Genomic DNA, 72,089 nt, shown 5'->3' with positions numbered 1-72,089 from the left:
TGTAATGTTATTCTTGCTCTTTGTCAGCTGGCCTGAAGAAATCTATATAAAGTTAATATTCATGCTCCTTTTCTGTTGACACATATTCTGAAGAGCTGAGAGGAGCCTGGGGACAGAATCTAAGCATTGAGCTTTGTGAACTTTTTCATGCAGTGTCTATTTGCATAGTTTTGTGGCTAGCTGGCTCACCTACTTGATAGTTACCATCCTAATCAAGCAGTTTACTTAATATTTCTGTAGTGTCCGTATTTTTTTTAACTTTTTCTCTTCTGATAGAAATTAGCATCTTTTTCTTTTTTCCAAGTGTACATAGGATATTTTATTAGAATTAGACTGAACACTTCCATCCCTGAACACTTTTCAATCCAATCTGATCCACAGTAGTTATTATTTCTGAATTACAGTGAGGTGTATCTTCTTTCATACCATCTCTTTTATCTAGAATGAATCTTAAGTAAATTGCCAAGAGTCACGGACAAAATGAGCTAGGAAAAAATCACCTTTCCAGATGTGCCCCCAAATTTGTAGTCTTTATGGCTAACTGGTTTTCTTTTATTATTTTAAATTATGAATATGTCAGGCATATAAGTCTGTAGATGGCAGTTTTAACGAAATTTTGAGAATCTTTTACATCCCTGCAATGTACTAGGTTAGAACAATAAATTCATTTTGAGTATTTTTTAAGTGAATATGTCATTTATAGAAAGATTTATAGGATCAACATACATAACAAAGACCTAGAGGTGAAAAGTCAGAAGATTAAGAAAATGAATATCTGAGAATTTCCACCATCTCTGCCCAAGACCCAACAATAGAAATGATCGATCTGAAGTTAATCCCTCCTTCTGACATCAAGAAGTAGTGCAGTAGAGCATAGAACTCTGACACAAAGTCTTATCTGTCCTTGCAATCAGAGTTTTAGATCATCCTAGGAATTATTGAAAATATCCATCCGTGCTCTTCAATACCAACCTCAGAATAATAAGCACGCACAGCAACACACTCACAAACAACAAAACAAATAAAAACAAAATAATTAGGCTTTAAGGCTAGCCACTTTTGACTGGCCTATTAAAAGCTCAATTCTATCACAGCTATGATTTGTCTTTAAGAAGGCTCTTAACTCTAACGCTAGCTAGCTAACTTTATGCTAACTCTAGGACAAAAGTTTATCAAAGGAGAGATTTTTCTATTTTCATCTCTACACTCTGAAAATTCGCCTCTGCTGTAAAAGGTGATATTTCAGTTTATTAGCCTTCATCTTAGAAAGCCTTAAACTTGTAACATCTCATTCAAAGGTTAAAACATGCCTTTTTTAAAAAAGAGCAACATGACAACTTTGTGTGAGTTTTGTATATCAAATACTTTAATTTTGTTTTCATAAACAGTTCATCAATCTCTATAGGCTTCTTCATTTATTTAGATAACAGAAGCCTTGTAACAACTATGTGGAGAAACTTCCTTTCACAAGCAGGAAAAACATCAGATCTCTAGAGTTTACATGGTTTAAGCTTAATTAAAAACCTGCATTTCTCTTAAAAAAAGATTCAGACTGAGCCTAGGGGTATTCCTAAGCAAAAAAACAAACAGAAAACAAGATAAGAAAAATTAAAACTGAGAGAAAATTAGTTGAAAAGGCAAAGTTGAAATATAAGCTAGAAATTGGAAGAAAATTAAAAGGCATAGAGTATGATTTTATTGAATGGGCCAAAATACAGCTTTATGCTGTGTTGCTGCAAAACAACAACAAAAACAAACCTACTTAGCTATACAATTGTGATAACCATTGGATAAATACAGAGACATCACAGAAATACGACTTCTGTAAACAATGCACTGACTGATAAAACTAAGGCTATCTTTGACAAAATTCTCATGAAATATGCCGTGGTTACTTTCATTGCTAATAACATTGCATCAAATGCCATTCAGAATAGAAGGATACCTGGAAGGCAGGGGATGTGCACATATAGGGGTTGAGTGTACAATTCAATCAGCCTGTGTAAGTATTTCTCTGCTGATCTGACATCGACCAGCAGCATACTAAGTTTATATAGAAATGGTGAAAAATTGTGTATCATTCAATCATTCCTTCATGAATAGTGTTTTTTCCCCCATCACTGACTTTCAGCAATACCCACATTATTCTATTTTTTGTTTAGTTCTAAATATTCTTATTCTGCTGTTTGATATGCAACCTCTCATATAGAAAAAAATACACATATATACATATACATATATGATGTATGTCCTGAATTTACTTATTGGAGTTTGATCAATCAGTATTTACTTTAGGAAATGACGCACAGATAGATTCTGGGTTTGGTGCACCTACATTCTATTATTACTTGAAGACAGTTAAAAATCCTTGAATGAATTATAGAACTGAAGTCAGTGAAAGTAGAATTGATATCATTTTGTGGAAGTTGAATTGTTTAACAGATGTCTGTGCCTGTAAGGGAGTTAATCCTTCCTCTGCTCAAAACACTTCTCAGAATATGTTGCCTTTGATCTGCTTGAGCAAGCAAGCATTCAGCCATGGAAGCCAGAACCATTTTACCTCTTATTGCAGAGCCCCAGTAATTTTATACTTAATAAAAGAAAAAAGTTTAAAGCTAATTTTCAGTCTTAATGTTTCTCATTGAAAATGAATTTTCAAACTATATTACAAGATGTCTGGCTTTAAACAATACTGCTTATATATTCTATAAGATAAACCATTTATGGACTCTATACCAAGATAATTGAGATAACTAGTTGTATGGACTGATATTTTTAAACAGACAATGGTGAGGACACTTCTGCCAAAAATAATAATAATTTTACTTAAAAATATTTGATGTTTCTCATGATTATATATATATATATAAGTATATATATACACTTTTCAAAAAATAAACCTTTTCTTTTAGTATAGTTTTAGATTTACAGAAAAGCTGCAAAAATAATACAGAGAGTTCCCGTATACCTTTCACCCATTTTCCCCTGTCGTTGGCATCTAAGATTATTGTGACACACAACAACAAAGAAGCCAACTTTGGGACATTATTACTGACAGAAATTCAGACTTCAGTCGGATTTCACTATTTTCTCTGAAAATGTCCTTCTTCCGTTCCAAAATTCCATCTACAATACCACATAACATTTAATTGCTGTGTCTCCTTAGTCTAATCTGGTATACGACAGGTTCTCAGACTTTACTTGTTTTTCATGACATTGACAGTTTTGAGAAGTTATAGTCAGGTATTATGTAGAATGTTGCTCAAATTAGTTTGTATAATTATATCTTATTTAGGTTAATTCCTGTTGAAGGAAATAAGCCCATGGTATGTGTGAATTTAGTAACTGATTTAGAGCTATAGTCCTAGTGATACCAAATCATTTAGAGTTATGCTAAACAAATGTAGGTTTGTATCTTCAACATTCTTATTGCATCAAAAAGAATAAAATACCTAAGAATAAATTTAACCAAGGTAGTAAAAGACATGTACACTGAAAATTATAAGACATTGATGAAAGAAATCAAAGACAGAAAGAAATGGAAAGATATCCCATGCTCACATATTGGAAGAATTAATATTGTTTAAATGTCCATATTATCCAAAGCAATCTACAGAGTCAATGCAATCCCTATCAGAATTCCAAGGGCATTTTTCACAGAAACAGGAGAAACAATCCTAAAATTTGTATGGAACCACAAAAGATCCCAAATAGCCAAAGCAATCTTGAGAAAGAAGAACAAAGCTGGAGGCATCATGCTCCCTGATTTTAGACTTATTACAGAGCTATAGTAATCAAAAAAGTATGGAATTGGCAAAAACAAAACAGTCACAAAGTGGGTCTAGCCTGGTGGTGTAGTGGTCAAGTTTGGCATGCTCTGCTTTGAAAGTCCGGGTTCGTGAGTTCGGATCCAAGGTGTGGACTTAATACCACTTATCTGCCATGATGCAGTGGCCACTCACATATAAAGTGAAGGAAGATTGCTACAGATGTTAGCTTTGGGCTAGTCTTCCTCTGAAAAGAAAGGAAAAGAAAACCAAACATATAGATCAATGGAACAGAATAGAGAGACTAGAAATATATGCACACATATATGGTCAATTAATTTACAAGGAAGGAGGCCGAGGAAAGGACAATCTCTTCAATAAATGGTGTCTGGAAAACTGGACAGCCACATGCAAAAGAATGATACTGGACCACTATCTTACATCATACACAAAAATTATTTCAAAGCAGATTAAAGACTTGAACGTTAAGACCTGAAACCATAAAACTCCTAGAAGAAAACATAGGCAGTAAGCTCCTTGACACTGACCTTGGCAATGATTTTTTGGGCCTTACTCCAAAAGCAAGGGCAACAAAAGCAAAAATAAACAAATAGGACTACATCAAACTAAAAAGCTTCTGCCCAGCAAAGGAAATCAACAACAAAACAAAAAGACAACTTAACAATTGAGCTGCAAATCATATATCCATTAAGGGGTTAACATCCAAAATATATAAAGAAGCCATGAAACTCAACAACAAAAACACCCAAACAATCCAATTAAAAAATGGGGAGATGATCTGAGTAGACATTTTTCCAAAGAAGACATACAGATGGCCAACAGGCACATGAAAAGATTCTCAACATCTCTAATTCTCAGGGAAATGCACCTCAAAACCACATTGAGATATCACTTCACATCTGTTTGAATGGTTGCAAACTCTGGGCTGCCAAAGCAAAGCACGCAACCCTAACCACTACACCACCGGGCTGGCCCGATCGTGAATTTTTCATTACTCTCAGGTAATAATGTCTTAGTAATAATGGTCACATTGAGGTTCAAACACACAGAATCAATTTGGTAATTGAGTGTCCAATCTCATACTTAAGACATCAGTTTGCATTTAAAAAATGACTCTCACAATTTCCCAAATAGGAAAACAGTTTAAATAGATTCATCTGCTTTTAGGAAATGGAGTGTGGTAGGTTTCCCTGTAGCTCTGTAATTCCTCTTCTCCCAAGAAAATTTTCACTAAAAATCAAAGCAAATGAGAAAGGCGATAATGCCCCAATATGCGTACACTCTGATCAACCATAAAAAAGAGAATTTAATTATTCTCTAGTGCAACCCTGTGATGGCTTTGTACTGTGTCAACTTAATTAACCTGGTATTAGACTTTCAAAAGTAGCCTTCCTGTATGGTTCTAGGTTGGGGTTGACGACAAGAGAAATTTTCTTGACATTGGGATGACAGAGGTGAAATAGCATCCATTATTATGCTGTGAAGGTTGGAGTAAGACCAGAATTGTTGCAGCTTACGTATGTTCCTGATCTAGAAGCTCTCCTCATGGGCTTGAGCCAGTGTCTCAAATTGCAGCTCCTTTAGCAGCCAATAGATGTCCTCCTTCATGAACTTTAAATCCTGGGCCCAGCACACTTGCAGTTCTGCAGGGAAGGCCTCCAGTTTATCATGTAGATCACCCGCACCATAGAAATTGGAAGTCGTGAGAGATGAATAAAAATTCACTTTGACCTCACAGGATGTAGTTTGTTCTGATACCCTTCCTCTTCAGGCCTGACACTGTCTCAGAAAACAGTATTACCTAGATTGCTTAACCAGCTCTCACAAATGTGTGTGGTCTAGCCCCTATAAGAAGCCCTTTATATTCAGCTATCATAGGCAAATTGAGATTGTCTGTTGGTTAGATGTAAGCTATGTTCCAGACACCACTCCAAAGTGTGCTCTCCCAAATTTCAGGGGAGATACACACGTCCCAAATTTTAGGAAAGCCTTGGATGAATCTTTTTAGTGGTCTTCTTTGAAGCCCTACTCACTAAACCTCAAAGGAGGATGGTGCTTTGTTAGAGATGATCCTCCTCCTTGTATAGATTGGGAATTGTAGCAGAGTGCTTCACCGAAGAGATACTCTTAGAAAAACTTTTCTCAGTTTCCACACCCTTTATTCACTTATTATCTCCTTATAGATTGAAAACCATTGGAATCATACTTTGAAATGTTTACATGGTGTACTGATAACTTACTTAGTGATCTTTTTTCATCTTGAGGCTATTTTCAAAGCTCATATTTTAGCATCTTTTTATGTAATAGAAAATGGTCCAAATATTTTAGATATATTAACTTATTTAACCTACCCTGCCCATGCCATGAGGTGAAAACTGAAATTCCAGTTTACACAGAACAATAAATGGTGATTCTTGTTGGCTCTTCAGCCCATCTGCCTACAGACTACATTTTAATATGCATTGCTACACAGCTTTCCATGACTTTCAGAAAGAACAGTGGAAATATAAAACATTTTAGTGAATTCTGAAGTAGACCTATACAAAAAGCTTGGAAGGCTTTTTCTTTCTTCTCTCAAATTATGCAGGAACTAGGGCAGGAGTCGTGGGAGAAGTGTGTCCTCCTCGCTGGTGTTCAGTTTGACTTTGGCGTTTCCATGGATTAGCCCCTTCATGAGATTGCAAGAGGATTCAATCAAGTTCTGTCCAGAATTCAATGAAAAGGTCTTGTAACTGTAGTGGAGGAGAAAGTTTTCCTCAAGGCTTTTAGGGTTCCTGGCTGTGTCTTTCTGTTAATCTGACAAAGACATTGTAACAGGAGAAAAGTACAAAAATTTTATTAAATTTTTACATGTACATCACAAGAGAATGAAGACCTGAAGAAGTGACCAGATCTGGAAACTTTTTTGTATCTTAGACAAATAATAAATTTCTGAAGAATTGACAAGACAAAGAAGTTTGGCTAGGGGTACTAAATGGTCAAGAAGTAACTAGAAAGATAAGGATTAATTTCACAAGCTTTGTTTGGAGATTCTCTGGTGCCCTCTCTGGGCTGATAAGAATCTGTCTCTAGTAAAAGGAGAAAAGTGGGAGCTTTTTCTGCATTTACTGCTTCTTAATTGACATCAGCTCACAATAGTCTTGTATCAAAGAGGTAAATTTTGGGGTGCCATATTCTGGATTTCTTCATAACTAAGTTAAGGAGGGAAATTTTATCTAATCTTGTAGACTGTTAAAAGTGAACAGTTCTGACATTCAGACATGTTCGTTTATTTTGCACTCATTGGTCAAACAAAACACAAGAATATGGAATCCCATTTTCTCCAATTTTTCCTCAAACAATGCATGTCAAATTCCTGCCAGCTTTTGATTCTTCCAATGAAGAAAACCTCTGAATACGGTGGATGTTCCACCTCAGACTGACCCTTTTTTTTTTTTCCTTTTTCTCCCCAAAGCCCTCTGGTACATAGTTGTATATTCTTCATTGTGGGTCCTTCTAGTTGTGGCATGTGGGATGCTGCCTCAGCGTGGTTTGATGAGCAGTGCCATGTCCGCGCCCAGGATTCGAACCAACGAAACACTGGGCTGCCTGCAGCAGAGCGCGCGAACTTAACCACTCAGCAATGGGGCCAGCCCCAGACTGACCCTATTTTACCATCAGCTTGCTACCCAGCACTCACCTAAGAGATGGATGAATAAGCACAATTGATGCTAATAATTTTATTACTCTAGCTTCTCAAACTAGTACTGCACACTCCCCGAGCCAGATGCTCCCTGAAAGGCTTGCTTTTCTTAAAATGAGAGATGAAGAAAGTTTAACAGTTTTTCACAATAGGCAGGATTAAATAGCTAGGCTCACTGAATTCTTTATTAGAAGTGCTCCTGCCATGCAAAGAGCCACTTGCTCCCTGACTTTTTTCCCAGACTTATTTTCTACTCCCCTTCTCTCACTCACTAGTGTATTCTAGCATATTCACTCCCCTCTCTTCCAGAAAAAGACAAGCTAATTCCTGCTGTAGGGTCTTTGTACCAGCTGCAACCTCATCTGGGAATGTTCCTCCCCCACATATTTTCATAGATAACTCTTTCTTATTATGTTGGTCTCTGATTAATATCAGGACCTAACAGGAGTCTTCTCTGACTAGGCAGTTACCGTATCCCACGTTTTTAGTTTCAATATAGTACTAACTACAGGAAATTTCCTTCCCTTTTTTTCATCTATTAATCGTCTGTCTCCTCAACTTGATTGTAAATTTGAAGAGAGGTAAAAACATGTATATCTTGTTCAACATTCATTCTCTGTGCTCTGAAGTGTGTCTTGTACAGAAGAGGCATTCAATAAAACATCTGTGAATTAAATGAATGAATGAATAGCTCTTTACCATTAGATGTTTTTTACTTCACAAATGTTATTCATAAAATCTATTGGATGTATTTAACATGGGATTCCACTTTGTTCCATGTGAGAAAATTGCAAATACTTTAATTTTATTTTACACTTGTGTGTGACATTGGGCCTTTAGGATTTGGTTGTACTTTTCCAACAGAGGACCTTTGAGCCCATTTTTCTGCATAAGACATTTTAAAGTGTGAGCTATCACTAATTTGCTCACATGTATCAGTTGTATGCTTTTAAGGGAAAGACTGATAATGAGTTACATTATAATAGGTGAGGACGTAAAGCTCTCGGTGAGGCTGGATCAGAAGTGCTTCCAAAGAACATTTTCATTTCATGGCCAGTGGTATGGCTTCTTGCCCCAAGCAATCTTTCCACACTGGTCATGTCTCAAAATCAGAAAGAGAATCAATCCCCCTTTTTACCCAAGAACAAGACCTGAAGTTTAAAATAATGCTTAGTGACAGAACAGATTATACAATGTTCAAACGCTATTCCGGGAAACTCCTGTCACCATTGAATCCTTAGAGTTCATGATAAGGGTTGAGGATGGGAGAGAGAGGTATTGAGGTAAGTAATACTCATATCTCCTGCCCATCACGGTTTTTTCCAGATTGGAGCAAGTATCACAGTAACAGGGAAATGGGATAAAAAATGTACTTTATAAATGGGCTAAGAAAGTAACTCATAATTCCTTGTGCACATATTTCTTGGTAACACTAAACTGAGGCAAACATCTTTATTACAAGACTAAATAAAGGTCTCTTCCTCTCCAAATCTTAATTCTGGGCCCTTACTTTCATGTTTGCTGAGCAGTCTTCTTCAATTTCTTAGCCAGTCATGAGGACTATCAAAGGTTATTCTCATATACTTATTCATTCATTCACTCGTTTTTTTAATGTAACATATTATTGACTATCCATTGTGTTCCAGGAAACTTGCAAGTTGATGCTAATAAAATGACGAATAAAGAACATTTCTTTTCTACCTTTAGAAGTTTACATTCTCATGAAGGAGGCAACATAAATCAAGAAAATAGAAAGAAGTTACCATGTTGAAGTTACTGAGTATGATCAGTGAGACCACAGGGCTGTGGGGAAGTGTGTGTCCTGAATAAGTAACCTGGGTTAAAATTCTCTTTTTTCACTGAAAGTATTTAGTAATTAAAAGGCTGAGAGGCTGGCTCAGTGGCATAGTGGTTAAGTCTGTGCACTTTGGTTCAGCCGTCTGGGTTCATGGGTTCGGATCTCGGGAGCGGACCTGCAGACCGCTCATCAAGTCATGCTGTGGCAGCATCCCACATACAAAATAGAGGAAGACTGGCACAGATGTGAGCTCAGCAACAATCTTCCTCAAGCAAAAACAGGAGGATTGACAACAGATGTTGGCTCAGGGCCAATCTTCCCCTCCCCAACAAAAAAAAGGCTGGTTGGAAGTAGGAACATTTTCAGTAAAAATTTATTTTATCATGCCAAACCATGAATCCTGAAAATGTTTGTAATATATAGTAAGACTTCTTAATACTATGATCTTCCCTGAATTATTGTCTTATAATTCAATAGATGCACACAATTAGAGATAATTTACAGTAATCTACTAGGAAGAATTGACTTAGTTCGTAGAGGGATTCACTTTAATGATTGTTTAATGCTTACCTCAGTGGAGGCCTCAAAATGTATTATGATCAAATAATTAATTTCTTCTATATAATGAATTAATATTTCAACATATAAACTTGGCAGGTAAATAATTAAGAAAAAATTGTCTTTAGGAAATAAAGAACTATGTCTTTTTTCCCCCAACGGGAAACATTTGTTCTAAAATGTTTGTAGCAAATCTATTCATTTCCACTTTTTAAATCTCATTTCAGTGTTCTTCATCAGGTCTTGCCTGTAAAACAAATTGCTTTATTCATCTAAAAAGACTTTGCTAATATGTGAGACAAAAATATGGGGAGTTTGGTTTCTTTCTCTTGCTTGCTTGATTTGTCTTTATTAAAAAAGAAAAACAAAATATCATTTTTGTGTCATTTGAAATATTTGGAAGTACAAAATGCTTAGTTGGCTTTTAAAATATATATGTAATAAGATAATTACTGCTCTTCTCTTTGATGAGGCAGAAAGAAATGAATAAGATATGGAACACTCCTTACATAAATGAGACTATCATGAAGGAAAATTATTTATGCTTAATCTATCATTAGAGGCATTTTAAAAACAGATGAAGTTATTTAAGCTTAAACTAAAGTGAGAAAACAGATTTAAAAAAAAAATTATCCATTATCTCTTTAAGTATCTCTTTAATTCTGCTACATAATTTAAAAACCTTTTATCATATAATAATTCAAATCACATGGTATTTGGACATTTAGCATTAATCGAAATAAATACACATCCCACATTACATTCCAAACTACCATTTTAAAATGCATAATCCAAACTCCAACTGAATTGTTAGTTTCTATGGAAGATACTGGAAGTGTGAAAAATAAGGAAGTTCCAATATAATGAAACCCAAAGTATTTTAAATTGCCTTAGAAAAAAAAATATTGTGATATAAATATAGAAACACAGTTGACACACAAGTGAAATCAGATTTCACATTATTTTATTTTCAATAACAGCACTGCCGCTCACAATTTTCAGCACAGTTATTCTCTGCCCAAGCGTTTATTTGCTTTTATTGACAGGCTAAATGTGATCATGTTCACTTCACCCAAAAATCAACTTGTGTTAAGAGAGATCTCTGAAATGTTTTTCTGGTGAGAGATGGAATTTTTAGAACAGGAGTAATCAGAGATGTTGGAGAAATAAACGTTTAATTTCAGGTTTTGAAAATATAATTACTTTTGAAAAATAAGCTTTTTTGACTTGAGTTATTGTTTTATCAGACAAATCAATCTGTATCTCATTAAAATATAGAAACACAATATTTGCATTCATTTAAGATAGTAATTTTGCATCTGCAAATAACCTGTACATAATCGAATGTGCTTGGACACACCTACATAAGGCAATTTACAGAACTTTAGCAGTCAGTGGGAACAGTTGTTCTTTTTTATTTATTTGGATGTACAAATGGGAGAAATGTGAATTATCTTCTTTACAGTATTTTGGTGTAGAGATTTATTTTCTGTCGAAACCTATTGCATTAGGTATATTATTATTCCAGCAGGAGAATCACCTTGTTTTACCCAAATCAGCTCACACAGCAATATACACCCACTTAGGATAATCCATTTGATTTCTGAAATGGGAGGGAAAAAAGAGCAGGACAGTATTCAATACAGATGGCCCAAGATAAATGTAGCAATCTGACAATTCGTGCACAGGTCATATGGGCAGACACACTTTGGCCAATTTACTAATCCATATCCAAGTTGCAATTGGCATACAGACAAGATAGAAAGCTTTTATTGACTGTATCCTTTTCTCGTGGCTTTGCATGTAAGCAGAGTAAGCTGCTATGTCTGTAGTGTGATGTGAGGAGCTTTGCTGTATCATTTCTAATGAGAACACAATTGTAGCTATGGTTCATTGTCATGACAACAACTTGAGGCTTGTGTCTGAGAATCAATACTAATTCCTTGAGTCTATTTCTCTGCTATTGAAGTTTTACAGTAGTAGACAGAAAGAGCGTGTAGCCCTGGGTGATATAAGGCTATTTCCAATGCAACTACTCAAAATCCTTCTCTGATGTTCCCAGTTTTTTTACACAACTAATATCTAATGTGATAGGTAAGATTCATACCACTAGTTGGAGAAGTGTGGTGAAATACAAATATTATCAGTATCAATTTATCAGTGCTATGAGAAACATTAGGTAATTGACTATGGCGTTGTACTCTGGGACTTAGGATGCTCTGCTGTAAAACTAGTTCCAAGATCCTTTTTCTCGGGTGCTCATTAGACATTAGTTTGTCTTTTTTTGTGTGCCTCTGAAAAAGAGACACTGGCTAATAAATATTAGTTATGCCATATGCCAAGATTAAGATATTTTTTGTATTATGTGACATATTTTCCCAAAATTATGAACTTTATAAAGTGTAAATTGTTTAATTTATCTGTATGCAATGATTTAATTTTAAATAACGTCAAACTTCTCTAGTCTTGGGCACGTTTTCCCTTTTCCGAACATTTGGTCTCTTTACAGTGGAAATTTATAGCAATAATATACTTTTTGCACACAATTATACTTAGATTGTAGTTGAAAAGTGTCAGTTCATATATAATGTTACAAACTGAGAATATAAAAAATAAAATAACATCATGAGTGAGAAGCTAGGACAGGATTCACCAGGCTTTAGGATTTTAGTGTTGTTTTTATCCACTTAGAAATGTTGAAATTGATACAAACATAACTGAATGCATACCTAATCAAGTCTTTCAACCTCATATGTTGATGTCAGAGCATAATGATAAGGAAAGTTAATCCTTTTAAACTCTAATCTCTGAAATGAAATTGTAAAATAAATTCTATTTTTATGGTCTTTTCTCTCCTCCTAATTTGAAAGATGTTTGTTGTAAGTTGTTTCTTCGGGGCCACAAAGCAGACTTGATAGTTTCTACTAGCCCCTAGGAAAATTCTGGGTGGGATGGTCTTGCCTTGGGTGGAACGGTTAGGCCCTTGAACAAGTGACTTGTACAGTTATTGTCTGAGGGCCGCTCAAGAAAGGCAAGGCTGTTGTTACCACTGCTTTGCTCAGTCATTGGCTGAAGTCTGTCCCAAGAAGCCACATCAATTACCCAAATTCTTTATAGCTGTGCAGCTAGACTGTCTTCTTGAAAGGGGTCTGTGTACATATGGGCTTTTTTCTTTTTTTTTTTTTTCGAAGAAGATCAGCCCTGAGCCAATATCTGCGCCCACCCTCCTCCACCTTATATATAAGACACCTGCCACAGCATGGCTTGACAAGCGGTGTGCAGGTTGGTTGTCACCTGGGAACTGAACTGACGAACCCCAGGCAGAACTCGCAAACCCAACCACCATGCCACTGGGCTGGCCCCTTTTTTTTTCTTTTTTGGTCATATTTAATTCTAAGTCCTAATTCCGTTTTCCTGTTTCTCTGTTTCACTTCTACTTGATCTCCATAAAAGGAGACTTGCTATGAATGTTACTTTGTCTTTTCAAGCAAAGCCTACCTTCGTAAATCATCTAATGAGAAGGTCTTCAATGACAAAGAAACCTAAAAACTACTTCACAAAGACTGCACATTGAACACTGAGTAATGTATCATTGTTACAATTCTCTTATTCTGTTTCTTTGCAATATGCATTTTTGATAATGTATATTACGATTAAGAGAAAGCCATGAATATACAAGCTAGATATTTGAGGAAATCTACCTGAACAAGTAATAACTGTATCGGAAAACCCACTAACTCCGGGTATTCAGAGATGGAAATGCAGCGCTAAAATAGCAAATGATTCATACCTTTTTATTATACTGCTTTGATTAGAATCTGAGCCCCAATTTTTTCAGTTCAATTGAAAGTATTCTCAGAAAACAAATCAGAGAAAAGAGGTACTTGAGTTGAGATGTTGATTGTGTTTGTCTCAAAAATGAGTGATACACCAAAGTATTTTTAATGTCTTCTACTGAAAATAACCAAAAAGAAGATTTACAACCGTTATATTTTGTCAAATAAAATATTGTAACTCATCAACAGCTTTTTTAAAAAAAATATCTTTTATGCTGTTTATTTTGAAAGAACTAGAAATATTTTTTAAATATTTAATTTATTTAAATAGATTGTTTATGGAATTTGTATTTTTTTCTAAGTAAGAGAATATTTTTTAATATTTATGACTCTCAAATTCCCTTGTTGTTCTATGTATTCATGTAGAATAGGAGTTCCTCAGCTAATATGTAGTTTCCAGGGTGACAGAAGTTTTTATTTTTTCATGCTAAATCTCTGGTGTTTTGAATAACACCTATTATATATGAGCTATTTAACAACAATTTGTTACATTAATTAATACATTTATGAATTTGATTTCATATTTTGACACATTGCTATTTTGCTTGGAATGACTAACTCAATATTAATGTTTTGAGCCTGGCCAACAATTCTGAATAAGTACAGAATAATATTAACATCTATGTAAGTTGATTTAAAATATTTAGTATTTACCATATAAATAGGTTAATAGACTATGCTAAGGGTTATAACAATGTATTCTCAAATCTCAGTGTCTTAACCCCATAAAAGTGTATTTCTTGCTCATGTTATATTCTAATGCAAGGTTAATTAGCTCCTCTACAAGTGGTAACACAAGAGTCCATGCTCCTTATTGTATTGTCACCGTCATCACCACTTATCCCCGAGTTGCCTCTCACATGAACAACAATGGAGAATATATGTGGGTGATATTTAGTGATCATATATTCATTCTGCTCACATTCCTTTGGCTAAAATTCACTGACGTTGTTCTACCTGCCAGCAAGAGGAATGGGAAATCAAATTCAAATGTGTGCTCAAGAAAAGGAAAACAGATCTTGCTGAGGATTAGCGATCATTGAGACAGAAACGTATTTTTCTTAGATATTAGAGAGTTTTAATTTTTAAAGTATTGATATTGTATTTTGCTGAATATCTTTTCAATATAAAGAAAAAATAAGCTGTTTCTTCAATCCCCTACCAGCTTAACTATAGGAAAATCAAACAGTAGCCTAGGAGTTTTTACTTAGCTACATTTTTGTTTTGTTTTGTATTTGTCTTTCTTTGAAAGAATCTTTATCTTAACAGAAAAAAAATATAATAGCCACATACATAAAGCATAAAGAATGCATTTACATTTCTTTATTTTTAAGGAAATAAAAATAATCTCTAATTGTTTAAAAAGGAAATGAAGCAAGTAATTAAAAACAACAAACAACACTTCCAGTCTGGCTATAGTGAACTAGATTTGTCAGAGCAACATTTCCACTAAGGGCACCTACAAAAGCTGGATAATATTTTTTAAAAACAAATTGCAGTAAAAATAACGAAATTTGAAGGCATTGAAAATCAACCAAGACAACCAAAACTTCAGAGGCCAACAACCCAGGCTGAAGGACAATTTGTGGGCTGAGAGGACTAGAAATCATGCCAAAAGCAGTAGCTGAGATACTAAAAATCTGAGCAGAAATATTGTCAGTCTTACTGTGCTGGTGACGTAAAAATTGGAACTCAGGAACAGGCAAACAGAAGAGGCCCTTAAACAGCCCAGAGTTTCAGCTGAGCCTTCTGAAAAGCTACACTCCAAGAGTGAAGCAAACAGGGAGAGGAGCAGCCCTTACAAAGCTGAAACAGACTCAAATCAACCCAGGCTCTCACCGCATCAAGATGACTTGCACCTACTCAAACACATGATAATTTTTCACACTTAACATGAAGTTCAATTAAAAAAATAAAAGAAAAGCTCACTGAGACAGGGCAAAATGATGCAAACCAAGAAAATTAATTGATCATAGAAACAGAGTAATAGCTAATCCCTATTTTGGAGTCAAAAGCACGTAATCTGAGAGAGTTGATTAATATGTAAAAGGAAATAGAACACAAATGGAGAATTTCACCAGGAAAATGGAATGTATAAACAGGTATCAAATTAAAATTCTAGAATATTGAATATTATAGAATATAGGATATTGAATATTGATTATCTAGGATATTGAATCTAAGAACACTAAAATGGGTTTAATAGCTGAACAGTTACTTGAAAGTTGGGTTGGTGACCTGGAAAACAGATATCAATATGTGTTGGTCAAATTGAAGCACAGAAAGAAAAGATATGTGAACTACAAAGTGAACTTCACGTGAGCTACAAGTGAGCTGAGTGTGATCCGTGCAGTAAATGCATGTGAACTGCGTAAGAAACATGTGGAACATGGTATAGCATCCTCATGTATGTATAACTGGAGTAGCAGAAGAGAAGCAGAGAGGATGGGGTGAAACAGTATTTGAAGTGACTAAAAAATGTAATACAAAACTGAAGCAGAACAAACACAAATTATGTGACACCTTTTTACATGAGCTATCACTTAAGATCAGACTGTAAAATCATACACACGTGAATTAGAGATCTTATATATCATTGAGGGCTATTGTTCAAATCCTTCTTTTCCACATTAGGTATGTTCCTCCTACTCAGAATCATACATGATGTCTGTAAGTGAGGTTTGTGGGATCACCCTGTCCAATGGAGAAAGCACTTAAGTTTTGGGACATGTCCATTTTAAATTCCAGAGTCCTTTTTTTTTTTTTTTAAGTTTTTGTGTTATTATCAAGGAAGCCATGGCTCATAGGTTCTGGATTTAATAAGTCATTACTTATCCTTAGTGTTCTCTTAAGGTCATTCAGTAGATGAACTTCCTTCCTCCTAGAAAACACTATTAGTGTGTTTATTCAAAGGTCCATTTGTTGCTGATGATCTGTGTGTAGATATGTGTGTGTGTGTATTGTTATTTTGTGTCGTACTTTCCTTACGGTTATTTTTTTACATAAATGCTTTTGTTTTTATTTTATGAATTCTAAAATAATTTTGTATAGACTTTTAAAAAAACGTATATTCTGATATTGATCATGATAAAATTACAGTATAATTTGGAAAGAAGATACACTTTTTAATTATTTCTTATAGGAAACCAATAGCTGGTTGGATCAATAGGTTGATAGATCAATTGATGGATAGACAGATAAAAAACCAACTTATACATATTATAACTAAATTTAACATTGAGTTCAGTTTTTTCATGTTTTAAAAGGAATAACAACTTACTTTAAAATAATATTAAATGGGTCCTTTTTGGTCCATGTATTTTAGTAACATGGTTCAGTTCATTAGATTCCCAGACTGAACTCTATTTGCTGAAAGGACATGATGTAGCTAACATTTTAGCCATTTATTTTGTTGGTAATTATATAAATTTTGCCTGGGAGGTCAGTTTATAGTTTTCACTTGTTTATAGTTTTACTTGTTAAACTCTGGTTTTAGAACTTTTAAAATTTGAGTATGATCATATTATTTGTTCACTTTATTATTTTATCTATTCATTTTTCTTAAGTTAATTTCTGTAATTTCCAGTATCATAATGAGACATTAAGATTCACTGGCATTGAGTAGTACATAGTATTTTCTTACAATGCTTTGTTTTTTAAAAGCTCTTTTAGAGAATAAAATTTTTTAACATTCTTTTTTTAAGCTTTATTGAGCTATAGTTTATATGTAAAAATATGCACATATTTTATGTATACATTTTAATGACTTTGGACATATGTATACACCCATGAAACCATAACCACAATCAAAGCACTAAACATATCTGTCACCTCCAAAAATTTCCTTATGTCTTTTTGCTTGTTGGGGTGTGTGTGTGTGTGTGTGTGTTAAGAGCACTTAACATAAGATCTATCCTCTTAACATATTTAAGAAGATTTTAAAAATACAGATATCACCACAAATTGAGCTTATACTTTTTATTAAGAAGGACTTTCAGTTTTCTTTGTGATTGAGAACATGATCTATTTGCTAAACTGATTGTATGCTATTTGAAAACTGGAAAATATATAAAAATAATATGAACAAATTTAAATCCCTGGCCGAGTGAAACAATATCTTCAGAAGAAAAAAACAATCACTTCAATGGAAGAAAAAAATCATTACGAATTACAGGTGGCTGATATGATTCTTCTCCATAAAAACCCCAAGAGATAAGCGAATTAGCCTTATAACAAAATGCTGTAGTGTTGCTAGATAGAAGATAACATAAAAAATCAGCAAGTTTTGTATTTACCATGAAACAATTAGAAAATGTAATTGAATTTAAAAGGTTCAGTAAACTATAGCAACAAAAATGTTATAAGAGACATAGACATATACCTAATAAATTTTATGAAAGTCATCTTAAAAATTATAAAAACTTATTGAGGAAAATTAAGAAATATTTGGAAGATACATATTTACATAAATCATAAGATGCCATAAAAATTTCAGTATACCCAATTAAATCTTTTAAATTCAAGACAATTTTAATAAATATCTTTAAGTAATTTTATCCTTGAAACTTACAAACTGATTGAAACATTTATATAGAAGATTAAAGGAGTCATAATTGGCAAGCAAATACTGAGACGGAATGGGGATGGGGCTTAATCCACTAGATATTAAGCTTTCCTATAAAGCTAGATGATGAAAATAATGTGGTATGGCACAGAGATAGGCGTGCCAGTTAATCAGAATTGAGAGGCCATGGATTCATACATTTACAGGAACTAGATAGGTAACTGAAACCGGAAAGTGAATCAATATGAAAAGGAAATCTTTGTAAGAGCAAATTCTCTCATGTCTATCTGTTTATGGGCAGACTCAGCAACACTCCTCCTAGCAAAGTGATTGAATTCAACACACTTTTGGTATGTCCAAAATGTGGCATACCCATATCTAATAAGGATCATCACTACTTTGTACAGCATACTTTTGTATGTCTACCTCTGGATTATCAGTTTATCATCAGGGCTTTTGGTTGACTTTATCAGAGCAATGTTTGTGCCTGAAACTTGTCATGGCTTTTGTAGTGTGTCCTCAATTTACACACTATGTTTCAACATTATTTGAGAAATATTTATCTTCCGTTAAGGAGACATCAGAGAGAATAGTTTAGAGGTCTGTACTGTGATATTGGACTTTTTCTCATTCAACTTCATAAGTGGTTTGTACTGTGACTTGCTGTTACACTGTGTGAAATGTCTTTAAAAACTTGTCAACAGGTCAGCAGAGTTATCTTTGAGAGAGCCCACAAGGAATAGAAGTAGTAATTATTTTGAAGTTATAGACATCTGGTTTCAAATGTTTGCTTCCCTTATTTTGTGATTTAGGCATACTACTTGATGTTTCTGAATCTCAGTTTCTTAAATACTAAAATGGACTAGAAATATCTTGTCACAAGGGGTTACTTTAAAGAGATTATAAATGAAAAATAAATGAAAACTGTAGACCTTTAAAATAAATTATCTTCTTTAAAATCTCTATAAGAGCAAGAAAATGGCATTGTTTTGCATAAGAGTGAATTGTAATATTTATGTTTACTTAGCCATAGATCAATTAAAAATAAGGAAAATAAAAATTTTATTTGGCCTTTACTTATTCCTTCCTTCATGCTCTTCCTGTTTTTATGTAGATTTCAGTTTCTGACCTCTATTATTTTTCTTCTCTCTAAAGAATTTCTTTTATCATTTCTTGCAAAGCAGGTCTGTTGGCAACAAATTCTCTCAATTTTTGTTTGTCTGGGAAAGTTAGTATTTCTCTTTCACTTTTGAAGGATAATTTTCCAGGGTATAGAATTCTAGGTTGGTGGGTTTTTTTATCTCAACACTAGATTTTTCAGTCCCCTCTCTCCTTACTTGCATGATTTCTGAAGAGGTTGGATGTTATTCTCATCTTTACTCCTCTGTGGATAAGATGGTGTCCCTCCCCTGCCTCTCTCTGGCTTTTTTCAAGATTTTTTTTGTTTATCTTTGTTTTTTTGAAATTTGATTATGATATGCCTGGTTTTTTTTTTTTTTTTTTTAAACATTTCCCTTGCTCAGTGTTCTCTGAGCTTTCTGCATCTGTGGTTTGGTGTCTTGCATTGATTTGGGGAAATACTTAAGTCATTATTGCTCAAAGATTTCTTTTATTCCTTTTTCTCTATATTCTTCTGGTATTTCTATTAAGTATGTGTTTTACTTTTTGTAGCTTTTCCACAGTTCTTTACATTCTGTTGCCACTCTTCCCCTCCCTTTTCAGTATTTTTCCTCTATGCTTTCTAGTTTGGGAAGTTTCTATTAAGATATTCTCAAGCTCAGCTATTTTTTCTTCAGTCTGTCCAGTCTATTAATGAAGGCAGCAGAGGCATTTTTCCCATCAAAGGCACTTTCATTTATGTTTAGTGTATTTGAACTCCAGCATTTCCTTTTGATTATTTCTTAGAATGTCCATCTCTCTTCTTACATTGCCCATCTGTTCTTGCACGTAGTCTACTTTTTCCATTAAAGTTCTTAGCATATTAATCGTAGGTTTTTAAAATTCCTAGTCTGTTAAGCCCGTAATTCCTGCCATATCTGACTGGTTATGATGCCTGTTCAGAGTCTTCAAACTGTTGTTTGCTATTTGTTATGCTTCATAATTTTTAGTTGATAGGCAGGCATGCTGTATCGAGTAAAAGGGGTTAGGACTTCAACATATGAATTTTGATGGGGGTAGAGTTTAACCCATAGCACTGCTTATTTCAGTTTTACCTAATTCCTTTTTCTTGTTAATTTCTCATTAGTGTATAAATAATTTTAAAGAGTGTTGTACTCTTTCGAGGATCTTATTATATTTTAGCAGAAGAACATTCACTGTATTTTCTCTACCTAGTGTCAATTGCCTCTCCCATTTTTGCAACTCTCTCACTTTTACATTATATTCCATGAGATTTTATTTGTTAACTCTGACCCTTTGATACCTTATATTTGTTATTTTTACTGTTTCAAATTGCTGACTTTGCCAAATGGAATGAGGTTAGGCTGTGTTAACATTAGTGTCAAAGTCAATTCTAGTTAGACATGGTTAAAGTTTGGCAAGTAACAGAACCGCAATTGCTGGAAATACATTGTCTCTAGATATCAGTGGTTCTTAAATTATGCTCCTTTGTTCATCAAACTGAGTTTTCTTTTCACTAAAATATAACAATGGTGATTCTTTTTTTGAAAAAATACACTAAATATTTCATAAATTACTTATTTTTAAGTTCAATCACTTTTTCTTTGATCTTGGCAATTATTTCTTAGTACTCAAGTCAAAAAGTATTTATTTGTTTTTTTCTTCCTATCACAATTGTATGATGTCAAACTGGATTTTTAACATTTGGAATATGTTTATTTTAGAAACAGTGATTCTGCTGCCAGTTTGATTAACATATTCAGAAAGTGTTAAATGAGACTGTTCACCAGAAATCAAAATCAAGATAAATTTTGATGTCTCCAGACACCTTCAGAAGTACTTGCATCTTCTAAATTTTGTCAAAACACTTAACCTATTGTTACTTATCTTATTTTAATAAAAGATGTTATTTTGAAGATAAATCACATTATTAAAGTTTTTGCTTATGATATATGTGAATTTGATGCTCAAATTACTTTTATTTCAGGGACACTGTAGAGAATGTCTTGAAGACATGGGTAATTTAAAATGAAGTTCTTCCCATAAAAGGAAAAAGTCTGAATGGACAATTCTCAATGTCATTTCAGAGTCACTGGCAGTGAAAGGGGATATGTTTAAGGATTTTCCCCGCCTTTCTCTAGTGTAGAAAGCTTTAGGTTGGTTTACACCCTAACTGCTTCATTTACAATTCAATTAGGATGAATGTCACTGGAGGCAAATACTGTGAACACCATTTCTAGATTCATTTATAAAGATGCCTACCAGATAATGCGGGTTCAGTTTCAGGAGTTAGGTTCCTATGGAACTTTAGATAGGCTGGGGAGAATTATAGTCCCTTCTAATCATTAAAATGCTTGCATGAAGTACTTCAAGCCAGCTTATTCATCACTCCTGAAGTGCTGACAAAATGCTTAAGGCCCTACTTCTCCACTGAGGTGAAACAAGAAAATTCCCTATTCCTTAAGGTTCAGGAGGATATTGTGTACAGGTAGGTCCATTTTTAAATGACACTTATTATTATCTGCAGACAAAATCATGCATTAGTTAGTGCTGTTATGCAGCACACTGCTTTGTATGTAAACATGAAGTTACATCAGGGAGAGAAAACACATTGCTAAGATGTTGTCAAAGCATGAGATAGCATGCCCTTAATATCACTTTTTAAACATCATCCTTCTGAAGATTATATCTCTTCCTGAAAATTCTATTCATATTTAATGCTAATTTTTATCGTAAGAGATAGTCACACTTGCAAAATAATTGTTATTGTTTTTAATTTTTATATCTAATTAATTATTTAGTGAAATAATGTATTTACTGATTATGAATTCATATTGTATTAATATTAGTTTATTTGCATAATAATGCACTTGTAGTCACATACACTGACACAGCATATAGTAGATCATGATAAAATCGTTTGGTGGCATAGTTTTAATAGAATCAGAATTCCTCTGAACTTCCCTTGGCCTTTAGTCTGAACTTTACAAGTTATAGGGAGTAGAACTACACTGATTTTCCTAAAATAAATTGCAAAACTTCTGGAAAATAAGACGTCTACAAAAATATTTCAGGATATGTTTTCATATTTTATATTTATGATATGAATATTTGAAGAGTTAGACAATATCAAATTAGTTTATCAAAGAACTTTAGTTTTCCAAATTAGAATTGAAGTTGGAGCAACTTCAGCACTTCTAAATCTTTCTATATCATTCTTTGGCAAAGCTCAGATCACCTTTAAATGAAGTGCTTATAAAAAAACACTAAAGTGTTCTTAGTAATTTTCAAGCAGAATGTACAACATTGCCCAGAATTTGAACTCTTCCAAATTTCGTTTCCAATAAATTTAATTGCTTTGTATAGTGAAGAGTAATTTAAAATTATTGAAGTGCTCCCACGGTACAGTACCCATAAAATGTAAAGCCTTTCAGTGATTTTAATCACTATGCACACTTTAGAGTAATTTCAACACATCAAATGCTTTGATTTTTAGTTTCCATTGCTTTAATTTCAAAGAATGAAAAATGCCAAACCAAAATAGCATTTATAATCAGTGAAAGTTGTAACTCACCTGAATTTCAAATTGACTTAGAGAGTTAAACATGTAAAATATAACTGTATTATTGAAAGGGGGAAAAAATTAGCCACAATTATAACAAGTATCTATAATACTAATTTAAGTATCCTAGTCAGACTGGATTGAATTTATTATTCTAATATGTTTCCACAGTGGACCAATAGCATGTTTTTCTGTTTTACACATTCCATGTAAGTGTGGAAGATTGATGGTGACTACTTACCGATGCTCAGATGTGTTTATAGTATAATTTGAAAACAATCTGAATTGACTCAAGATTGAGAAGGAAATATAATAATCTGAAAATGTTTAAAGAATAACCAATGAGGACCATAAAACTATTTCAAAATGTAAGAAAACAAAAAAATTCTATTTTGATTCTAACATAGATAAAATTCTGTTGATTATAGCCAAAAAAATTAGAATGTCATATATGATTAAACAGAACTCATAGGATTGCTAGCGTAAACAATTAAGTTAAGAATAATAAAATGCTGGTGTTGAAAGGAGGTCAGTAACTAAGACCCCTCTGTATGCCCAACTTCTGAACCAAATGAGAAACTAGATCAAAAACAGAGAGAAGTGGAACTAAATGTGCACCTTATTAGTGATTTTCCATAGGCAAGGGGATTTTCTAATACTAGATTTGAGAATTGAGTATAGTTATAAATGTGTTTAAGAGAATGCTGTAAAAACAGATGTTTCCTCAGGAACAGGTCCTTTTACAATTGGCAAGAGGGTAAAGCAACGAATGTGTCCTTTGAGGACCTCCTAGGTCAAATAAAAAGAGGAAAGAGATTTTTATTTTTTATGAGGAATTCTTCTTTCTCAACTAATCAATGAATTAAAATGAACTCGTCCTGTACTTCTAAACAGAATGAAGTGGTGAGTGGGTAGATGGTAATGCTTGATACTAAGGAAGCATCAGTAATGGAGATTGAGGGTTCTCTCCTCATGTGAGAGAGTTCTTCAGTGTAGAGCTATCTATTATTATGACTATAAATCAGTAAAAAATAATGACTGTAAATTATGTCAATAGATGAATAAAGACCAATGTAATATTTAAAGGTAAAATAAAATTTTATAAGATAGCTCTGTTATCATTAATCATGGAAAAAGCAAATTATATAAAATCAAATAAAACATAAAAATTTGGAAAAAGCCTGATAAAAATAATTTAAATGACACAATTTTATACCTGGGAAAGGAAATAAATCAGTAATTATCAACTAAAATTATTAGAAATTTTAAAGCTATAGTAAACCCACTAAATATAATTATATATATAATTATATAAATAGAATTATAAAATTCACAATCTTTCCTTATACCAGCAAAATGCTTAGAGAATAAATGGTAAATAACAATCTGTTTCACAATTGCAACAAATATAAGAAAAAATAAATGAAAAGAAAAGGATCTGTGGCATAAGTGTATACTCAAATTGATATATTTAAAGAGGTTTATTTTCATGTATGTATTTATATAAATATATAAGAGGGCAACAGGGCTAAATAAAACCTTTATCTGGCTTCTTTATGTGAACACTAAATAAATATCCTAAACCTGTCAATTTTTAGAAATTAATTTATTGATTGAAAGAAATTCTGATTTTTGTTAAGAGAAGTATCAGGGAGGAGACTTACAAGATTATTATAAGTTTTAATTAACCTTAAAAACAAAAGCAAAATCACTGCCTGAGATTTTGGTGGCTCTATGGCACTGAAAGCCCCTATGGTTCATGCATCACTCTAATCGCAGCTATAAACTCTGAACAAAAATGTTTTTTAAAAAAATAATGAATTAAAAAAAAGTCTACGGAAGAATCCTGGACAGTAAGCAAATTAGGCTTATCTTGGAGGGTGGCCAAAATTTGGAGAAGCAACTGTCATCATGGTGCTTTTCACTGTTTTTCTTCCCAGTGCTGTTTTTCCCCACTCTCAGAGTGGTGGAGCGACGGTGGCCATAACTCACGGTAGAAACTCTGCTGGCCAAAAATATATGGAAAGGACACTCTGTGGATCAGAGAGGAAAATGAGAGGAAGTTGGGGGAAAGGATTCCCTAATTCTGCACATGAACTTTAATAAATCTTCATCTATCCCTTGAAACATGTATTTCCGTGTGACATACAGACTAACATAAGAGACTTAGGAAAAGTTAACTGAAATTTGAACACTGCCCACAAAAGACAAGATAGAGTCCACCATTGGCTGAATCTAACTGGGCTGATTATATGTTAAAACAAACATATCAGCATCTTCCAGATGATTATAATAGAACCTGAGTGAGTACAACATAACATTTAAAATATCCAGGATACATTCCAAACATTACTTGGTATTGAAGAAATTAGGAAAATATGACCCGTTCTCAAGGGAAAACATAATCGTGAGATGTCAACCCTGAGAAGGCCCAGAAAGAAGAATTATCAGACTTTAAAACAACTATTTAACTATGCTCCATGAGCTAAAGGAAAACACGCTTGACATGGATGAAAAGATAAATATAACTGAGATAAAGGAATGGTACAAAAGAACTGAATGGAAATTTTATAAATAGAAAATACAATATAAGAAATAAAAAATTTCACTGGATAAATTCAAGAACCAAATGGAGATGACAGTGGGAAAAATCATTGAACCTGAAAATACATCAGTAGAAATTACCCATAAGGAAAAAATGCAAGTAAAGAGAAATTTTGTAAAGAGAGTCTCAGTAACTTGTGGGACAATATTAGAAGGTCTAACATATGTGTAATCTGAGTACCAGAGAGGAAGATCGGGGCATATTTAAAAAATAATGTATAAAAACATCCCAATATAGTGAATGACATACCTTTACAAGTTCAAGAAACTCAGAAAATCCCAAATAGGATAAGGTCCAAGAAAACCATGGTAATATTCATAAAATCAATGTTGAAAGGAAAATATAAAGAAAAATCTTGACAGCAACCAGAGAAAAATGAAAAGTTACACATAGGGAAACAACAATTTGAATGCACACATTGAACGTAACCTTCAGGAATGAGTGTAAAGTACACATTTTAAGGTAAATAAAAAACAAGACCAATAGAGTTGCTCTACAAGAAATGCTAAAGAAAGTTTCTCAAGCCGGGTGCAAAGTATACTAGAGGGAAACTCAGATTCTAAGGACTAAAGGAAGAGATTGTTAGAGATTGACAGAGTGAATATAAAAAGCTAGATATAACTTACTGTCTACAAAGAACTCACTTTGAACATATAGACACAGCTAGGTTACAATGAAATTGACAAAATGTATATATCAAGCAAAGTGTGAGCATATGCAGCTTAGAGTGGACATATTAATTTCAGAAAAAAACTGCTTCAATAAAATGAGTGTTACCAGAGACAGATAGGAATATTTCATCATGATAGAAAGGAAAATTCATGGAAAAAAAGACAATGATCAATTATGTACCTAATAAGAGAACCTCAAAATACATGGAGCAAAAGCAAAAAAAATACAGAATTAAAAAGAATGAATAGACATTTCCACAATCATAGTAAAACATTGTGCACTGCTTAGCAATTGATATAAACACTGGGCAATAATAATAACAATAAATAAATAAAAATCAGACATATATTGAACACCGCTTTGGTCTAATTGATATGTATAGAACACTACATCTAAAAACTGCAGCATAAACATTCTTTTCAAGTGCATATTTATATTTACCAGACAGACCATTTACTGTACCGTAAAACTAGTGTCAATAAATTTAAAGGAATTCAAATTGTGTTGAGTGGTCCTCTAGCCACAAAGAAATCTAATTAGAAATCAGTAACACGAATCTAGGAAAACCCCAAATATCTGGAAACTCGGCAAAACATTTCTAAATGATCCCTTAGTTAAGGAGGAAGTCTCTAACATGCAGATTCCATGAGATTAAGGTTTTGCTTTAATCCAAGGGACAGACCGGCTTAATGGTTAAGAATATGCCTGTGATAGACACACTTACAGTCACCAAATCAGACTCTGTGACTGACCCTATAAACCAGAGCAATTTTTTAAATTACTGATTTCTTAGTTTCCTCATATGAAAAGCTTAAGGAATGTAAAGCATAGATTTTTCTTCCCATGCTTAATTTAAACGATGCGTGTTGAAGTGTTCAATACAGTGGTTCAAACCAAAGAAATCAACAAATAGTTCTATTAGAAAAATGTATTGTTTATTTCAGAAAGATTGGGTTTCTGATCCCTAACATCAAGATTTCTGAGACTGTATGAACTTTGTAACCTCGCTTAAACTCTTAGATACTTATCTTCCTTAAAAGAAAAAAGAAGGAAAAGAAAACGAGCTTTTACTTCCTAAGGAGCAATTTAGGAATACTTTCTAGAAAAAAAAGGCTAATATATTATTAATGTCATTATGATTAATTGCATTAGAAAAAGGTCTTAGAAAGAAAAGCAGGCTAATTTAGAAAATAAATGGAATCTAGGAATAGAATAACTCATTTTATAAAATATTTTTTTGTTTTATAAATTTTTATGCAGTGAACAAAGCATATTTTATTTTCTTTAGAAATGTAAATGTTATTAAGAAATAAATATACACAGGCCTGGCCTCTAATTTTGGAATGATTCTCTAAGGTCTTATAAGCTAAAAAAGTAAAAACAAAGATAAAAGAAAACTTGGGATAGTCAATATAATCTGAATGAATTAACAATGAAAAAGATTCAAATTTCTAAATATTCAATGTATGAGCTTAAGTGTTTTATTTGTCATCATTTTTGTTATTTTCTTTTGTCGTTGCTTCTCTTTAAGTAAAACCCATGTTTTGGTTTATCTAAGAAGTATGTACTGAGTACCCACCATGTATAAATTCTTGTGCCAATTGCCATAAGGTACGTTGAGATAAATAACACTGAGCCTTACAGTGTACCAGGAGCAACAAGGATATAACAGCTAGAGAGAAATAAAACAGGAATAGGATATATCGAAAATTGTTTTTGGAAAAAAATCATGATTTCTAATTTTAACTCAATCTTTTCATATCTGGAAAGCCTTAAGTGTTTATTTAAATTCTTCTGACTATATTTTAAACTGAGGATGAAAATAAATAGCCTGCAAAATTGCTGTACGGATTTATTAGAATAGAATATATCAAGTGCCTGCTGGGTACGCAGTAAGACACTTAACAAATAGTAGCTACTGTTATTATCTGTTCGGGGAAAACTGAAGATTTTATGAAGGAGGTTTCATTTGAGCTTGTACAAACTACTTAGAAGGTGTTCAGAAAGTGTGTGTGTGTGCGTGTGTGATGGCCCTCTTTGGCAATCTGTTAAAGTCTATACAATACTTGTTAAAATAAGATTTTTAAATGCATAAGTAAAATACGAATGCATAGCATTTACAAAGGAAAGCAAATATATTGAAATAGTGAACATTTTATAAATTATGGTATAGTAATATATATGCTCTCAATTAACCCAATAGATATAACAGGAAAACACATTTAAATTTAGGCAAGTTACATTTCATGTTCTAAGAGAGATCACTGTAGACTGTAATTGCTTCACATTAAACTCTAAGCTGGTGGTTGATCAACTGCCTTCTCTACACTGATGGACAAATGATTGTCAAGGGACAATGCTGCACAGCAGCTTCTTTGTCTGGGTCAGCAATGGAGAATTCAGAATCTGTTTTGTTGCCAAATGACTGCTAGGCTCAAAGTAGCTCAAGAGAAGAGATGGCCTGATTTATTACCTAAGTGTCTGCAGACAGCTAAATGGCAATCACTGGCATTTTCCTGATCAAAATAACTACTGCAATTTTGCAATAATGATGACTATAGATGATATTTCAAAATATATGCAAAAGTATAATGTGAAATAAAAATACCTGTGATTTCAAAGATGTATTTTTTCCAAGCCACAATGCACAGAGCCCCTGAATTCCACCCATAAACTCCATAAACCTCAGGAACCCATGATCTAAATGTTTGACACCAGGCCAAATTACCTTCAGCAGGAAGAATGGAAACACTGACGAATCTGTGAGTGTGATGAGATTTACAAACTGTTCACAAAACTCTAGAAGAAATAAATCACTTAATCCTCATAAAAATCTATGTTAGGTATAATTATCCTACATTATATATAAGGAAACTGAGGCATGGAGTGGTTAAGTATTGATCACACTCTAAATATTAGATTTTCATAAGTTTTAGCCTTCATGATTTATTCTTATACAAAATAAACAATATTCTACCTGGTCTGTCAGTACTGGAGAATAACCAATATATAAAGACTTTTTTATTGATTTTAAAATAGAATGAAAAAGACAAGTTTCCAAAGTATCAAATGGTAAAAGAGAATTATTTATTAATATTAATATAAGTGAATTTCTGATATTTAATTTTTTCATTTTATTATCTTTTGTGGCATTGTGTAAGATGAGATCTTATTTCCTGAGCCTTTCATTTATACCATTTTATCTTTTGTAAAGACACTAAACAAATCTAAAAATAATAACCAAAGTTATCTGAAATTATAGATTTTTAGACGTTAATAATCTTCATTTATTTAATCACCTTCATGGAAGCATTTCAATTGAGCCATAAACTTGATGTGAACTTCACGTGCTGCTATAAAAAAATGATATGACTCAATGGGCTACATTACTGCCAAAAAAAGTGACATGTGCAAAAAAAAATCTGTCTCATTATGCACTAATTCATTTTAACATTTGTATATTCTGAAAAGATCAAATTTGCTCAGGTCATGTGTACCTAATATATCTTAAGTCTTTTCAATTGCAGCTTGAGGATTAGATACAAGAATACTTTATGTGGGCTGACTACAATTTAGAAATGTGCATTTTGTCAACCAGGAAATGTATGAGATATGAAGACACTGGCCGATGTATTTGGTCCTTCAGAGCAATAGTCTGGATTTATTGACTGACCATAGCTATACTGTAATAAATTCAATATTTGCTCTCATAGGCTCTGTGTAACTCAGTACAGGAAATCTGTAAAACACTGCTGTGGCCTCTGAAGATGGAAATGCAAGTTTCTGTGAGCAACAGGCTGTTGAAGGGATCTCAGACTACTAGAGGTTCAGTTTGCTAATACAACATATAACTAAAATTAAACCAGCTTTACAACTGAAATGATATGATAAACCTCCTATAAATATATCCTTGCTGGGGAGAAAAAAATGTGTTAACTTTTCAAAGAATTCTGCTGTCACTTATATGTGGAATCTAAAAAAGCCAAACTCATAGAGAGTAGAAAGGTGTTACCAGGGGCTAGGGGTTAGAAGAATTGGGGAAATGTTGTTTAAGGGTACAAATTTGCAAGCAGTTGATAAATAACTTCTGAGATAGTGATTATAGTCAACAAGACTGTACTATAAATTTCAAAGTTGCTAATATACCAGGTCTTAATTGTTCTCACCACAAAAAACTACAATTGTGTGACATGATAGAGATGTTAGCTAATGATGTGGTAATAATCATATTGCAATATATAAATGTATCAAATCAGCACCTTGTACACCTTAAGCTTATGCACTATTATATGTTAATTATACCTCAATTTTTTAAAAAATTAATTATTTGTTTATCAGCTAAAATTCAATGGGCCATTATCCTAGTTTAGTAATTTTTTTTTTTTTTTTTTTGGTGAAGAAGATTGGCCCTGAGCTAACATCTGTTGCCAATCTTCCTCTTTTTGCTTGAGGAAGATTGCCACCAAGCTAACATCAGTGCCAGTCTTCCTCTATTTTGTCTGTGGGATGCCACCACAGCATGGCTTCATGAGTGGTATGTAGCGCCACACCCAGGATCCAAACTGGCAAACCCTGTGCCTTGGAAGCTGAGTGCATGCACTTAATTACTACACCACCGAGCTGACCCCTTTTAGTACATTTTTTAACTTAAAATTATGGTAGACAGGGCATGATATCCAAAATAAAGAAATGAGTTTCACTTCTTATGTCTCATTTTATGATGTTCTACATGATTTAATGCTTAAATTTGAAGAGCCTGAGGTCATGCAGATATAAGACATGTACAATCTAGGGCTTTTTAGAGGCCTTGAGGAATAAACATAAGGATATTTTATGTAGATTGATCTGTGGTTAGTAGCATGAAATCTATTAAGGAATGCACATCTTCTAGGAAAATGGATATACTTTCAAAAATACAGCAATATAAAGTAGAGGTCGCCTGTGTGCCCAGGAGATTGCAAAGAGTAGAGAGGTCATTATGTAACTGCAGGCGGTTTCCATCTTCTATAAACTTCCATCTTCCTTTTCTTGTTAAACACTGTTTGGAGTTTCTTTTTCAGGAAACACTTTCTGAAGATGTCAGAACATTTGAAAACAGGGATGCGGGCAGGCATAAGGACTGCCTTATGCTTGTCTTATGAATTTTAAAAGAGAGATTTTAAAGGTACTTTAAAGGGTGATATTTGTGCCCTTATGATTGATTCAGAGTAGACGTCTAAGGATGTAAGTGATAGAAGTCTACAAAATATTAATGAATGATAAGAAAACCTGGCCTAAGGGTGCTTAAAATTGCATTGTGATTTATTTAATAAGTTATTTAACAGCTCTGCCTGTAGCTCTAAGAATTCTCTTGGAACACATAGAAAATATACTTAACCTGAAGTGATTTGTAAAGTATCCTGGGAAAGGAATATATGTATAATTGAGTCTTGGAGGATGAGCATCTTTTAGCCAGATGGAATAAGAAGGAAGTGAGGGGAGATTTGGGTCAAAGGAAGAGCACGAGCTAAGAAATGGAGCCAAAAACAATTACCGAATTAGGTAAAGTGCAATTAGCTCAATATTGCAGAAACACTGGTAAGGGAAGGGGAGGAAAAAGGAATGACAATATAAGCTAAGAGCTAAGAGAGCTCAAGATAGTAATAGGCTTCAGTGGGTATTCTGAGAAATCTTATTTCTGAGGGCAATGGGGAAGAAGTGATAGGATATTAGTGGGAGAAAGATATGATGGTCTGTGGTTTGGAGAATGGACTGGCAGGGAAATGGAGGCTGGAGTAAAGAAGTGGTAGGATTGAAAATACAAAGACGAGACAAATTTCATGGATAGTTATAGAAACTATAGAAAGTAGTAAATTAACAATAAAATCTTTTCTATCTTTTAGAATAATAAATCTGTTCTAATTCGCCAGGGGGAATGAACAGAAGAAATGGAGTTAAAAGCTACTAAGGATATATGTTCGATAGGATTTCTTGATTGAACATATAGCAAATTAAGGAGAGGGGAAAATTTGAGGATTGTAAGACTTCTTCCTTGTAGACTAGGAGGATAGTAATAAGTGATATAAGAAACCACTGGAAATAGTATTTGTGGATGTCATGTTCCTGTTTGGAACAAATTGTATTTGAAATACTTGTGAGAAGTGCAAGTAAAAATGCCTTTATGCGGCTGGAAAATTGTGACTTAGCAGAAAAGTTTTTAAGGAATGAGTAGACTTTGGAGCTGTATACACATTGTCTTAAGCTAAGGTAATAGGGACCAATATTCTTGTTAAATTAAAAAATTCAAAATTCAAATAATTTACTCATTAGAACATAAGTAATTTTATTTACCTATAGAGGAAATATAGTCATGGATATGTGTATACACATATGTATGCGGATACATATATGTGAGTATGTATGTGTCTGATGCTATTTTCAAATAATTTTTTCATGTTTTTACTTAAATTATTATTGTTACTCTGTATTATTTTAGTCACCAAAACATATTTCAATTTTTATAACAATTTACAGAGATCTATTCACAGGCACTTTACAATTTACTAAACAGTAGAGCTAAAGAAGATTTTCTTTAAAATTATGATTAAAATATTAAAATTATGATTTAAAATAATTATGATCCTGCCATTTTCTTTCTTACAATCGTTTGCTTTCCTCATGTTCCTTTCAAATTAAAAGCAAAATTCCTTGTAATGGCACCCAGGGTTGTAGTAATCTGTACCATCATTTCATCGATGACCATCTTTCATGACACTTCTCCAAATGCAAACTATAGTCTAGCAATGTTAATTCATTAAATTATTTGATTTTGCCCTGTTCCCTCACTTCTATGTGTTTCCACATACCCATGTGCTGGTCACATTCTATCTAGTTAATGACAACTTAACTTACCCTGCTGTTTAGGATTTATCTCAATGTCAATATTTTCTCTTCATATTCTATGCATTTTTGGCTTGGCTGCCAATCCTCTTGCTGCTACAGAATTCTAAAATAAATAAAATAAAGTAAATTCTATTATTTTTAATAATAGAAGGAAAGACAGGGAGAATGGGAAAGAGGGAGAGAGGGAAAGAGGGAGAAAGAAGATGAAAGTAAAAGAGGAAAGATTTCACTAAGAATTAAAATTATTCATATTAAGGATTTTAGACTGGGACACAGTAATTAATATTAGTTAAATCAATGAATTATTTATAAAATGTGATTTGATTTGTAGAAATTATCCTTGACCATTTCAGTAATATTAAATTGAAGTGTGTCTCAAAATTTCAAAAGAAAACTGGCCTGCAAAAATAACCTTTGCACACACATATGGGCCAGATTATTATATTTTGCTAAAGTTTGAGGCAAGAAAAATACCCGATTCCTTCTTATTTTAAACTAGCAAAGAATTTTCCACATAAATGAATATTATAGTTTGTTTTATTCATCTCTCACACCATTTCGAATTCTACTTTATTGAAAGTTGCAGAAGAGATTGTTAGAAACATCTTTATTCTTGCAGTTATGTAACCTTAGGCAAATGGTCAATAAATTATTAAACTGAAATCAAATCTACCAAACATAACAATTTACGAAAAAAGTTTTAAAAAACATATATAATTTTAGGACTAATACATTTTTAATATTGTGGTGAAGAGAGAAGGGAGAAACCTATCATTATTTAATATACCAAGAAAATGAGAATATTAAATATTTCTTTTTCTCTTATCTATTATACCGTCTGATGCATTCAGCTGTGATTTCATTCCAGGAAACACCACCTTTAAAAATTTCCAGGATTTATATTGTGATGCCAGGAAATCATTTCTTTTTTCTAGTGTTGTAGCAAAGCTCCTAAAAGGATTATATGGGAATTGTTCTTAAAGTGATCACTAAACATATTTTATTTATCACACATAGATGGCAGGTAATGCAGTGTTCTTAGTGTCTGAAAAGCAGATTAAAACACACACACACACACACACACCCCCCAATACCAATTAAACTTAGAGATATATAATTGTTCACTCTCAAATATTTATATCGATGTTTGGGCCTATCTTGGTTGTAATGTAGTATTATAACAGGGATGATTTAGGTTCTCTGGAATTGAAGTTGAATGTAGTGGTTTCAAAAACTGAAAATCATAGGGGCTGGCCCCGTGGCCGAGTGGTTAAGTTCGCGCGCTCCGCTGCAGGCGGCCCAGTGTTTCGTTGGTTCGAATCCTGGGCGCGGACATGGCACTGCTCATCAGACCACGCTGAGGCAGCGTCCCACATGCCACAACTAGAAGGACCCACAACGAAGAATATACAACTATGTACGGGGGGCTTTGGGGAGAAAAAGTAAAAAATAAAATCTTTAAAAAAAAAAAAACTGAAAATCATTAAGTTCTGCCAACTCTTCAGATTTTCTTTGCTCAGAGTAGCGAAAAGAACGTCATTGCAATTAAGACATACCACAATCACTGGGATTTTTAACTAGAAGTAAATAAGATGTGCCACAAAGAGATGGGGAAAAATAAAGCCAGGAAAATAAAGAGAAAGTCAAGAAACATCCAGAATGTGATCTGAATTTACACAATAACCATGTATTATGCCACAAATGTCTTTTTGTGTATTGTAAAACTAATGACAATTCAATGATCCAGAACATTTCCTATGAGTATAAAACTCAGATCTTTGATGGCCAGTTTTTTGTTGGTCCATTACAATATCTCTACTTAAACAGGGGAACACTGCAAATCTTTTAGAATAATATTTATCCTACTTTGATTTTAGATGATATTTGGGATAGTTGATATAATTTTGTCAGAAAAATGTAGCAAATATCAATGTAGCATTACAACCTCAAGCATCTTTAGAATTATAGGCCTTTTTGGAAATTTCAAAATTTCACTGTGAAATTAATGCTAATATTTCTACTGACATATATAAACATACAATGAAATTATAAAGACTCTGGTAATGCTTTATATAAACCACACATATTTTGTGATAGTTCCAAATAAATAAAAGATCTACTAATTTATCATGTTCAACATTATCAAATTATTTAAGTAATGAACCATATTTCAGTGTCTTTGAGTAGTCATAAAATACAGAAAATCTAATAAAAATGTATAACATACTATTTAAAATCCTTTATTTCTCTAAACCCCTTAGTAGGGAAGAAGCATTGTGTTTTTCATTTGTTTGCAAAATCAGCTTTTTACGAACTTATTTAGGAATGACTAGAAATGTGGTGAAAGGAAGAAGCAGTTTTTAGTTATCTTTTGCAGAGTTTGCCATTTTTGAAAGCTAGTGCAATGACGTTGCTAGAAGAGCATATAAAGAAATCCAGAGTCTTCATATATCGCATTGTAGTTGTGATATAAATCTCTAAGATTACATTCTAGACTAAGCCATATAGTCAAATTGTTGTGTATCCATTCTTCTTTAAGATTGAAAGTCTCACAATGTTGACAGTCCAAATCCTTGGAAAACATTATTCTTTGACATCAATATGTCTAACATAAAATTGAATGGCAGGTGAAAGACTTCCCACAGTGAGATTCTAGAAAATAGTACATAAATGTGAAGGCCTTGCTCATTACAAATCACTTGTATGAGACGGTCTTCTATAGAGACTGTATTATATATGGGAACAGACAGGTTCTGTGAAATGGAATCTGGAGCAAACAATCGGAATAAATATTCACATATCTGGAGGAACAATTGGAAGCAATAAAACACTACAACAAATAAAAAGAAAAATGACAGAAGGAAAAAGAGCTTATACATTTTTGAGAATAAAAAATAGTATAGTTTTATTGGCAACATGAGGTGAGTCAATGAAGTACTTAAGTGGACACTTTTGTTTGTTCAGAGGAAATATAAACAATAGAATCTAGGAAAGGAAAGTAAAAACCAAATGTTCCAATTCCTTCAGGGAGGGTTTTAAGACAGAGAACACTAAAATTGAACTGTATATACATAATATCACAGTAAATTGATTCGTGATGTCTTACAGAAAGCGTAACTAGAAGGACAGACATTAACTTGTAGCTGACTTATTTCCTGTTATTATTATAATAGGAGTATAATTTTTCCACTCTTTTCTCTGGATCCCATCCCATTTAGCTATTGAAAGGACATGATTCTTGTCATTATTCTCTATCTCCTTCTTTATTTCTTTGCTTTTATTTACTGAATTATTTCAAATAGCATATAAACATATCTTGAGTGTCCATGTTTGGAAAGAAACAAAATAGAAAGCTTTTCTTGCCCTGACTTTTACATCATCTCCCATATCAATAGCTTTCATGTCATTATTCTACCCTTCTTATAACAAAATGCCTCCAAAGAATAGACATTGCTGTCTCCATCTGAGCTTCATTCAATGACTGTTCTCTAAATGTCTCTAATCTCGCTTTTTTTCCTCTACCATTCCATTGAACTTGAAAATGACATTCTCAATGTCAAATCTAATGATCAGGTTTTTGTTCATATTTTACTCCACCTGTCAACTATACTGAATATAGTTTATTACTCCATTTTTCCTTAAACATATATCTGTCTTGAATTTCATAACCCAGCACTCCTAAGATTGTTCTTTTACCTAATGGTTGTCCCTTCTTCCATCTTTTGCTTCTTCGATTTCTCTTGGCAAATTCTGTTACAATAACTGAGAGTCATTCTTAATCTCTCTTCTTTCTCAAAGTAAAGTGAGCTTTTTCAGGCTCCTGAATTTCAGTACTAAATATGTGCTTAGGATTCCATGTTGTATATATGTATATTCCAGCTCAGACACAGATATTTAATTCCTCCATATTATTTCCACTTGGATATTCATTAAGTAAATGAAACTTAGCATGCTCTAAATATTTCTCCAAAGTCTTCTGTTTTATTAGGTATCACCTCTATCAATAGAATAGACTAATTAAAGAATTTATATAGCATTCTTGATCTCTTATTTATCTGATCTCCTGCATCAAATATAACAGAAGGCCTTTCAGTTAAACCCCTAAAATGTACCATACATTTTCCAATTCTCTACATTTCCGTCGTTGCCAACCTAGAAATCCCTCCAATGTTTATGAACCCTCCAATTATGAACTCTGTCATAATCAGTCTCTAAGTTTCTGCTGTTGCGCTTCACAATTCATTCTCCTCAAAATACAGAAAGATTCAGGGGGCTGCCCCCGTGGCCGAGTTGTTAGGCTCGCGTGCTCCGCTGCAGGCAGCCCAGTGTTTTGTTGGTTTGAATCCTGGGCGCGGACATGGAACCGCTCATCAAGCCACGCTGAGGCAGCATCCCACATGCCACAACTAGAAGGACCCACAATGAAAGAATATACAACTATGTACTGGGGGGCTTTGGGGAGAAAAAGGAAAAAAAATAAAATCTTTAAAAAAATACAGAAAGATTCACTCTGAAATATTAATAAGAAAATATTGATTTTGCTACTTAAGTAGCTTAAGCACTGTTTCCTTCTTTGTGGTAGGTGGGACAAGTGCAATAATCTGTCCTTTATTTCGGAGGGAAGTCCAGTTGTGCTTCCTGGCTCCTGAAACAGTAAATTTTATCTCACAACCTCTGTGCCAACACACTTGCTACTTTCTGATTTAATATAATTAACATGATCTCAACAATATAGTGGGACAATGTGATATTCTATGTCAATTACAGTTAATCCAGATATCTGGACTATTTTACAACAGAGGGCATGAGAGTTAACATAAATTCATACTATTACCCATTCCACATGAATGTAACCTTTTAACCTCCAATTGTCTCATACAGAAGGGGAAAAAATTGCTGTTCCCAAATCAATGTCCTTCTACTGTATATCTGAGATAGGGTCAACCTACTTTAGCAAATACACTGCATTGGGGTAGCAGCTGTAATTGGATCTATGATTTGATTGAGTTTACATTCATCTACTCTCATTCTCCAGAGTGTATTTTCTATGAGCCAGATTGTCAAATTAAAGGGGGGATTTAATGGGTATATCACCTGCTTCACTTACTTCTTTAAGAATACCTTTGATCTCTGAACTTTCCCCCTGTCCTGCAATACTGTATTACTTCTGATGTAATGTCTTGGGAAGGAAGCAGTGCTTATTGATGCTTCTATTTGCTCTTCTTCACAACTATAGATCTTACGCTACTAGCCAAGGAACCAATATGGGCTTTCTTCCAGCTACCACCAACGTCCACGCATATTATACAATTTTTGTGGAAAATAGAAATAACCATAAGTCCTTGAACCCAGTGGAGCCACTGTGAGCCCACCCTGTGCCAAGACCCTATTTATTACTTGGACTCCCATTAGCTACATTCTAACAGGAGGATCTCTGGTTATCAGTATCAACCGGGCCCTTTGAGAATTGAACAGTTCTCACAAGTTTTGACATTGCCCTTTCCCCAGTGCTGCTTACTTGAATAAATAACTGTAGGTTCCTGTCAGGAAAGATTAAGATAATCATTGCCATATGCACTCGACATAGTGTTGCAGAGTTCTTTCTCTGGGGAACCTGGCCTCTCTTTCAGTCGGTAGGTTCTGAGACTACAATATGGTTGAAAAACTGGGCAAGGAAATGTGGCTTTTAATTAGAGTGACTCTTTTCAGCCGCCTGATCTTTCCATTTTTCAATATTTTCTTTTTAAAATTTTTTGGTAGATTAAGCAATTCTTTTTTTGATTGAGACCATTATTTTTGCCCCTAAGGACATTATATTCTGTTAACTATCTCCATAGTTATCTGTGGGTCACCCTTTCCCCTCCATCCTCCCTTTCTCATTTTGGTAAATGTGCCCGCCTTTCTTCTGATGGGCAAGTGCTTCCATCTGGCCCCTAAGATATCAGGACTCTATCGTTCTCATTGCTTTCACGGGACAGAGTTGTGCATCAACAGTTTCTACTCTACGTCCTAATCTGTAGAAGACAGAAACCTCTGAGCTTCTCGATGGTACTCTTGCTTTACTCACCATTATGTTTCTGATTTCTTTGGTTAATGGAATATCCTTTGGGGCTTGCCCATGAAACTTAATCCTCTTGTGGATTTGTTGGCTTTCCACAGTATGTCACTTTATCATGCTCACTTTCTCCAAGTATTTTATTTTATTTTATGAGATATAATTTACATATAACGTTGTGTAAGTTTAAGGTGTACAATGTATTGATTTGATGTACAATGAATACATTTGATTACATATTGATACATAACCATATTGCAATGTGATTATCACCATAGCTTTAGCTAACACCTCTATCATGTCACATAATTATCTTTCGTATGCGGGTGGTTAGAACATTTAAAAACTAGTCTCTTAGCAACTTTGGGATATATAATATAGTATTGTTGACTGAAATCACTATGCTGTGCATTAGATCTCCAGAACTTACTCATCTTTTAGTTGCAAGCTTGTACCCTTTAATAACATCTCCAAGTATTTTCACTTGTACTCATAACATTCTCCATAGCAGTTCTGGAATTCCTACTTCACTTGCTTTTCCCAAATTTCTAAGACCAATTCTGTTCTTTGAGAATACTCGCCAAAGTATTAGGTACTGTATCCTGGGAGAGTGGTCCTAAAATGATGATGTTTCCCTATCCGTCTTTACGTTTTGTTCCCCTTGATATAGTACCCTCAGAATCTAATCGCAACCATATTTTCTCACTTCCTGGTGATATATATTGACTTGTTATTGTTCCTATTTTGACAGTTAATGCCTTTTCTCTCTTAGCTTACTCAGCACCTCCTAAACAGGGTTATGTTGTACCTTCATCCTGGTTTTGTCCTGGTGGTCAGGAGGCGAAGTAGGAGCAGGCCCTGAGCAAGGAGTGTGTTGTCGTACAGGCTCTCTCTTCATCTAAGTTAAACTCTGTCTTCTAGCATTTAACTGATAGCATTGGGCCACTTCTGCAGGCTTAGGATGTCAGCTGTCTTTTAGATTCGTGATTTTGAACTGTTTCAAGCATAAATCTTTATCCAATATTACAATTCCCCATTCCTTCCCAATTAGTGCCTTGACCTTTTTGTAGCAGATATATCCAGAGTGAAAATCCAAACTTCTCAGGGGTTTCCTAATCTTATGACTAAGCCCTGGCCATGATGCCCAGCTTTTTCTTCACTCTAGTTTCCTGAGAGTCTACTTATATGCTACCAGGACTGCTTCTGATATTCACATTCTGTATTTAATTGCTGATCAATCCCGCTCAGTCTTTTATTATCCTTCTCCACTGTGTCGATTGTCCCTAGCAATAGCCATGCAATTCTATTGTCCTCATAATTACCATTTTCCCTATATTTCAAGCCACCTGCTACTTTACATGAGCCTGTGCATTTTCTTCGATTGGTGTCCTATCTTTGTTCACCGGCAATGGAAGTTTTAATAATTGCACATTTGCAACACTGCCCCATGCCAAGGGCTATCTGTGATCCACCTACCACCAGTGAAGGGAAACTCTTTGCCAACTGGTCAGTGAGTAATCCAGTCAAATATTCCATTCTAGCATCTGCTTATTTGGACCAATTCCATTTCCAACTCTTGCTAGTTGAATTACACAGAGATATTTGCATGTAGGAATATTGGTTGAAATGTTTTCAGGATTAACAGCTGTGAGGAGCTCAGGAAGCAAGACTGGGCAGAGGAAGAAGTCGGTTGCTTATGTAGTCATACATAAAAATTTGGTTGCTGATGCATTGATACAAAATCTTCAGCCAATCTCCCAAGGAGCTCTGGAGCCAGAATGATTATGCAGAGTTGCCTAAAATGAGACAATGAGACCAGGCTCTTTAGTCATTTACCATCCAGACATTGGATGTGTGCTGCCCACAAGGAAGGGAGTTTTCCTTTACAGAAGCAACTCACTTCAGCTAAGGTCAATGTTTCAAGAGAAACTCAACTACAAAAAGGCAGTCCCTAATACTCTCAACAGCCAGGAGAAGGAATGCTTCATTCCTGAAAGCAGAATGTTGAGAATCTGGAGAGAAAACCATGGTCTTTGCTTCAAAGAGCAAATCATCACCACCTGATATGCAAAATGCCTTCTCTACACAGTCACTTTCTTTGACGTTGCCTAATTTTACTTTATTTTCCTATAAATCCCACAAGTGATCTTCTTTTTATTAATCTTATTTATTTTGTCTCCCTTCCCTCGAGTATAATCTCCATAAGAGCAAAAATTTTTTTGACTTGTTCAAAGCTGATTCCCAAGCATTTAGAAAGTACTTCCTATCCAGTATTTAATCAATAACTATTTGTACTGGCTGTGACTAATACAAACATTTATGCTGGAGTAAAATCAGGTCTCTGACAATATTATGCTAAGGGAGCAATAAGAGAAGTTAGAAAGGGCATTACTCAGATAGGGTTGGTGACTTAGTCTCCTCGGGCTGCCATGACAAAATACCATTGACTTGGTGGCTTTAACGACAGATATTTATTTGTCACAGTTCTAGGGGTTGGGAAATCCAAGATCAAGGTGCTGGCCCTTTAGATTCCTGGTGAGAGCTCTCTTCTTGGCTCAGAGATATCTGCTTTTTCACTTTCTCACTCCACATAGTGGGAAGAGAGAGAGCTCTGGTGTCTCTTCCTTTCATTTAAAGGGCACCCACCCTATTGGATTAGGGCTTATGATCTCAGTGAACTTGTGTCGCCTTCTCACAGAACTTATCTTCAAACACCGTCATTTTGGGGGTTAAGACTTCAACATATGAATTTTGAGGAGACGCAGACATTCAGTCCACAACAGTTGGATTACCATGAAGAACTTCCTGAAAGAAGATTATAAAGAAAAACTTCCTGGATGCGGCAACATCCAGGTGCAGTGGGGTGCTGGTTAATGTTTAACCACTGGCTGCCAAGGTGTGGCTCTGCTATGAATGTTGGTTTACACTTTTGTTGATGTGAGTGAGTAAGATAAAAGCAAGACAATGGGAATGTGTGTCAGAACAGTGTTTGTTCATCAGGATGTAACTTCTTTGCTTAGTTGGATAATGGTTTTTGAATACTGGAAGAATATTTCTTCAACATTTTTGTGTGTATTTGCACTATAATAACCACAGACACTTTTAGGTTTAATCTACTTTATTACCATTTTCTCCAACACTTTTCTAGGTCTTGAAAATACAGAAAGAATAAATCTAACTCTGTTTTGTAATATGTGTTTGATATCTCTGGTGTAAATGTTCCCACCATGGCTGATTTCAAACTAGCAAACTGATGTCCTTGAACTCAGAGTTGGAACGAGATGCACAGTAGGACGACATATCATTATTTTCAACATACATATAAAATAGACATAGATAACCTCAAGAACACAGAAAACAGTAAAGTGAGAAAAATAAAAAGAAGTGATGAATTTTGAGTTTGTATCTTGTTTTTAATGTAATTTATTTAATTATAAGTTACATAACTTAATTCTTATGCTGTTTGAAAACTGTACTGCAAAGTTGCTGAAATTTTAACCCTTGGCTCTCATGGAATGACATGGACTGACTCTAACACAGCATTGTTTTTGTGTGAATAAGGTGATCTCATGGGACTACTAAGAGTCAATCAGGCAAAGAATGGTAAGAAATGCATTGCAGTAGAAGGATCACGCATGAATGGAAACATGCATCGAGACATAAGCATGGGATGATTATGTGTGATTATGCAGAAAGTAGTTCTCGTTTGGCAGATTACAAGAAGGAGGAAGTAGGTAAATCATTAAGGTCCTCATAGGCAATATTAAGAATTATAGTCTTCTTCTGATGGAGATTGTATGATGCAAGATTGGTGTCATAGACTGAAAGCTTGTATACCCCCCCGAAAATTCAAATGTTGAAATGCAAATCTCAATGTGATGATATTTGAAGCTGGGGCTTTTAGGAGATAATTAGGTCATGAGGGTGGAGCCCTCATGAATGGAATTAGTGCCCCTATGAGAAAAAGTCAAAGAGCTAACTAGCTCTTTTTCTGCCGTATGAGGATACAAGGAGAAATGGACAGTCTGCAACTTGGAAAAGGATTCTTACCAGAAACTGACGACGCTGGCACCCTGATCTCAGCCTTCCATCCTCCAGAACCATGAGAGATAAATTTTCTGTTGTTTATAAGCTACCCAGTTATGGTATTTTGTTATAGCAGCCCTAGCTGATGAAGAGAATTGGCTAGTTTATACTGCAGTACAAAACAATCCCCCAAATCTCAGGGTCTTACAACAACAAAAGTTAATTCTCACTCTTTCTACATATCTAAGGCTGGTCGGCAGGGAGTGGCTCTACTCATTGTAATCAAACAGGTAGCAAAGCGGATGCCCTAACCACCATCTCATGCTACAGCCTTGTTGGTGCTGGACCTCAGTGTTCACCATGGTGAGAGAGAATAACTCAGATAATTGTGCCCCTGCTCTTAAATGGAACCTGGCAGAGGTGACACACATCACTATGCTCAAGGATAAATGGCAGAGCCAATCACATGATAGATCTAAATTCAGCATGGTAGGTTCCAAAGAAGAGGCCAACCATGTGTTTAGTGAGTGCTAATAGTGTGTGCCACCCTGTTGAAGAATCATTGGGGAATCTTGTCATGGTCTTGACCTTCTGAATATTCAATTTAAATTATTTATTTATGAAATATCTATAGGAATAACTTGATGAACTTAACTACTCTATTGAAATCCTGTGTTTTAATTAACTTCCTAAGTGGTGAAAGGATGAATCGTACCTAAATCATCACTGGAAATTGGACTCTGCTGCAAATATATAAGGGAAGGTGAAACAGCATCCCCATTTGTACAGTACTATTGAAAGAGACTCTTGGAGCCTGGGAAATTGCACAGTCATTTTTATGCAGGATTTATCCAGAGCTTGCAGAAACTTCTGTCTGTTTAAACACATACTGTTTTCATTATGACTCTGTTTGGGGCAGTTGAGCATGTAGTCACTTAAGAAATAGTCAGTTTCATTCATGCCCAGCCCTGTGGGAAAAACTGTTTTTGATCATTTGCCTAGAATGGAGCTGTGGGTGAGGAAGATGCGTATAATCTCCTGTAATTTATTCCAGTTATTTTGACTCCTTAGCTGAAAGACACACCACAAATTCCTTGCTGGATATTTTCTTTTTTCCTCCTAGAGCAACTCGCCATATGGCTCCACCCTTCTCTTGCCCTGGGAAGTTTACTCATACAGGCTGGGTCAACAGGTTCCCTTGCCTCTGTCTTATGGTTGGGTTTAGCCATTAACAGGCAGCAAGAGAAGATCAGTATATAGGAGATGGGTAAGAGTGGAGTGTTTATTTCCTAGCTCACTCCCTTCCAGCTTTCCACAGGTTAGTTGCATTTCTCTACCAAAGGATCCAGTTCCTGAGGGGATCATGTCACTTTCCCCTCTTTCTGCTTTTGAGACGAAAGCCCCTTGCTTTTATTAGTCATTGGTTATCGCCCACATGTTTAAATTTTAAACTCTCCTCAATGACATATTTTTCCTGCCAGGATCCTGACTGACATACCTTCTTAAGCATATAAGTGCAAATACCTCTCTGCCTAACAATATCCACTCCTTCCCAATGGAGTGGCCATATGATGAAAGCAATGACTGACTGCTCTTATAAAATACACATCACAATATAAGCTGTGTGTTTCTTACAGTGGTCTTTTAATAGCAAATGAATCAATGTTTTATAAATTTTGAAATGTGATAAGTATTATTTTGTGTGGATGATAAATGTAACTGTGGGTTCTCTTGCTTCTAAGACAAGCACTGTTCTTGTATGAATCAAACCGCTAATTCTTGATGGTGCTTAATTATTATTGAACATATTTTTCTTCACAGGAGCTGTCATTTAAATGTGCTTGCCAACTAGCTTGTTTATCAAAATATTCCAGTCCTTTTCAAATTCTCATTTATGTTGCCTTGTGTTTACCACTCCCATAAATTTGTATTATCAGCATATTTAACTATCTGGCCTATTTTGGAGATTGAAAAGAGGAGAATTGATTCATAATGTGTAATATTTCATACATCTGTCATTTTTATTCTATTGCCATTTGGTTAGTTCCGCCTCCTATTACTTCATGTTTAGATAATTGCAATAGAGTTCGTACTGTTCTTCTTGCCTCTAAACTTGCTGCCTTTAATCCAAAACACACACTCATATTCATCTGGCAAAAGCCACGAGATTATACTGTTCCATCTAGCTTCCTAGAATATCTATCTTCCACTTTCTCCTCTGTTTCTCTTTTGTTTTTTTTTCACCCTTCATGCTAGCCCTCTTATTAGAACACACATTATCAATTCTCTCAGGCTGTATATGTGTCCACTTTTCAAAATCTAAGTAAACCTTCACTTCCTTGGAAGTGTTTTAACTGAAAAGCCTTTAGAACAAAGCTCCTACAACATTTATACTTTGTAACACTTACGAGGCACATCTTTTAGGCCCCAGTTATGGCTTCATCTTATTTTTTATTTTATTTACATAAACTTCTTGAGACATGTACACATCTCAGACTTCTTTATCCATTTCAACAACAAAACGGTTTCTTTTCATTTTTCTAATAAATATTTATTAAGAACCTACTCTCTCCCAGGCCAGCATTTCCCCCCATGTTTGAAATGCTCAGTAAAATTCTGTTAACTTATTTACTGATGGAGCGAACTGATTAGTAACTTAGAAGTAGAAAACTTTTCAGATGTACTGTTTTTTGCACATCAAGCTGATGTGTGCCTACAGGCACTATTTCTGGTCAATGAACAGCTGGATATTGTGTACTGGGTTGGCCAGTTTTTTGAGTGAATAAATTAGTCATCAAATAGAAGCAGCCTAAAAGAATGAGTCAAGATGAGAATCATTTTGCTTTGGAAAAAATAAAAGAAATCAAGCAAAATTTTTTCAAGCTTTTGTCATGTCTGTCATACAGATATAAAGCACAATTCCCATCAACAGAAATTTTTTAAAAAAAGGCCTTAACATAGATATTTTATTTAATCTGCATCTAAGGATTAAAGAGATACTCATTGTTTTCCTTTTATTCTGACAGTCATAAAATTAATGACGGTGGTTCATTTAACTTTTGGAGATGTTTTATGTCGCTGGAAATAAATTCTGTATATTAAATATGCCATAAGATTAAATCTACCAAAAATGTAGAAAAGGTTGTATTTATATTGCAAATGAGGAAACTGTTTAAAGTGTTTAAGCAGACATTTTTAAAGATTTTATTTAAATTCACATTGAGTTTGAATTTTTACATGGGTTTGTGTGGCATCACAATCTATACTGTTGAACTTTGTTTACAAATGAATCAATTCCAAAACTTCACTTACAAATAACCCATTTCCTTTCAACAGATCCTGAGATTGGCTTTAAGGTTGCTTACAAAAATACAAATTAAAATTACGTACAATAAGAAAAAACTGTAGGACTAAAGATAAACAGAAAAATATGGCAAGATAACACAATGAAGCTAGAGTTAATATGAATATTTATAGAGAACAAAACAAACTAGTTCATCAGGAGAAGGCTGACATTCTTCCTGTGAGTCCTAAAACGACTAGTCTTTATAACAAACCAGCACTTCCCAGCTCTTAACCTCTTGGCTCTAGGATGTTCAAACACTGCTTCCTTTCCAAGCAGGAAACATACAAGAAATTTAAGGCAGCGTAATCTAATCCTTCTTTTTAGACTTTGAATTCAGACAGATCTGAATAATGATCTTTACTAGCTATATGACTTTGGGAGATTATTTACTATCTATCAACTTCATTTTTCTCTTCTGTAAAATATGGGCAAAATCATATTTCTGTCATATCTTGGGAGGTTGAAAAGAATATGGCTAATAAGCAGCCTAACAATAAGCATTGTTTTATAATTACTATGCACCATTATTAGTTGTTGAGACAGAATGTAAGTCTTATTAGTGTTTTTATCTATTGCCCAGTTTCATTTTGATTCCTTCCTGACGAGTACGTGTAAAAGAGGGTTGAATTTTTTATCCACTGCCCAGCTCTTTTCTCGAAGCCTTCAGTTCTCAACCAGAGGTGATTTTGACACCACAGAACATTTGACAATGTCTGGAGATACTGTGATTGCACAGGACAACCTACAACAGAATTATCTGGCCCCAAATCTTAATAGTACCAAGATTGAGAAACCCTGCACTAAGCTTTTTTGTCTTATTCCCTCTCTGCTTTCCCCTGCCTCCAGTTTTATGGATATTAAATATCCTGACTTTTTATTGCCTCATTCACACTTGTAGATTCCAATTCGATTTGTACATATCCTCCTAGTTTTGATGCATTGCCTTTCTCTGAATTTTAGTATACTTCTGGAACACTAAATGCCATTTTCTTAGAGCTTAGTAATTATTTTCATCAAATTTCCATTTGCTTCCATCTGAGGTGGAGCTCTATATTAAAAAATTCTAATTCATGTAAGACATTTAATAACCTAATTGCTTAAATGTGTGACTTTTCCTTCTTATATGATCTCTTACCTTCAGTGCGTAACTTGTGGTGTTCAAGCTGGACCAGGAGGTTTTATTTGCTGAGACATGAGGTTTTCAACTACTATCCATTTGGGCTCAGGCTGGTCATTGACCTCTTAGGGTTCCCTGACAATAGGTTAGTCCTAGTCATGGTCACCAGCACAGCAACTTACTTGGTTTATGATAGCGCTGGTTATATCACTGTAGCAGAGATTGGCCCATTTTTGAACTCAGCTCCTCTGCACAGGCAATATTTATTTTTCCATCTTTGGCAGTTAAATTGAACAAGTGAATCCACCTAGAAACAGCCCATTTCCTGACTTATCAATATCAGTACTTATTTCCTTCATTGACACATACTCTCCACAGTATGTTGGTATTCACCTCTGACATTCATGCATAGGAGAATTGCTACAATGCCTAAACCACATTCTAATTAAATATCATTCAAGCTGATGGGCTTATCTTCCCCCAGAATCCTCTACACATTTAAAAAAGGATTAGAAGAGACACATGCCTGAGGGAGAAAGAGAAGAAGTAGTACTGACCAACCCAGGCCTACTTGCCTACCACAAAGTAGATCAAGTTAATGAAAAGAAGGTGTTCTGCGTTCTTAAAGATGTTAAGTCTTTTTAATGTTTATGACTCATTAATGAGTTTAGAATTAGATTTTGAAGAATTTGATTCTGGATCTTATAGATTGCATGTATTTGTCCTGGCAAATCAAGATGTTTGATTTTTCAGTAAAATCTCACTGGAAACCCCTGTAAAAAGTAATAAAATCTTAAATTTTGTAGAAAGTTTTTACTCATTTAATAAATGATTAGTCCACATTTAGTATGTACCAAGAGCTGGAGATAAAGCATTTCTAAATAAGGCAAGTTCTATCATTTCCTGCCTTTTATGCTTTAGATTTTAAGACAATGTTGACTGCCTTGAAGTTTTAGTGTTGTCCAAGAAATTTCATAAGTGGTGAGTTATTACAACTTTTTTTTTACTCTGACTTTGTGAGACTTTCATACGTTTTCATAATTTGTTTAGTTACTACAGTACTTGTTATAGCAGTATATATGAGAAATTATTTTAGCTTTTAAAGATAACTTACTCAATACGTTTTCATTTTAATTACCTTTTTAATGGAGCTTCCTGCTTGTAGTCCCTTACTCGTCTATATTATGCAACACTGGCTGTTTTCTAAAAGAGAAATGGAACTGTTTTGCTCTTATATACCAAAGTTCAAAACTGTTTTAGTTTGGAAATCAGTGGTCTCCAAAATATTGTTTCTAATTTTACGTTCAAATCTAAGGTGCTGTATAACCCTGTTGCATACTATAATCCAACGTTATATTTTAAATACTTCACATTCTTCATAAATGCAGTACAGTATAGAATACCACTTCAATTTCCAAATCGTCAATGAAGTCATAATTTATCCATTCCATAATTTATTTTTTTAAATAAATATTTAGTAAATGATTTCTGTGTGTCAGAACTGTAATATGTGCTTGGGGATAAAGTGGTGGACTAAATAGGCATGGTTCGTTTTCAGTAGAGCGTATATTTTAGCTGTAGTGGTTACCAAGCTGTCTCAAAGAAAATCTAAATACGGATGGGAAGGAAGAAACATTTGTGGATGCCAGATAGGCAACAAATAATGCACAGCTCATTGATTTTGTCTAATTTTGGGGGCTGCCATTTATATAGAATCTTTTATTTTGTTAATTTAAATATGAAAGACTCTTAAATTCTTTGTTTTAATAAGAAATCTATCAAAATCGTGATTTATGTTTTTATGTGTAAAGGGAGAGAATGGCAAATCTTCTTCTCTAGCTTTACAAAAGGTTTTACAAGTATTTAAATGTTTATAAAAACATTAAAAAATTTTTAAATATTGTTAATATGGCAACTATTAGTTAAGGAAGAGAACCAAATAGAAGAGCAGACATTTAGGGATTAAAGATAATATTTTGGAGAACACAGTAACAATCTCTGTAGAACATTTGCCTTAAAATATGTGTTTATTAAACACTAACCTGCACACGATTATACACATTCATAGAAGTCTTCACATTTAAAAGGCAAGTAAGATTGATGCTTTTGTTAATATTCTCAATTTATGACTTTATCAAAATGAGCTCCTTGATGCAGAATAGAGTCTGTGTTGGCAGAGCCATGAGGGAGAAGGAAACACTTTCTCCTTTTTATCTTTCTGATTTTTCTTTTGCCCTAGCAGCTTTCTCAGGCCTAAGCGCTGGAAGCTGGAATTTCATTTGTTAGCTCTGCAAGAAAAGCCAACCAGAGGAGCTTAATACTAAAAATACAGAACGACAAAAGAGCAGAAAAGAATTTCTAACAAATGAGATACAAGGCATGCAGTGCTTTACTTCTCTTTACATCTTTAGCACCTTTCTATGTTGTTTCTAGGGCCATTTTGTGAGATTATAATTTGATCATCCAGTCAGACTGTAGCAAACGTAACTTATGGACGCCAGAAATTATCTTAGCTACGTGTTCACTTAGTTAAAGAATTTTAAAGATTAGTTTTTTTGTGCTAAGCTGAAATGAGACATAAGCTTCTACTTCTCTGCATCACCTCTCCGTCTTCGTGAACAGGGTTTTACAATTTCCGGAAGCATTGTTTGCCATTATTTTGGATGTTCCACAGTAGTTGTTCTAAAGTTCCAAAGTAAAACAATATTTTATATAGTTATATACCCTATAATATCACCTTATGGTATCAAAGTGAGAGTTATAGAGAATGAAGTGTTTGGCAAATATAATATAATGATTATAGTGAATATATAAAGTGTTCTTTTTTATATAATATAAGCCAACCTAACTGATGTAATGGAAGAAGACAGATATATTTTAAAATAAGCCAAATTCTCTTTGAACAGATTTCTACGCTTGAAATATTGTATTGCTCTTAGTACAACTATTGCAATATTCAAATCCTACAATTTTGTATCTCATATTCGAAAAGTTTTTCCATCTTTTAGCTATATCCTGTTTTTATTACCCACATTAATTTGGTAGAGTAATATTTTTATTAAAATAATATATTGTTAATGAAAATTATTTAATGTATGCAGTTATATAATGCTATACCCGCATGTTGGATAAAAATTTTTAAACTACACACACACATACGCATATTTACTTATTTATATAATAGAACACTTTATCTTGCTTCTAGGTAATCTTATAAATATATATGTAATTGTAATTATCATATATTAATATATACAATATTTACACATATTTATATGCTACATATATATACACAGCACACATTGTTGGAAAGGGAGATACATTTGTGGATGTCAGATAGGCAACAAATAATGCACAGCTCATTGATTTTGTCCCGTTTTCAGTGCCACCATTTATATAGTGTCTTTTATTTTGTTAATTTGAATATGAAAGACTGTTAAATTTCTTTGTTTTAATAAGGAATCTAATAAGAATCTTCTCTTCAAATATAGCGATAGGCAATATAGCATTTTCACTGTATTTGAAGAGAAGACAGTCTTCTGTCACTCTCTATCTCACTAAAGAAAATGTGTCCATTAGCATGTAAGACTGATTGAGTGGAAACTGGCTCTTTAAACTTTCCCGAGATGACTTGGTGGCCATTCTATATAAGTTTTTAAAGCTATACACGATTTTAAGATTATCAAAGCATATTCCTTAGTAAGAAGTTTTTTAAAAATCCAATATTGTATATTATTAATGCAATACTTTGATATTTAACATAGTTACCATGAGAAAAATTGGTATCCACAAGACCCTTCAGTTAATTTAGAATATATTGAGTACCTACACATCTACTTTATTTACATTAAGCTACAAATATAAAGATAAATTAAAATTTAGTTTCCTCACAAGATGTGCAGAAAACAAGTGCTGCTGGATACTTTCTACAAAATTTGCTTGGAAAGGATATGGATAGGATAGGGAAACACGAATTCAGAAACCACTACCAAATAGCCACCGCCAATAATGCTAACAAACACAAAAGACATGTCAGGGAAGCAGAAGTCAATCTTTAACTGGTGTGTGTGTGTGTGTGTATAGGAGGAGCATAGCTACAGGCACAAGCAATATTGACAGGAAAGCTAAGTGGCAAGCTTTTTAAATTCTGACATTTGTCTCTCCCCAGTGTTTCTTTGAGGTAATCATTATATTTGGACATTCAGTCTTCCATTACTTCCTTCTTGCAATTACCTGCATTTGTGGATTCAAATCTAAAAAAATTACCTTCCCCCACTGATATTTCTCCCCACAGGGATAAAGGTGATTCCTTGACCTGAGTAATTGCCCCTGGAGTTGTAACAAGCAGGAGTGTTTGCTGGAATTCTTCATGGTGGTTGGGTATCCCTCCCTTCAACTTGAAGTCACTGAAGTACACAGAGATTGAGTTATGATCTTAGTTCCAACTAACACATATTAATAGATAGAATAATTGATAACCTCAGTGGACCATGAATTAATCAGAATTATTAGGCACCTGAATAATACAAGGCTAACTTAAAAAGACAAACTGAACAAAATTGAGAACTGGATCAAAACTATTAGAAGAGATAATGGAAACTACTAGGTCTTTAAGAAGAAAAAGTACTAGGAATAACAAAATGGAAATACTACATATGAAAATATAATAAATAAAATATATAATATGGTACATGGGATAAATAGCTGATTGCATCGATTTGGAAAATATATTAGTAAGTTAGAAGATCAAATTGAAGTACTCTCCCAAAAGGTAAGAGGAGAGTAAAGAGAGAAGGTGTAAAATGAAACTTAAATGATATGAAAGTTAGAAGCTGAAATGCCATTATCTGAATAATATGATTTCCAGCAAGAGTGGAACATAAAAATGAAGTTCAATCTTTAAAAATGAATATAAAATTCCAAAATTTAAAGAAATACAAAAGAAATCTTCATATTGAAAGGTCCGCGGGATACCCAACATGGAGGATAAGTAAAGTATCTAAACCCGTACATATTATAGTGAAATCCGACTAACAGTAAAGACATTGAGAAAACTCTCAATGCTTGCGTATAGTAAAAGCAGATCATCTACTAAGGAACATAAATCAGATAGACATCAGAATTCCCACAGCAACTGGATGCAAAAAAATAAGATTGAGAAATAATTTGTTCTTACAAGAAATTGAACTTGGACCCACAAGTTTCTATACAAATTTTCCTTCAAATGTGGGTGCCACAAATAGAGACATGAAAAAGAGAAACTTAGGTTAGAAATATGCATGTTATTTGTAATGGACTCTAAAGAAAACAGTAATTATGTAGCTCACATTCCTGAAATAGTACATAGCTAAATAATGTGAAATCCATGTGGCAGCCCATACACTTCAACTGAACAGCCTTTAAATAAATTTGTGATTAGAATATATAAACATTCTAATTTTGTAAATTTGTAATAATCAGAATAGTTTAAAAGCATCTTCAAATATCATAATTTTGGAGTGGACATACATATAGAAGATCTTAGAAATATTCCTTGACTAATATTTTCATAACTTTGTTAACATTTCTAATGTTAGAACACTATACAAATTCGTGCAGACAATGGTAGACTAAATAAGTTCAAGTCAGCAGAGTATATTTACTTCAAAGAACCAAATTTACCAATTTTTGCTGCAATTTTGACCATGCTTCTAAGATATGAAATATATTAACAGTTTATTTTCTAAAATTGCATCCGTAATCATCGATAATCCTGCCAAGTGGAAAGCAAGCTTAATTATTAGAAATGACCACTTCCCTTTCATTCATTTGTTATTGTAAAATAGGAAATTTCCAGTATAGCTATTAGGGCATCATGGATTAACGTGTTGATAGGATTTCATTCCTACAGGCAACTGCTCCATCAAAAAGTCTAGGATTTAATCCAAGACTAGTGAATGTATATTCTTTTGAATGTGAAAATTACACATGACTAAATTAAATTAAGCAAAACAAATCTTCACAACACTTTAAAAATACAGAGTGTTGCTTAAAAATAGGAAAAACCATATTCGTCTAAAGATTTACATTTACCAACTATGTTTCTTTGGCTCTTTTTTTTTTTTTTTTTTTGAGAAAGATTAGCCCTGAGCTAACATCTGCCACCAATCCTCCTCTTTTTTTGCTGAGGAAGACTGGCCCTGAGCTAACATCCGTGTCCATCCTCATCTACTTTATATGTGGGATGCCTACCACAGCATGACTTGACAAGCGGTGCATAGGTCTGCACCTGGGATCTAAACCCACAAACCCCAGGCCACCAAGGCAGAATGTGGGAACTTAACCACTGCACCACCGAGCCGGCTCCTCTTTGGCTCTTTCAAAGTACCAGTGAGGGCAATTTTCTGATATCTATCCGTGGAAAATCTTTTAATTTCTACAAGTGATGTGATGAGAACCCTGATGAAAGTCAGGTGGAAGGAAACTGAAATGATATTGGTGAGCATTAGTGCTCTAGCATGGGAGTTGTTTTTGTCATGGGCTTAACTGTAGATTCATGTGCTCGTGCACGCACATACACTAGTATTAAATTATGATATAATAGTTTTAAAGCAATGACAACACCAATGAGAAATAGCTTTAATTTGTGTTTTATTATTGAAAAAAATAGCACAAATATTTTATACAGTAAATACACATACTTTTCGGAGACCAGAGACTAAATCTAATACTATTTAGAAAATGTTAAAGGAAAGAAAAATAAACCAAATTAACCAACAAACAAATGGCCCACCAATTCAAGCCAAAAGTCCTTAGTGCAAGTGATATTAGAAAAATATAACAATGTGACTGAGATTATTTTTTATAGTAAATATAGGTTTGGTTATGTCATGTGACTGGAAAAAAAAAATTAGAGCTTTCTACTTCTACCATGTAATTCACTCCAGGTTCCAGGAATTCTGGAATTAACTTCTTTTTTAATTTTGAAACTATCATCTACTAATTTAATTTTATTTTTATTTTAAATATGCTCCTTTAAAATAATTGCCCTACTCATGATTCTGATTTGATAAATTTGTAGTCAAAATATTTCTGTGGAGAAGCTGCCTGTCATGGCAGCTCCCTCCCCCTAATTAAGGACCATTATTACAGTTTGATCATAAAAAAGCACGCTATTAATCCGCACTTATTCCAAGAAATGACTGGTCACAGAAAATGCTCAGGCCCTAACATTGAGCAATCCTTCCTATTTTGAAATGCCGACAAACTAGCCCCCTTACAGCCAACCGAGGACTGCCAAAGGTATCTAAGACCAATGAGAAAGTCTCCCCCACTTCCAAATACTACTAGAATGCTTGCCAATCAGATTGTGTCTCAGTACTTCCTCTTCTTACTCTATCAAATCTACTCTCCTTTCTTGAACCCCTCCTGGTACAAAAGTGGCAGTATCTCTTGCTGCAAGTTTTTGAATCAACAGCCTTCATTAATTTTGTATATGGCACTATAGAAGCTTATATATATAATATGTTATGTGACAAGTCAGTTGGATTGTAGGAGTCAATATACTGGAAATGTTTTTGTAGGAAATGTGATATAGGCATAATTTATGAACTGAAGGAAATTTATAAATTATATAGTGTTATACATGCATTTGTAGATGATGAACTGATTGCACCATGCCGTAAAGCTAGAGACAGTGACACCTGGAATGAAAATCCAGAGTTTCTAATTTTCTTTTGCAGGCCAATGAATTTTTAAATAAGAAGAGAATTTCCTTTAAAAGAAGTTAAATGGTGAACAGATACGCCACCATATAAGATTACATGTATCTGAATCCTCAGTCCTGACTCCACATACTATCTGGGTGGAATTTTGTGTACATTGGTTTCTCTCATCTCCAAAATTAGGGCAAAATAGCTATTCTTTCATCATAAAACCGTGGCATGGAGTATATCAGATGATAATATGGTAAATCATTGTATAATTGCACTTGGCATATAGGAATTAATAAATATTAGTGATGATGATGATGATAATAATAGAAATTCTATGGAATTCTGTTTTAAGATATACAGGAAAAAAGTAAACATCATTAATATAATAATCTATGTATTGTTATTAATAAAAGAGCAGCAAATAATTAATTTATGGCACTAGATTACCACTTGATAAATTAATATTAACTTGGATTCTATATAGACTGAAATTATTTCAAGTTTAAAATTTAGATATTCACCTATAACTTATAATTTCATTTAGTTTAATTAATAGCTTAGTCATATATATGTTTGTGCCTTTAAATATAATGGTATTATAATCTTAAAAAAATATTTTTATGGTTTTCTATTTCTACTCACCAGGACAAATTTGGGAAATATTCAGCTTTTATGTATTTTACTTGATTAAGCTTAAATTGAGTTCTTAACTGATACTTTTTTTAAAGTGTCTAATTTAATGTTAACTTTTCAAAAAATCTTGGCATGTGCAAGTTTTCATGTCTTCTCTCATCTTGAAATGGTCTCAACCTAAGTAATGATCTCATCCTTTTTACTGAGTTTATGACTGACTATAATTCCCTGAGGGTAAAAAAAAGGTTAACATTTTTTATATCCCATATGAAGTATGCTACTTTCACTACCATTAACATAAGAAATAGCTCTTTAAGTCAAGAAAGATAATAATTTTTTACTAATCTCCATAGGGGTACCAAGTAAGATCAACAAAGAACACTATGTTTCATTTTACACTGGGGACCCTTGAAAGGTGCATAGTTAAATGTCATCCTTTTACGAGTAAATCATTCATAGTTTTGGAAGACACCTTAGAGCTTCTTAAACATGATTTACTGCCAAGACCTCCACAGTTCTTAAGGAGTCAAACCAAATGCACAGCGTACATTTTAAAGGTACATTCATATACTAAAAATTTGCAAAAAGAGTTTGGAAACATTTAATATAAAACAAATTTTTTAATTGTTCCTAACTTTACCTCTTTGAGAAACAGATCAATCTATATAAACCTAATAATTATAGATCACCATTCAAACCAAAATGCTCTCAGTTCATATAACTTATAAATTAATATCCTGAATTTAAAATTAATGCAAAATGCATTATTATTTTGAAATATTTTATGATAGCTTTATTGAGATAGAACTTACACATCATAAAATTCTTTCTTTTAAAGTACACAATTAGTGGAGTTTTTTATTACATTCATAGAATTGTGCAAGAGTGACCACTATCTAATTCCAGAACTCACACCAAAAAGAAACTTGCCTCAGGAAGTAGTCATGAGAATTAGAAGTAAGACTGCTATTCAGTAGATGAGGACCAGTACAGCAGCGCTAGTTATTAATTTTGCACTAGATGATACTAACCTCTGTTCCAAGTTCTTGGGTTGCTTTCCAACCTCTTCTAAGTATCCTCGGACCTCTCCATGGTTCAGAAACAGAGATTAACATCTGGCACGGCAGAGGGGTCTCTTAACTACTGCTCCGTGCTGTGGCCTATATTATTCATACTGGTCAGCACCAGTGCCTAATGGTATTTGTTATTTTAGTGTCATCAATAAAGAGAATTACACTTCATTTAAAGAAATAATCAGCAGAAAACTCATAGTGGTAAAAAAATTCATTAGTGACAGAAAAGAAAAAGGCATCAAATTACTTAAATCAGGAATGAAAGAGGTGATATCATTATTGACCTTACAGCAATAAAAAGAAATATGAGGGAATATTATGAAAATTTTATGCGAGCAAATCATATATTCCACATGAAGTGGATAAAATCCTAGAGAGACTGTAACTACCAAAACTGATTCAACAAGAAATAGAATATCTCAATAGAGCTATAACTAGGAAAACTACCTAATTAGTAATTTTAAAACTTCCACAAAGAAAAATCTAGGTCTAGATGGCTTCATTGGAGAATTCTATCAAATGTTTAAGGAAAAATTAGCACAAGCCTTCAAAAACTCTTCCAAAATTAGAAGAGAAGGGAATACTTCCAAATTCATTCCTTGAGGCCAGTATTACCCTACTATTTAAACAAGATAAAGACATTACAGGAAAACTACTGACCGATATAACTTACAGCTATAGACTGAAAAATTTAAAAATTTTAGTGAATCAAAAACAGCAACATACAAAAAAGGATTATACACTACAGCTATGTGAGATTTATTCCAGGAATTCAAAGATGCTTTAATATAGCAAAATCAACCTAAGTAATACACCATATTAGTATAATAAAGGACAAAAATGACACAACTATCTCAACCGATGTAGTAAAAGCATTTGATAAAATCCAATATCCTGGGACCGGCCCGGTGGTGCAGTGGTTGAGTGCGCATGTTCTGCTTCGGCGGCCTGGTGTTCACTGGTTCGGATCACAGGCTTGAACATGGCACCGCATAGTGGGCCGTGCTGTGGTGGATGTCCCACATGTAAAGTAGAGGAAGATGGGCACAGATGTTGGCTCAGGACTGGTCTTCCTCAGAAAAAAGAGGAGGATTGGCAGCTGTTAGCTCAGGGCTAATCTTCCTCAGGAAAAAAAAAATCCAATATCCTTACATAATAAAAACACTTAACAAACTAGGAAGAGAATTTCCTCAACCTGATGAAGCCCAAGTACTAAAATCCCATAGCTAACATCATATTTAGTGGTGAAGGATTGGATGATTTCCCACTAGAATCAGGATGTCTGCTCTCACAATTTCTATTCAATGTTTCACTGGAGGTTCTAGCCAGGGCAACTAGGCAAGAAAGAAAAACAAGAGTTTATGGTTTGGAAATGAAGAAGTAGAACTATTTCTATTTGCAGGTAACATAAATCCAGTATAGAGAAAATCCTAAGGAATTCACACACACACACAAACACACACACATATACTCACAAAACCTTGGAAACATTAAATGAGTTCAGCAAGTTGCAAGACATAACAATAATATACATAAATTGTATTTCTATTCACTAGTGATGAACAATCTTAAAAAGTAAATTAATAAAATATTTTCATTTAAATAGCACCAAAAGTAATAGAATACTTAGGAATAAATTTCACACAACAAGTAGAAGCCTTCATGGAAAAATAAAACATAGTTGAAGGAAATTAAAGACCTAACTAAATGAAAAGATATCACATGTTCATGGATAGAAAGACTTAGTATTGTTAAGATAGCAATGCTTTCCAAATTTATCTGTAGAGCCAACATTATCCCTATCAAAGTTCCAGTTGACTCTTGCAGAAATTGACAAGATGGTCCTAAAATTCATATGGAAATGCAAAGAACCCAAAAGAGCCAAAACAACCTTGGAAAAAGAACAACATGAGAGAATGCACACTTTATAATTTCAAAACTTAATGTAAAGCTACAGTACTTAAGACAGTGTTGTACTGGCATAAAGATAGGAAATACATATCAATGAAACAGACGTGAGAGTCCAAAAATTAACCCTTCTATTTCTACTTTGTTGATTTTCAACAAGAGTGCGAAGAAAATTCATTGGGAAAAGAATTGTCTTCAACAAATGATGCTGGAAAAATTGGATATCCATATGCAAAAGAACAGAATTGAACCCTTACTTCACATCGTATACAATGATCCATCAAAATGGATAACAGACAGAAATGTAAGAGCTTAACCTACTAAACTTTTAGAAGACATAGTAAATCTTTGTGACCCTATATGATGACATGTGTTAAACAACTTACCTTGTGGGCACTGGTGAAATGCTCTTAGGGTTTAATTTAGAGCCAAAAGTAAAATGTTCAAAATGGTTTACTTTCTATAGTTTTCTGGCTAGTTCATAATGGGAGAAATACTTAATCTGAAGAAAAAAAAAAGAATGAGTAGGAATATCTGCTAGCTTGATCCTAGCCACTGCCCTCTCCTTGCTTCCCACGCTGTGGGTCAGGGATGGGGCTTCCTTATATTGATGCAATGAACTCGTACCATGATCTGCAAAAAATGATTTTGGTGCCACTCACCCCTTAATACCTTCTTTGGCTCACTTCATTCACTCACTCATTCATTGATAAATATATGCTCCTGAGGCACTGGAAATGCAGCAAGGAGCAAGATGGACAAGACTGATGGGGATGATGCCTAATGGTGGAAATAGGAAATGAACAACAGATAAATAAACACGGTGATCAAAAACAACAACAGAATCACCCGGAAGCCCCAGACCTCAGGCCTTTCATGTGCGTGCTGTGAACTACACCTCCCACAATGCCCACCTGGTCCCTACTACTGGCCTCTGTTGTGGCCAGAAGTAGCTGTTGGGGGGCGTCTGCTCTGACTAAGGGAAGTATAGGCGATTGAGACATCACCGCCAAGCTGGAAACCAGGGAGACAGCCAAGACAGACCCTGAAGATTGTGCAGGATCTCCCCTCTGTGATGCAGACTCTCCTGCAACAGATGCAAGATAAATTTCAGTCCATGTCTGATCAGGCCATTGGAAGAACTGATGACATGAGTAGTTGCACTGATGACCTGGAGAGAAACATTGCAGACCTCGTGACATAGGCCGGGGTGGAAGAACTGGAAGGTGAAAATAGATACCTGCCACAAAATAGAGTTGAAGGTTGCTAATTTGCTCTGAAATTTGGCACATCTTTTTACAATCTGAGAAAGGACTGAATGGCTTTTTACAACAACCACTGTGTGTAGACAGGTTTTTTATTGTAAGGTGTGCATTCTTCTTATGACTTACTACATAGCTAGTTTATAGAATGATGCCCCTGCCCCATTTCTTGAACATAGTCATTTAACATTTTGGACCTTGGTCAGTTGTGCTACTAAGTATTAAACACTAAAACTTTGGCATTTTCTACATAAAATTGTCAAATTTTTTAGTTTTCAAAAAATTTCAATAGAAGTTAATTTGCAGCATTTGGACAAATGGCATTGTTTATAGATGTCTAGAAAAATGTTTGTTATTATTAACAATGTAAAAATAATACTTCACAGGCTGAGTTGTTGGGATAATGATAATCTGAAGTTAAAATGGTACTGATATGGAGAATATAGAAACTAAACAATTATTATTACTATAATTATTATTTGCAGATGCATAATACTTTTTGATCCATCTTGATACTTATAAATATGCATGAAATAAATTAATTAAAATTTTCCTTTCAAGATATGAGATCCTGAGCCCTATGTTTAAAAAAAAAATCAGGAAAATATCTTATGATATGAGTTGTTTATTCTACTGATAAATATGTGTATTTCTGTAGCATTTTTTTCTCCAGTTATGGTAAAACTAAACTAGGTAAATATTTCATTTATCAAAAAAAAAAAAAGACAAGTAGGGGCCAGCCCGGTGGCTCAGAGCTTAAGTGCACATGTTCCACTTCCACGGCCCAGGGGTCGCCAGTTCGCATCCTGGCTGTGGACATGGCCCTGCTTGGCAAGAACCATGCTGTGGTAGGTGTCCCACATATAAAGTAGAGGAAGATGGGCATGGATGTTAGCTCAGGACCAGTCTTCCTCAGCAAAAAAGAGGAGAATTGGCAGTAGTTAGCTCAGGGATAATCTTCCTCAAAAAAAAAAAAAGACAAGTAGTAATTTATCCAAGATTATAAGCAATTGCCATTAAATAAATAGGAAAGGAACAAGATGTAGGGAAGGAGATGTGAGTCAGAACATATTTAAACCTTATCAAATTTACTAAAGTAAAAGTAAAACTACCAAAATACCAAAACTAAAAATCCAAGGGTGAGAACTACAGTGAAATTTCACGTGGTAAACTAAATAATGGCCCCCAAAGATATCAACGTCTGAATCCCTGCAACCAACAGATGTTACTGTAGGGGAGCAAAATTTGCTACCCCAAAATGTGTCTCTTTGGCTTGGTTATTTTTAAGAACAAAAGACTCCGGAGGAAACTTTGACCTTCCCCCTAACTGCCTAAAAGAATTTAAGATAGAAGGCCTGTTCCAGGAAGGAGCTATCACCCTAGACAACTAGAGTATAATATGAACTAGGTGTGTAGACAGGGAGGAACCTAGCAAGGCCCATCTGATCAAAGTCCTCTCCACATATCATTGTCTTTACAAGGTGTGGCAAGTATTTATTTACCAAGCATTTGCTTTTCCCTCTCCCTGTGAATTGCCTTCTTTCCCTTTAAAGTCCCAAATCACCCCGGCCCCAACATCCTCCTTTGTTGTTTGCTGAAGATGGTATTTAAGGTGGGGCTTCAGCCATTTTTGTGAGTTATTCAGTGTTCCAGCATTCCTCTCCATGTATTAAACTTGTTTGACTTTTTCCTGTTATTCTGTCCCATGTCAATTTAACCCTTAGACCAGTGAGAAGAACCTAGAAGAGTAGAGGAATATTTCTTCCTCTCCTACGTTGTCTTATATGGCAAAATGGACTTCGCAAATATGATTAAGTTAAGGATCTAGAGATGATGAGATTCTCCTAGATTATCCAGTTGGGTCCTAAATGTAATCGTAAGTGATTTGATAAAAGCTAGGCAGAGAAAGTCCTGCCATGCTAGCTGGACTGTGATAGCCAATCTATAACCTATACACTCAAATGTTCATTGCATCTTCTTTGGCTATCCTTTTTTATTGTTTAATACCTAATTATAAACAAGAACCTTAAAAGATATTTTCAAAACAGTCCACATTTTTTCTTGGACTATGTAATTAATTCAACCAAACTTTTGCTATCATCAATTAAGGACTTTTCCATATTTTTATTATATATCTACTTTTCCTAAAAGCAATTTTGAAACTGATTACCTCATTTCTATTAAATCAGATGTCACTATGACAAACCAAAATGACATAACAATGCTCAAATGTAGAATGAATACTAAAAGTGTAGACCTCTGTACAGAAAAGCAATTTCCATGTACTTGGAAACCTCAGGTGAGAAATAGGATTTTGTCTATATGATCTCAAAATAAACAATCCAGACAATTATCCAATTGGTTTTCTCTTTGAGGCACTAAAGTCCCATACATACGATGGAATTTTTTCTTATCGTTTCTGATGTTCTGTCGTTATATGGGCATATCACATAAGGCAAATTTTCTTAAATGTGGTCCATGGCATAGGACTACTGCAATTGCCTTATGTGATACATACGTATTTGTATGTGCCCATTATTTTTGGAAATGGGATTGAAAAATTTTCTGAGATGTACATGAAATCAATAAAGAAGTATGTTATATTCCTGATATATGATATATATGCTAAATTAAGAATCAAATTTTGTCTTCATAAAGCAAACTTTGCTTCACTATTGAAGTTAGCTGTCTCTCCAAACTGTAAAAGATTATGGATAATAGAAATGAGTATCTTAAAATGTTCCTTCCATTAGATAAAAACAATATATGTTTGTGAGAATGAAAAGACAAACCACAGACTGGGAGGAAATCTTTGCAAAGCATGTATCTGATTCAGGACAGATATCCAAAATATACAAAGAATTTAAAAAACTCAACCTTAGGTAACCAACCAACCCAGTTAAAAAAGTGGCAAAAGATATGAAGAGACAACTCACCAAATAAGATACACATAAGGGAAGTAAGCATGGGCAAAGATGCTCAACATCCTATGGCGTTAGGGAATTGCAAATTAAAACAAGATACCACTACACATCTAGTAGAATGACTAAAATTCAAAACACTGACAACATCAAACGGTGTGGAGCTTGTGGAGCAACAAGAACCTCTCATTCATTGCTAGTGGGAATGAGAAACAGTACAGTCACTTTGAAGACAGTTTTGCAGTTCCTTAGAAAGCTAAACTTAATGTTACCGCACAATCCAACAATTGCACTCCTTCGTATTTACCCAAATGTGTTGAAAATGTATGTCCACACAAAAACTTGAAAATAAATGTTTTATAGCAACCTTATTCATAATTGCCAAAGCTTAGAAGCACCCAAGATATACTTCAATAGGTGAACGTGTGAACAAACCAGAGTATAGTCATATAATGGAATATGATTTAGAGATAAAGAGAAACGAGCTATCAAGCCGCAAAACAACATGGAGGAACCTTAATGCATGTTTCTAATTGAAAGTAATCAATGTAAAAAGCCTACATACCATATGATTCCAATTATATGACATTCTGTAAAAAGGCAAAACCGTAGAGAAAGTAAAGAGATCTGGAGTTGTAGGGGCTGGGTGGGCAGGGGGTAATCCCCTAGAGCCTAGTGGATTTTTAGGGTAGCGAAACTGCTATTCTGTATGATACTGTAACGATGGATTCATGTCATTATACATTTGTCAAAACTCATAGAATGTACAGCGCAAAGAGTAAACACTAATGTAAATTATGGACTTTACTTAATAATAATGTATCAATATTGGCTCATCTGTTGTAATAAATGTATCACACTAATGTAAGATGTTAACAATAGGGGAAACTATATGGGTGGTTGGGGGTGGAGGATATATGGGAACTCTCTAAACTTTCCACTCATTTTTTGCTGTAAACCTAAAACTGCTCTAAATAATAAAATATATTAATTAAAATAAAGGAAAGTACTGAGCAATATTTATTAACCCAAAGGTGTGGGGGGCCAGGAACGGGAGGGGGCACTAACTTGTCTTGTCTTTGTATAAGAAGATAAAAATCCTTCTGTTGCAATTGACTTCTTACTGGATATCCCTAGATTTTAACTTATTTAAAATAGAGATATTATTTATACCAAATGAAATGCATAATATTGTCAACTGACTATAACTAACACTTAGAATTGATTTTCTACATTAATGGAGGTTTTTGGAAGGTGAACAAAAAAGTTAAGAAAGTAAAGTATTATCTTAAATTGTTCTAGAAAATAAAGCCCTCACTTTACTTTCTTTTCATGAAAAACATCAATCAAAATGTGGTAGAGAGGGAAATTTTGTTACATCAAAGTTGTTTATGGAATCAAAAAGAACACTATGTTTCAATATGTTTGTACTGTTTCTGAATCCTCAAATGTTTCTTTCATATGACTAACGTTAATTATGGCCTTCAATCCAGCTTTACCATTGTTGAATAATAATTTAGATTTGCATTATGTGAAATGTGTTGTCAAGTACAGAAATTCAAAGACTGTCTTGATCTGCAGATATTGGAAAATTATAGGTGACATTTCCCATGAAATGTTAAAGAAAACTTTCCTTGAATATTATCTGAGAAAAAATAACTATCTGCAAAACAGATTTTCTTCCAAAAAACACACTTGCAAATCACACTATATGGAACATGAGAACCTTTCCCAAGTTTTCAATGCCCATATTAACATTCTGTAACATTTTAATCTGTAAAGAAATTGTACATTGGAATTTTAGCCATATAAAGCCAATCCTCAATGTTAATTAATATCAAGCCTATGACTTCCTCTCATTTTTGTGGAAACTCTGATCATTTTTTATAGATTGTTATTTTTGTATTAAAATATGAATAAAAGATATGTTGAAGAATTAAAACATTAATCAGTATTACTATTTGTCAAGAAACTTTTGATACAAATATAATAACATCGTGAATGACTCAGTTTTCTTGTACTGAATGTAAATATTTAGTGCTTTGGTTTTTAATTCCTTTGTGGCAGTCTGCTCTCTGCTCCATATTGTAAAATTCCAGAGGGCAGGGACCATCTCTATGTAAATTACCTCGTGTGACATCATGTGAGATATTCTGGGCACATGAATTTATAATTACATATTTTTGATAAGTGCATGACATTTGATAAAATTATGCATAATTTTTGTTTTCCTCTTTTTTACCTGTATCCGTTGTTTTTTCTTCAGTGAAAATGTTTTATATTATTTCTAAAAAATTGATTTTAAAAGCAAAGTGTGGTGTAAATCTAGAAATCTAAATTACTATATCTGCTCTTTATCTCATAAAAAAAGTTAGTTCTTGTTGATATTCCCCCCAAATGTTATTTTTGCTCTATATACATTCCGTTACCGGTAAAGATACGGAATTACTGGCTGAAACTATTTTACTGGAAAAAGTTAAGTTCCTAAAATATTTCAAGGTGAAATCTTCAGTTTCACAAACCTACCATTTCCAGAAACCAGAGAAATTATTCTATTTAGGCAGATAATTAGACTGAGACTAAATCATCCACTCACTTTCAAGAATAGTCATGATAATGTAAAAAAGTACTATTTTCAAAAGTCAAAATCAACCAATAATGATTAGTTTTTATGTAAAAGCAAATTGCTATGGACTAAAGTCTCCATATTCCATTACTCAACATTATTTCAAACCTTTGGGAAAATTTAATTCATGCAATAGTACTTTTGTGCACTTATCTTTTCAATTATCCAACAAATGTATCTTGAACATATACTATATTCCAGTCACACTGGGAAAAATGATGAGAAAATGGTGAAAGATAGAGAATTTTTCCTGGACCACACAGTCCAGTGGGAAACTCAAACAAATAACTTTTCTATTAAAATGTAGTGTGAAAACGTTGTGAAAAGAGGCAATTAGCCTTTTCTTAGCAAGACAAGGGAGGTTTTGGAAGCTGACACATAAAGGATAAATGGAAGTTAGCCAGGAAAATGATAGTGTGAGTATGTTTAGTGTTTCCGTCTATGAGTATGTGTGTTTATGTGTATGTGTGTGCATGTGCATGTGTTGTGCGTATAGGAGGGGTGGAAAAATTCGAAGTTGAGAAATAGCATGAACAAATGATTAGAAACTGGGTTTCAGGGCCCGCCCAGTGGCACAGCAGATAAGTTCGCACGTTCGCTTCTCAGCAGCCGGGGGTTCGCTGGTTCGCGGATCCCAGGTGCGGACATGGCACCACTTGGCACACCATGCTGTGATAGGCGTCCCACATATAAAGTAGAGGAAGATTGGCACCATGTTAGTTCAGGGCCAGTCTTCCTCAACAAAAAAGAGGAGGACTGGCAGTAGTTAGCTCAGGGCTAATCTTCGTGAAAAAAAAAAAGAAACTGGGTTTCAGTTAAGACTGATTTAATTATTCTAAAAGAAGCCTATTTTATTTCATTACTTGCAACTTTGCCTTGTAGAGTCAGCTGCCATTTCTGGAAGTGTTTCTCTTTTCAGAATCTTAGTCCACTGTCGTGAATCATCTCAAGTCATACTTATTGCCCATCCAATTTTCCAAAAATGGCCTCAAAAATATTTCCATCTCACAAATTCTTCTGCAGTTTGACTTTCTCACTCTCCCGCCAAGGAGTGCAGTCTATTTCTTAACTCCCTTGAGACTGTGCTAATTTAGCATATGGCCCTTACCTAGCCTGGCAGCTTCCATGTCCTGCACCTATAGGTCAGCTATCAGGTAGAAGGCCAACTACGCTGTGATCACCACGTTGTGAGGAGCCCAAGGCATGTGGAAGGCCCTGGAAGATAAGACTTCATGTGGAGAGGTTTATGGTGGTCATAGGGGCCAGTTATGAGAGTTTAGCTCTTCTAGAAACTAACTCTGCAGACCAAGCCAGCTCCCGAGCTGACACAATGTTCACCAAGGACTACCTGCTCAACCAAACCCTTCTCACATTCCTGACCCACAAAATCGTAAGAAAATTTTTGTTTTAAGCTCCTATGTTTTGAGGTGGTTTCTTACACAAGAATCTATAAAGAAAACAAAACTCTTGCAATTTAAAGAAACACCTTAGAGTTTGCCACCTGGCTATAGCAAACGAAAGGTAATTCTGTGAAGCTATCTGAATAATAGTAATGATAACAACAAAAGTTTTTATGGGCTGAACTGTGTATCCTCCCAAAATTTGTATATTGAATTCCCAAACCCCAGTACTTGAGCATGTAATCTTTGGAGATAGGGCCTTTAAAGAATTAATGGTGGTTAAATGGCGTCATATGGGTAGGCCTTAATCTGTGTGACTATAGTTAGAGATAGGGTCTTCAAAGAGATAAATAAATTAAATGGAGGCCCTTACGTTGGGACCCTACTCCAACATGACTGATGCCTTTATAAAAAGTGGGAGAAAGGATATGTGCAGAGAAAAGGTCATATGAAAACAGAAGGAGTAGGTAGCAATCTGCAAGGTAAGGAGAGTGGCCTCTGGAGAAATGAAACTGCCTACAGCTTGATCCTGGACTTCTAGCTTCCAGAACTGTGAGAAAGTAAATTTCTGTTGTTCGAGCTACCCAGTGTGTGGTGTTTTGTCATGAAAGCCCTAGCAAAGTGAAACAAAAGGTAGTTTTTATTACATGCTCATCTTGTGCCAAAATCCCTGTAAAACATTTAATAGTGAATTGCATTGGTTTCTTATAGTAGCTCTATAGGTGAGGATCATTAGTATTTCATGAGACATGTGTCTTGGCTATTTCATTGTTTATTTCAGATGATAGGTGCTTGTGTGACAAGGGAATGTTGAAATCTACACAAATTCTATATAGTATATGGAATATCAAACTGTTGGCTAAAAACTATTTTAATGTACGGAGGGAGGGCAAGTCTGTAAAATCCTTCAGGGCCACTTTGAACTCTCTTCTGGATTCATCTCAAATATTTCTGAAAGTGCTGGATTTATCAGAGGGTGCCTATTAAATCTCACACTTTAGTGGAATTTAGTGGAATTTTGTCTTTTCAGTTCTCAAGCAGAAATAATGTCTATTTGATATTATTTGGGTCCTTTCTCATTATGAAAATGCATTTTTATTTCTTTACCAAAGTTGCTTTTTGTTAGCGTGTCTGTGTTTTTAGGCTTTGAACATATATTTTGTATAAGGAAATAGAGAATACTTCTGGACTGAGGAAAAGCATGCATAGCACCTACTACTCCCTGCCCTAAGGGAGCATACAATTGAGTAGTGGATGCAGACTTGTAGAGTCTACAAGGACTATACTACAAACAGTAATCTATGTAAATCATGGATGCTCTTAGCTGAAAAGCAATTTAAATCATCTATTCCAATAAACTTTTTATAGCCAAAGGGAATTGGTACTGCCATCCCTACCCAATTGTTCTCTGATTTATTGCTTTTGGCCTGGAGGAACTCCTAGGCAATTAACTGGGCCTATCAAAGACGTGTGCCCCCAGGGCCTCTTTCTCAGAAGGGGTTACCCTTTCTTTCTGTTCTATGAAATTTGCATGAATTTATAAAAGAGTAGGGTTAGAGAAGAGATTAAGAAAATAACGTCTTATTTGATGTCTGTTTTTTCCCCTGCTCAAGAATATTCTTTAGTAGTTTTTTTGAATATTTGATAGTGTTCCTCCACTGTTCAAATGTTGTATCCGTTGAAGGATTCTTTGGAATACAAACGGCAAAATGCTTTTAGCTGTTGCTGTTGATCACGGTGACATGATTTCAACACAAAACCACAATTTCCAACTGCATCCTCAAGTTCCCCATCACAGAACCCTCTTAACTCATTCTCATTAGATGAGCTTTTTTCTATAGGTAGAATTTGTCAGTTTTCTGTGACAATGCACACAAGCTATTTTGTATTTATGCCCACTCTTTCTTCTTTCCAATGTCAAAGGATTCCTATCTTAATAAAGTATCAACCCATAGTTATTCCCTGTCTTTTGTATTTTCAAGTGTTCAAAGGGGTATTTTCCTATAGCATAAAAACATACTCTAGTCTTTTCCATCTTAAAACAATAAGATTTTCTTTGAACTTGCATTTCCCTTTAATGATGAGGCTGTTTAATTCCACTGAAGCATTGCTGCAAATCTCTGTCTCAGCTTCTTTATTCCAAACTCACTGCTCACCAGACCTGAATCTAGTTACCATTACAATGACTCTGGCCATTAGTCACTTCCTAATTACTAAGATTGATTGGCTCACTTAGTTTTCATCTTAATTGATCTACAAAACATTTTGGCACTGTTGATAATTTAGTTTAAGGAACTTTTTAAAAGATTTCTTCTTCTTTTTTTGCTCTCCTAAGGGATCTCCTGTATTTCAGTACTTTCTGACTGCTCCTTGAGTCCTTTTCATGGCCACCATTCACTTACACTTGGAATGATTATGGGGAACAAAAGCAATGGGTGCCTCTGTTTGTAAGATGTGGTAGAATATAAGAAATGAATCATAGAATTGTCTTCCCACAGGATAAAGTCAAGAATCTCCATCATAGCATGTGAAATTCTGCCTGATCTTGTTCCACAGCCTGTGTTTTCCCACATCTCATAATTGATGCGGGGTCGGTGAGCCGAGGAGTCGAAAGAAAGATTTCTTGGACTCTTAAGATCTGGCAGCAGTGCTCTTTTATTTAGAGAATAGTATGGAATAGCATGGGGACAGGACCCATGGGCAGGCAGAGCTGCTGCGTGGGGACAGGACCCATAGGCAGTCAGAGATGCTGCTGGCATGGGGAGCTGCTGCTGCTGCCGCTACTGCTGCAAACATGGGTGGAGAGTAAGGCTAAATTTAAGGCATAGGTATGTGAGCCATCTCTTTACAAGACAAAGGAAAGAACATGGAAAAAAGTTAAAATGGTATCAGTGCAGGTGGGGTCTGGCTATTGGGTGGTCCTATAACTTTTAGATAAGAATCAAATCGGAGTAAGTAAATGCCAGAAGCCACCACCCCAAATACTATCTTCAGCTAAAGACAAAGGAGGATGTTGGGGGGGGGGGTCAGTTACATGAGGTTGCCAGACAGTAACCAACTTAAGTCCTTGCCTTCCCCATTAAGAGTTTCTAGAGATAAGGCCATCCCCCTTCTTCCTGGCACAGAGAGGGAGGCATCTTTACAGATGGAGGTTTTCCTTACAAATGTAAATGTTTCCCAACAAAGGGCAAGCAAACTCCAGTCCTAGGAGCCTGCTTCTCATCTGCAGTTTTAAAATTAACCAGCCTAAAATCCTCATCAATAATCACTGTATGTTCTATTATTACTAAAATCCTCCATTAATGTTTATTGCAAGTATCTTAATATTTCTTTTATACTAGTTTGGAATTCTTTCTCTGTGCATCTTTTAATCTTAGCCCTAATGCATTTATTTTTCTACATAATTCATTTGACTGTTGCCTTTTCATGTAAAATCTGTAATTCTATTGACTTCATAAGTTACAATTTCTGCATTTAGCAATCTGTCCTTAGCTACTGGAACAATCCAGTATCATAAAAATCCACCCCAGCCATTCCATCTTAAAACAGCATAATCATTGACAACAATAACAACAGTAACAATAACCACTGAAACAACAAAACGTGGTTGCTTTCTGAACACCACAAGCCTCTCTTATTCCTCTAACATTTTGTTGTTACTTTTCACAGTAAAACTTCTATAAAGATCTGTTAACTCTTGGCATTTCTACTTTATCAAATTCCACTTACTTTACATGCCTCACAAAAATGGCTTTCATCTGTATCCTTCCAAAGATACTGCTCTTGTAAAGACTGACAGTTCTGCCAGGTTCCAAGTCCAAAATACAGTACTCAGTATGCATTTCCTTGAGCTCCTTGTTCACTGCTTCATTCATCAAACATTTTCAGAAAAATACTGTAGCAGTTTCCTGGTTTTCCTCTAGCTCAATGGCTGTACCTTGTCAGTCTGCTTCTATGAGCTTCTCTTTGTTATCTGTATTTTAAACAATAATGTCTCTCAGAGTTTGATCCCTTTTCTCTTCTATACCTACCCTCTTCCCTTCGATTGCATATATTCTCAAAATTGTGAAGGCCATTTATGTGGTAATAATTCTCAAAACTTACACCTGCATTCTACATCACTACCAAGTTCCAAATCACTAATTTATGACTATATAGCCCCTCAGACGTCTAAAGCCATCTTGAATTTAATAAGTTCAAAACAGAATTTTGATAGTCACTTCCACCAAATCTACCCTTCCCCTCAGCCTCCTTGATTAATGAACCAGGCAGTTCATACCAAAAGTTAGGAGTTATTTTGTTCTTTTCCTTTCTTCATTGCCTATATCCAGGCCTCAATAAATCCTAAAAGATCTGCATCCATAATGTTCTCAAGTCATCCCAACTCTCTTCTCCATCACTACCACCCTAGTCAAAATAACAGTCATTAGTCATTTCTGTTATCAAACTAATTTGATCTTTCTTGTCACCATTTGTTGCTATCATTCCACTGCTCACATAGGAAGCCAGGGTGATATTTTTAAATATAACTAAGGTAAAGTCACTCCCCATTTTAAACCCACTAGATGGCTTCACATTGTACTAAGAATAAATCTTACCTATCACCAAATTCAGCTTAAACTACAGGACTTTTCCTAATTTTGCTTCTGACTGTATCTTCAATTTAATCTAATACTAGGATTTCCTCTGTTTACTAACTCTGGGACCAATAGTGTGTTCCTGTTACCTAAGCTTGCCTTGCTCAGCAAGGCAAGGATGCTTTTCTCTCCTGGTTAGAAATGGATATCGTGACTGAAGCTTCAACAAGTGTCCAGAATGTGAAAAGCATGCTGGTGACAAAGGCCTATGTGATGAAGTTGCTGGGATGGAAGATGACAGGAGATTGGAGCCTGATGGTATCTTAGTCTTGGACTGCCTACCACTGGACTTGTTGTTATATGAAGTACAGACCACCATGTGTTT

The sequence above is a fragment of the Equus asinus genome, chromosome 10 (assembly GCF_041296235.1).
Source record: "Equus asinus isolate D_3611 breed Donkey chromosome 10, EquAss-T2T_v2, whole genome shotgun sequence".
Taxonomy (NCBI): domain Eukaryota; kingdom Metazoa; phylum Chordata; class Mammalia; order Perissodactyla; family Equidae; genus Equus; species Equus asinus.
This window is presented reverse-complemented; position numbering follows the sequence as displayed.